This window comes from Mytilus edulis, chromosome 13 (assembly GCF_963676685.1).
Source record: "Mytilus edulis chromosome 13, xbMytEdul2.2, whole genome shotgun sequence".
NCBI classification, from domain to species: Eukaryota; Metazoa; Mollusca; class Bivalvia; order Mytilida; family Mytilidae; genus Mytilus; species Mytilus edulis.
In genome coordinates, this window is record NC_092356.1 from 24713640 (window position 1) to 24785728 (window position 72089).

Genomic DNA, 72089 nt, shown 5'->3' on the forward strand with positions numbered 1-72089 from the left:
ACAAGAAAATTTAACTTCACAATTAAATTTCAACCAATCATTTGCCGAGAACAGATTTTTTACTAGTGAGAAGAAATATTTTTCTCTCACCCATCAACAAATGTGAAAATTAGAGAAAAATGTATATTAAAAAATCAAGGAGATATATATCAAGAAGACATTAACCCAACAATACAAATAAAAGACAACCAAACCCCAAACTCCAAAACTGGTAACGTCTTCCATGCTACGCTACGGTGATAGTTAAGCGAAGCAACGTCATAACTGTTTCAGAGTTTGTAAAAAGACCTTACATACGTATAATGTATAAACAAGAATGTGTCCCCAGTACACGAATGCCCCACTCGCACTATCATTTTCTATGTTCAGTGGACCGTTAAATTTGGGTAAACCCTCTAATTTGGCATTAAAATTAAAAAGATCATATCATAGGGAACATGTATACTAAGTTTGAAGTCGATTGGACTTCAACTTCATCAAAAACTACCTTGACCAAAAACTTTAACCTGAAGCGGGACAGACGGACGAACGAGCGAACGGACGCACAGACCAGAAAACATAATGCCCTTCTACTATCGGAGGTGGGGCATTAAAAGTGTAAATAAATCTCAAAAATAATCTCAGAATAGATATCGAATGATGCCGATACATGTAAAGAAGTGTATTAAAGCTGCTTACACCTACGTAGTCACTATGTTATACATGTTATGTCTGTTCTACCGCTACACGAATAACTGGGGAAAATACGAGCATTTGATATGTTTAAATTTAAACAATAATACATTTCGTTGCTTTATGAGATTATTGATAACAGTTAAAGCTTGGTCGTTGTTAAAATGAAAAGAAGCATCACATATATTTTAGAAGAAGTTCCATGTTGAGCAGATCAGGAAAACAACATTCCATGGAAAATTAATCTTCAATAAATGAAATACAAATATATACTCTGTAAGACAATATAAAGTGAAGCACGTTTAGGAATCAACAATATTAATACAACTTCATTCACACATATCTTCGCGCTGTTTTATTTTTATTTTATTCAAATGCCTCAGCACAGAAGTACATGTAAGTCCTTATAAGGATGATGAACAACTTTCACACGTGTAAGACATTCTAAGTCTCTATTGCGTTTATAAACGTTGTATTTGGGAAATATACTTTTACAGTTTCGTACAGTACAACGTGAAATCAAGCTGAACTTTATTCCTTTAATCATACCTCCATTTTTGTTAAATTTTCGATGCACATTTAAAAGTTGTCACGGTTTTTCCAATTCAACATAGATAATAGACTAGGAAGACAAACATTTGATAGGCACACCTATATTTTTGTTCTTCCTCAAAAGTTCAAGGAGGTATAAATGTATAAAGCGGAAACTATTTTCGTACAGTGGTGACAGAATTGAACTTAGATCTTGACTACGATTTCCTTCCTAGTATAATAATCACGTCAAGCTGTATTACCTAACTTCAATGGATTTAAAAGTAAACAAAAGTGAAACATTTTGTGGCTGAAGGACGGAAATAAGGAAATGCATTCCACCAATTGATGCGTGGTACTTTAATCATTCTATATAAATGTATTATATGATATGTTACTTTTAGCTTTTGAGCTTTAACATTAATCACTTAATTCTCAATATTTGCACTGGAAATGAAAAATTGCATATTTGTTTTTCATTTAATGAAAATAATTGGATATTTTTGCCATTATATAAAATTATTCGATAATAATGTCATTGAATTATAAAGAAACAGACATTGCGTTCTCAAATTATAAAGAAAGATTGCATGTTTTCAATTGATACAATAATGTATATATTTGTATGATTCCGTAACATTTATAGTAATTAGTATTTATAAAAAAAACTGTTGTTTAATCTTCTAAACGTTTTTACGAAGTATAAAAATATACCTTTTTCAACATTGTATTTTAGGAATCAGAATGCACAATGTTACTTTTGATGCGTTCTGAAATAAGGATACAAATATCTAAGGTTCATATTTCCAGTACGACCAGAAAAAGTACAGAAATGTTCCAATTGCAAGAATTACAACCATTCCAAATCGTAGTCCAATCTTTGTAACAGAACCTTGTTGTAGAGATTGAACCTTTTTCACGTGCGCCTCTAATGCTTTCGCTTGCTCTTCGTCTTGTTTTCCCTTCCCAAATCCACAGAGTAAATTAACAGCCTTCTCTCCACACGAGATGTCATCTGCAAGACAGTTTATATCAATATAGTTAACGGTATTTATGTTTTAGTTAATGAATTTCTATATATCACTTAAGGGGGCTCGCGGGTCTAAATCATTTTTTTTTCTTAATATGGATTTCGCTGTATTTTCCTATGAATGAACTTTATCTTATTATATACTAGATTGAAAAATAAAATAAAAAAATGAGGTCACCGTCCATTTACGCTCACAATCTGCCTTCGAAAGAAGCATAATTTTTTTAAAAAGTACTTATTTTCTGTTGAACTGATATGAGAAAAAGAGGTAATACCGAAATAAAAAAAGAACTAATTTACAGAAATCGCTAAAATTTTACAATAGTTTAGTTTAAGTACAGCTTATTTGAAAATAATGATAAAAAATATAGGTCACCGATGATTTAAAAAAGATATTTCAAATTTAATTCCAAAAAATGGCAATTTTGCACCAAAGGGAGATAGTTTGGAGCTTTTTCAATGATAAATACATTTTAAAAGTCATTTGGGAATTTTTTGAAAAAGTACTTATTTTCTGTTGAACTGATATGAGAAAAAGAGGTAATATCGAAATAAAAAAAGAACTAATTTACAGAAATCGCTAAAATTTTACAATAGTTTAGTTTAAGTACAGCTTATTTGAAAATAATGATAAAAAAAATATAGGTCACCAATGATTTAAAAAAGATATTTCAAATTTAATTCCAAAAAATGGCAATTTTGCACCAAAGGGAGATAGTTTGGAGCTTTTTCAATGATAAATAAATTTTAAAAGTCAATAACTTTATGTTAATCAGATGCGATATTGCTTTGTAACTAGCGATTCACTAGCTATTTGTGTTGTCCTTTCATTTGATGTGTTTGAGCTTTTGATTTTGCCCTTTGATTAGGGACTTTCCGTTTTGAATTTTTCCCCGGAATTCAGTTTTTTTGTGATTTTACTTTTTATATACCTGATGCGCTTTCTGGTTTATCGAGGTCAGGATCCCTAAACACCTTTCTCTGTTCACCAGGATGTACAGTAAAAACTTGAGGATCTTTGTCCCCGTTCACACGCAGATGAATGTCATTTTCACTGGCTGTATATGCGATATTGATTTGTGAATGTTTAGCCCCAAGTGTGTCTTCTAGGTCTGGTGGAGGATCATTTCTGTGTCTTGTCCAAAACGTTGTTCTGTACAACTGTAATGAGAGTACATGATATGATATACAAAGTTCAATTCAATATGTTATCCATGGCTCATCACTCAATCAAATACGACATTGCAATACGTTTACGATAAACGGTTCTTAACTCCTTCCACTGGACTGTTCTAAGGGAAACTGTCAGAATCGATTCTAGGGTGAAACTTTTGCATCAGTCTCAAATGTTGTGGAAAAACATGTTAATCATTAAAATAGCAGTGTTCCACCTCAGCAGATTATAAACCCCAAAATTAAGTCCCAACTATTTACGGCAGAGAAAGACATTTGTGTTGTTTCATGCAGCCATATTTTGATAGGATACCAACTAAAAGTTAATATGCACTATGAGGTTAAAGACTTTCTCTCGCGTATTGATAACAATAAAGTTTATCACGTTTAACTCTGAAAACGATATATGAATTTTTACTTGTCGGTATATATATTTATTGCATATGCTGTATTACATTTGTGGATACCCCGTCCACAAGTGCTCTCGTTGTAAAGGGGTATTTTTCTCAATAAATAAATAAATATATATATTTCATTCTCATCTAAAAATAGTTTTGATATATTTATATATTTATCCAAAATGTATTTCAGTAAATAAAAATTAAATTAACAAAAAAACATACATATTTATCTGCTGGTGGTTCTGTAAATAAACTGATGATGATGGCCAAAGCACCTGTCATGAGTGTAATGAACAGTGAAAAATACATATAATGAAAGTTCTTTAATATGTCTGGTCTGTTGTCTGGTTTGTCACAACCACCTGAGTCATGGTACACGAAAACTAAGATCATTCGAATTATTCCTGTCAGCAATGCTATCATCAATGACCAAAACGCTCCCTGAAATGAAAAAAAAGTGAATGATGCTGAACGAGCGGCGGTATCAACTAGGTTTGTAAACTGCAATGATGCACGAACTTTGTTTTCGTATTATTATTGTTTTTTGGGGAAACTTGATGCTCCTCGTTGATTTGTGCTTGGCTTGCCACCTTGTTGTCCCGATTTACACATGCGCCTAGTGAAACCGTTGTTACATACACAGAAATATATTGGTGATTGAAAATGTATATATAAATACTACAAAACCTTAAAAAGGAAGAGCAATCAAACAATTATAGAATTAATATTAGATGAAATCCTTGTAAAGCGAAATGCAAGTTTTCGTTAGGACTGGAAAAGTTTGGTTATAGCCCTATTTTGTAAAAAAGCAATACTATTAATTGCAGATTGCTATAAAGAAAATATCATTTGTAATCAATACCTTTTCGTTTACTCTTGGAACAAGTACAGCTAACAGAAAAACAGCAGCAAAAGGAGGTGCGAGGTAGTCTGTTATTTCTTGTATGTAGATGAAAATCTGACCACCTTGGATTTCTTTGATCACTGGGATCCATGCAATTGACACACCAATCATAACTAAGATAAATATTCTAAAATAAGATATATAACATATTTAAAGAAACCAACTGCTTTTGTTTAGGTGGCTAAAGGAGAAGCGAAAGATACCAGAGGAACAGGCAAACTCACTAACCGATAATCGAAAATAACCTGACAACGCCATGGCTAAACACGAAAAAGACAAACAGACAATTAATACTACACAAAAAAACAACATAGAAAACTAAAGACTGAGCAACACGAACCCCACCAAAAACTGGGGGCAATCTCAGGTGCTCCGAAAAGGGTAAGCAGATCCTGCTCTTTATGTGTCACCCGTCGTGTTGAACTACGCGTGTTGTCTCATAGATTCTTACTATTTGACTTTCAAACTCGATTCTTAATACAGTGCTGTCCATTACTTAAAGTTGTGTCTGTGTTCGTAACGGTATTATTTAAGGAATGACTATAATATTTTTTTCTGTTATGAAGAAATAACATAAAAAATTTGATGTACACCGAATAACGCGCGTAGCGGGTTATTTGACAGTGTGCACCACATTTTTTCTGTTATTTCGAATAGACAGAAAAAATATTACAGTCATTTCTTATAATTTAATTTAAATTCTATTTTAAACCGCAGAAAACCATGAAAAAAACGTTGATGACGTCACGGTCACATGACTAAATTATGTCCATGGGCTGAAACAAAATAACGTCAGCCAATCAGAAGAAGCGCTACATCCAAAATTAAATTATATAACATTAACTACTATATCGTATACAGGAATATATTGCATGTACAAAACTACTGTAGCAAACATCATCCTATCCCTGCGCAATAGAAACGTTAGTTGGATCACTAAACATGACTAGAGCATGATATCACTCTTTAAATAAATAGTTTATTGTCGTCATACGTTAACTGTTCAGTGGCGGATCCAGAATTTTTCATAAGTGGGGGTCCACTGACTGACCTAAGAGGGGGCCCGCTCCAGTCACGCTTCAGTGATTCCCTATATAAGCAACCAAATTTTTTCCTAAAAAGGGGGGGCCCGGGCCCCTGGGCCCTCCCCCTAAATCCGCCTCTGCTGTTCTTAACACAGCAAATGAAACCGTTTAAAATGAATGGTAGTTTGTTGTTATGTAAAACCATGTAAATCACTTATTTGGTTTACCATTTTTTTTTAGTATACTGTGGATTCATTAATATTCGTTGGATACACATTTTTGTTGATTTCGTGGATAAAGGGAAACAACGAATTCAAATGTTCAACGAATTTTAATAGAATGTGTGCAGACTTTGCAAAATCCACGAAATTAAATATCCACGAATCAATATGCAAGTTTTCATCAAACCACGAAAATTGGAACCCAAGAAAATAAATGATTTCACAGTATTTCGAGAAAAAACCGATGCCTATCAGTTGACTCTTTCTCGTGGATACTACTGACAGATATGTTGTTTGTACTTACCTGCCAACAATCATATCTTCCCTTACTGAAGAGTTCTTCCGTATTCTGTTATAAATATCAATGGTGAACAAGGTACTAGCACTATTGAAGATGGAATCTAAATCGCTCATCAGAGCAGCAACCATGACGGCCATCATTAATCCTCTCAATCCTACGATATCACAAGGAAGATAAAAATATCATGTGCACTGATTTATTGTAGAATTAATATAGGATAAAAAGGAAATGTAATGAATAAAAGGTAAAGTTGTGTATACGTAAAGAGACAGCAGACACCAGCGATACACAGATTAAAAACATAATTACAATTACAAATAGACAAATATCAGCGCATGAGGAGACTTTTAAAAAAACATTTTGAAAAGAAAATTTAAAGTTTGCCATCGGAAATGAATTTAAGGTATACCTACGGAAGCCGTAAAGGGACACACAAAACATTAGAAAATATTTTTTTTAATTCGAGATCACGATAAAATATTACCGTTTTACCGAGATCTCGATAAAAAATATATCGTTATCTCGATAAAACGAAATTGTTATATCGAGATCTCGGATTATTAAATCGTTATCTCGGTTTAATATATCGAGATCTCGATAAAAAATATATCGTTATCTCGAGAAAACGAAACTGTTATATCGAGATCTCGGATTATTATAACGTTATCTCGAGAAAACGAAACTATTATATCGAGATCTCGGATAAGTATATCGTTATCTCGAGAAAACGAAACTGTTATATCGAGATCTTGGATTATTATATCGTTATCCCGAGAAAACGATATATTTTTTTATCAACATCTCGACATATTAAACCGAGATCTCGATATAACCGTTTTGTTTTCTCGAGATAACGATATACTAATCCGAGATCTCTATATAACAGTTTTGTTTTCTCGAGATAACGATATAATAATCCGAGATCTCGATATAACAGTTTCGTTTTCTCGAGATAACGATAGATTTTTTATCGAGATCTCGATATATTAAACCGAGATAACGATTAAATAATCCGAGATCTCGATATAACAGTTTCGTTTTCTCGAGAAAACGCAACTGTTATATCGAGATCTCGGATTATTATATCGTTATCTCAAGAAAACGAAACTCTTATATCGAGATCTCGGATTATTATATCGTTATCTCGAGAAAACGAAACTATATATTAAACCGAGATAACAATATAATAATCCGAGATCTCGATATAATAATCCGAGATCTCGATATAATAAATCGAGATAACGATTTAATAATCCGAGATCCCGATATAACAATTTCGTTTTATCGAGATAACGATATATTTTTTATCGAGATCTCGGTAAAACGGTAATGTTTTATCGTGATCTCGAATTAAAAAAAATATTTGTCTAATGTTTTGTGTGTCCCCTTACGGCGTCCGTATATACCTATATAATATGCTAAATAAAACACTTCAATTAATATTTTTACGCATGTGGTTTGTGTTGCTAAATCTTTTTCTGCATAGTTTTTGTGTACTGTTTTTTTTTTCTTTTTTAGTTCTTTACATTTTAAACATTGAGCTTTTTTTTTCTATTTCATCACCAAATAATATTTCAAATTTTCAATGCTTCTTTTGCTGCTTTTCTTTTTCTAAGAAAAAAAGACAAATGAAAATACGTCCAATGCTGGAAAGAGAGACAACTCAGTCTTGTATTGTATCGGTTTGAATCACCAAACTTTCATTTTTTTTACATAAATAAGACCGTTAGTTTTCTCGTTTGAATTGTTTTACAATTTGTCTTATCGGGGCCTTTTATAGCTGACTATGCGGTATGGGCTTTGCTCATTGTTGAAGGCCGTACGGTGACCTATAGTTGTTAATGTTTGTGTCATTTTGGTCTTTTGTGGATAGTTGTCTCATTGACAATCATACCCCATCTTCTTTTTTATATTACCATCTGGCATCAATCCTAGTACTAGTCTTGGGTAAGCTATATTAGTACAACCAGCCTCACTCTGACAGATATGGTAACAAATGTCGGGATCCACACAAGCAACCTCGTCTGATAAAAAGAAAACAAATATCACAAATTAAAAGTGATATTAAGTGTTTTTGATATCATCCCTCAACCAATTGGTCTGTTCTGTGGCTAAGTTAAAAGGCTGATAGCATATTAAGTAGACACTATAATGATATTGACCAATACTGTTGTTTTCTTGTATAAGGAACATTAACAAAGACTACATGAAATACATTAATTTATTGATGGAATGATTGTTGTTAGATAAATGACCAGTGGCAAATATTTCAGTCATCTTCCAGAAAAGCAATAAACTAAAATATAGAACAATTTTAAATGAATCAGGGAGGTTCGATTTCCGTTAAAAATGATCGAATATGCTTTCTATATATAGACATTATAAAAAAAAGATTTTTTTTAAAACAAAGACCAATTTTATAACAAAATGAAGATTTCAGATGCGCCATTATGCATAAATGCGTAATCAAATCAGTTAATTATAAATTTTGGACAGCAAAGTTACATTTAAGTCAGTATTCATATCACTCCAATTTGCATAACATACATGCATTGTTCACAGTTGTGTATGTATAAGCGCACTTTGCAACCGTATCACCTGAGTAACCTACAATGTATATGAATAAATCATAATACCTGCATATAATATGCGACTAATCATTCCAGGCATCACCATCATAAACAATGGCAGTATTTTAATAAATCCCGCGAGAAGTGTGGCACCTTGCGCATGGGAAACACTTTTGGCTGCCAGTAGTCGTTGGACAATAACCTGTAAAATTCAACGTTAGCATTCGTATCAACACAAATAATAGTACGTGTAGTTAGATTCTCTCATGTTTCACATACGCTTGTTTTAATATCATAATGTTTACAACAGCTTTATGTTTTAAATGTATAGTTTGTGTTATTCGTTAATATAATAGTGTAGTGTCACGCACAAATACGCATGCTCACCATGTCCAAGAGGATATAAAGAACACGAAGAATTATCACTTCCCATGGTTTTTATGTGTCATTCCTTTGCATAATCGTCTGACATTTTCCTAGGCTTTGCATACAAAAAAGTGTTCATCATGTTCATATATTTCTCAATATTTAAAAAAAACTTTTCAATGAGGTATTTAAAATCTTGTTTTTTATTAGTTTATTCATACACTTAAAAATCCATTTCTTCCGACTGATTGAATATGAAAAGTACAGAGACATTCAACAGTATCAAATTTTGCATTTGTTCTATACAATGTAACATGAAAGAGGGGCGAAAGATACCAGAGGGAAATTCAAACTCATAGATCAAAAATAAACTGACAACGCCTGGCTTAAAAAGTAAAAGACACAGACAAATAATAGTAACAAGACACAACATAGAAAACTTAAGACTATGCAACACGAACCCCACCAAAAACTGGGGCTGATCTTAGATGCACCGGGTGGGTAAGCAGATCATGCTCCAAATGTATGTGGCCCAAAACAAATGTAACATTTCAAACCGTACGCATACAAAATACAGCGATTGATATTCTTCCAATATGTATTTGAGTTTCAAAGAATTTAACAACGTTGATCTAAGATTCCTCAACTAGTTTAATATTTTAAAAGAAATTAAGTGCAAGAGAAAAAAAAATGGTTGCTTGTTCCTTAACATCTTATATGTACACATCCACACGATGACAAATTTTAAGTACATAAAAATGTATGTCATTTTTTAAAGATAAAACCATACGTAAATTCTGAATTTTGGTGTTATTTGTATATGAAAATAGTCATAAAATAATCACGACTTTTTAATTTGAAAGACGGACCTGGTCTGCGCACCAGTACCATATTGAACCAGGAGTCTGACCTAGCAGAAAGCCTGGCCATGGCATGTAATCGTCGTCTGCTTCTCGTAACATTCGGAACGCATTGGGATCTGGCTCGTGGCAGGTAGTATTCGGAAGTCTGTATGAAACATTCGTACTTGCTTCTTCCGACATATATCTTTTCACTAAGCCGTCATAGCCTCCAATTTTGTTAAAAGCTGCAAATAAATCATCGCAAATGTAATGATAACACAGATAAAACTGGGATATTATACTCACTACCTATAACCCCGCATAAAGAACTCTGTAAACGGGAAGCTGATGAGCAATGAAGCTAGAAACATTTCAAACGGTAAAACATGAAGCCTGTCAACAATTTCAGAAAGTCAACGGACTATAAAGATTTTTTTTTAATTTTCTTATTATTACACTATTGGCTTAAAAGACACAAAATAAACATCATAAAAAGATTTAATTGTATGACAAATTGAAATGCTTACATATGCCCATAAGGGTCAAACCTCCTCCAACCATAAGGATTGCCTGCATAGTATCGGTATAAATGACAGCTGTCAAACCACCTATAAAAAATATAAATGGGTCGATGATGAAAGTAAACAACCACAGAGGTTCCTTAAAGGAAAACACGTATAGTATTCTACGAATTATTCATTACTGTAAGTGAACCATCCATCTGAAAGTATTAAAGGTTTACTTACATTGTTAACTTTATCCTTTCTGTAAATGAAATAACATAATAGGTACTTGTTTAAAACAACTCCACCAGCTTTTAATTCATTATTATATGTGGAGGTAGTTCAAATTTTGATAGATGCTTGCTTTTGGTTTGTAATACTGTGTTACTATTCGTAGGTCGTTGAGGCAATATATTTTAATACTATATTATATTAAGTATTGTTAAACGCTAAAAATACTATCCGGTGCTTGTGTGTTGTTCGGTTGATATACATTTTGTACCTTCAACGTACCGAAAAGTCCTTGTCAAATTATATAAAAAAAATCCTAAGACATGAAGAATATGTTTTTAAGGTGGAAGAATTAATTGTATTTTGAGAAGACAAAGTATAAAATTTTGTCTTCAATTAACCAAGTATAAAACGCATGTGTTTAATTAAACCTATGATAGAACCCCGTTGCACAGTCGGACGAATAATGTTTGAAGAAATATGTTTTTCTTGCGTTTTTTATATTGTTTCCTTTTTCATTTCTCGTTTTCTACCTTAGAATCTATCTATCATGATATATAATGATACAATGCATGTCGAATCGTTTCCGACTAACAATTCGGGATCTTAGTCTTTGTCAAAAAATTGAAAACAACACGATATAAACTGCATGCGCCGAATACAATGCATTTACCTGCGATTGTAATGATATCAGTTATAACAATGAGAATGAAAATGCTCAGGTACAAATCCCAACCAAGAGATTGCTGAATGAACAAGGCACCGGTAAATAAATCGCCCTATAAAAAAGAAAATGAGTTGGTATTGAAAAAAATCGGGTAAGTATACATGGTATCTGGTATTTTCTCAACAAGCACTTACATCTTTGTAATGAATAAGTGTTGCAATGATTGATATTATATTAGAATCAAATATATGTAAAATTGATATGTTAAAATTGTTTTAGCTTAAAATGGCTGATATTGAAGTAAAAAAAGCTTGTCTGCAAAAGAGTCTAAGGAGTTAACTTACAAATAAAAAAAAATAATATTGCATGCCTGTCGTGGGTTAAAGTCATAAGAAACGAGTGACCGGTAAAACACAATGTTATTTCAATTCTAGAACCAATGCATACAAACATCATAAACTTAGTCTTCTGTGCACGATTTTATCATTTTTTTCGTATAATCGTCAATTTGTTTTTCAATCGGTCAGTGTTGTTGTGAAAATATGGCAGGTAATTAAAGTTCGTGTTTTGAAGCCGATGTTTAACGATTGTCATCTGTTTTATTAACAATCAACAAAAAAGCATGGATATTGAGCACGTGTTCAACATGTACAATCAGATAACAGTTTATTTTAAGGACATCCATGCGTATTGCGATCACCGTATTTTTACGAGATGGGTCACACTGAGGTCACTTTGCATACAGAAAATATGTCGGGGAATTGCTTCCTGGAAAGGAAGCAATTAAAGTAAAGTAAACTTCTTCTAAATATGAACAAATTAAAGAATGTTCTTCAGAAACAGTATATGTACATAAGTTTTATAATGAAAACTATCCATTGAGTTATAAAAAAAATCATATGCATTATTTTTTTTAATTTGAGGTTTCTTATGACTTTAATATTTTTGCTCTTGGAATTATTATCTTGTAATAATTTATAAGACAAATATGAAACTCACAGAACATTTTGTAAAAATGTAGAGGATAAGAGATAACACTGCAAAGTACACACGAAGTCTGACTCCTCCAAATCGTTTTGACAGATATTCTGGCATAGTTACTGTCTGAAATAGAAAACAAAATTCAAATATGATTATATCATGTGTAATTTGATTTATTATGTGACTATCTTCACTGGACATCACAGACATGTATTTTTTACCACAGCAATCGAACTTTGAACAAGCAGTTTCAGTAAACATACAGTTGTTTTTTTAAATTACGCCGTGTAAAATAATAAAAATGTCGAACGAAGCATATTTTGTTTTGTCTGAAATTTAGCTTCATGACAAGAAACACATATCGATGGCATCATGCAAGATCAACTATAGATCAGAGTTCGTCCACAAAATATACTTACTCCACATGCTATATAGACTGGTATAAATACGAATCCCAACAGCTGTAGTAACAGAATAGCCTGTAAAGAAAGAAAAATGTTTCTTTTTTTCATAAAGCAAAATAAAACCAATTGAGATGAGCGTAGAACATTTTGCTTTGTAAAAGGTTTCTGAAAGAAAAAGATTTCAATAGGTGAATCAGTTGAGTTTTTTTTTTTTTTTTCATTTTAAAGGATTTCTTCAGATTAAAATATCTTTATATAGAAGAAAGAAAAAGTTCAAATATAATTTATCAATATTTTCATACTAAATATTTTAAGGAAAAATCACAAAAGCGAAAACGCAAAAAAGAGAAAAAGCCAAATTAAGAAATGATTTCGCGTTCGTGATTTCGTTTTTCAAAAAACAAATATAAACCCGCTAAAAGGCATAATTGGTCGCATCTGGCATATTGCATCTTACATTTATTTAGGAACCTGACCATAGTCTTAACGCATGTACATGTATATGTTAAAATCATGCATACATCTTTATTTTTTAATTTTTTAGAAGAAAAAAAAATATTAATGATATGATGAAGCTTATAATTTTGGATGCCAGCCGCATGCAGATCGTTTGTCTTTTTATGCCAGCCGCATGCAGATCTTTGGTCTTTTGATCGTTTATCTTCTATTGTTCTTGTTGTTGCATTGTCCGTTTTATTAAATGAATACTCTTTTGGTAATTTCCATCGCTCTGTTAAGTTTTCTAACACAATTACTTCGTTTTGAAATTTGAAAAATTCAATGTACATACATTAAATTCCCATGCTCCAACACTTATGCCATTGGCTGCTCCAGATCCTGACAATCCAATGAAAGGTCTGTTCCTATGTTGCTGACAAACAGTGAAAGACCAACCTAACAAAGAATAAAAATTATTTGTAAATAAAGTAAACAAAATTTTAAATGCTTAAGAAATCGTTTAGTCTGTTATATGGTTTTGCTGAAAAAAATCAAGTATGTATCCATAGATGTGTGTTTGTTAAATTTCATACTCGGAATACTTTGGAAAAAATATCGATAAAATAAAAAAATAAATAAAAATCCACGTTAAAAATAGTAGGATAATGTCAAATCTGCTTATGGAAATGAATACAGGTCGGGAATTTTAACTACATTTGTACCACTGGAAAATAAAGGTATGTCGAATTTTAGAAATTTTGCCTGGCAACATGCCAGCTTTAGACCCCTCAGATGGTTGTGTTATTCCAAAGTATATTGTATTCCAAAGATGCATGGTACCCTAAGTTTCTACATTTTACACCAATTTTCCGACTTTACGTGTCTGCGTAACTATCATACTAAAATGACGAGGTCCAATTTGTCAGCCGTCATGGCCATGGGTAAAAATGACAAATCAAAGAATTCAACTTTATATATAATAGCTAACATAGGACAATGGTGTTGATTAAAAATGACACCACTACAGACCCTTTTGTTTTCCACATAATTAATATTGCCAATAATTAACAAGTTCCGGGTCGAATCCGATACCGATACCAATTATAATATATTCACCTGTTACCTATTACCTTATCTGTACGTTCCGCATCTGACAGGCGCACCACCAAACGGTGTATTTAGGATTTTGCTATATACACGGGTCATAAATGACCAGTGTTGACACTACCAAATTCCGTCATTGTCACATTGTTCCCTATTGTAGTAATCAGTATGACTTTCTAAGATGACAATAGTGAATACGAATACTAAAAATCTGGACTTAAAATAAGGCGTATAGGTACAGTTTTCAATTTGTTAGCGGGCATGACGTACAACAGCGAACCAGAATTCAACTTTGTTTATAACTAATTATCGACTCCTAGGAGTCGATATTAGGAATTGAACGATGGACAGTTAGTGCGTGAATTTTTCTTGCTACCTGATTGGAAGTTATTACGAGACGTGAATAATCAAAGTTTATTGATTGGTTAGGACAATCCAAACCTAGTAAATGTCCTTCAATCCCGTAGAGTATCGGATTTGTCCTCTCTATTTTAGCAATTACATTTTACACAGGTAACTTTTATCTATAAATAGTCGAATCTTCTGGAGTAAACAACAACGTTAAACGATATATACTACTTCATAATGTGTGACCTCACGTGTGTGGTAAACTTTGTTGATTGATGCACGTGGCTATTCTAGTAAATGAATTAATCTACAAAGCGAGAGCACTTTCCATTTTCATCAGCTAAGAGTCGACTATGGCCCTTTTTGAAAGGCTAATGCGTGTATAGAACGATGCTTTTTTTTTTTTCGAAAACAGCTCTTTTAAATGACACGATTTGGGCGATATTTTAATTGAACATTAGTGATAGGAGTGTAACGTGTAGAAAAATCAACGGCTTTAATAATATTAATAAAAGGTTAAAATTGAATTGAAAGGTTTTTGAGTGTCTGTATTAAAAAAAACAAATCCACATCTGATTAACACCGTCTGCTGCTTGTTAAATATACATCATATAGAATTAAGAATTGAAGCGGGGAGTATGTCCAAGAGACAACAACCCTACCAAAAAAAATTATGAAGGTCATCTTTTATTGTGGATTTAATTACGGTAAGAAAATACATGCAACACATTGAATAAAGATTTTTTTATTATAGTATACATAAATATATGCAACAGATTTGTTTAATGTAAATAATTGCATGCATAATACAAATTCGCATCAACTGTTATTATATTACATAAATATATATATATAGATTCCACAACTGCCAACTGCAACAAGTGTATTACGATATTTCTCCACTCGAGACAGTTAGATTTTAACATTTAAAGCGCGAGGCTTGTCGAGCTTTTTAAATAATTAAAATTTAACTGTTGAGAGTGGAGAAATATCGTAATACACTAGTTACAGTGGTGGAATATGTTTCTCTTATGATTTTTATCCTTCCTTTTCAAAGATTTTAGGAACGTTGTGTACTTTTGATGTGACGTCATCAGGCATGGTCGTCATTTTTTTATGACGTCACAATAAGAAAATTCAGAAGAAAACAAGAAAATTTAACTTCACAATTAAATTTCAACCAATCATTTGCCGAGAACAGATATTTTACTAGTGAGAAGAAATATTTTTCTCACACCGATCAAGAAATGTGAAAATAGCACAAAAATTAGAGAAATATGTATATAAAAAAATCAAGGAAGCAACGTCATAACTGTTTCAGAGTTTGTAAAAAGACCTTACATACGTACAATGTATAAAAAGTGTAAATAAATCTCAAAAATAATCTCAGAATAGATACATGATGCCGATACATTTAAAGAAGTGTGTTAAAGCTGCTTACACCTACGTAGTCACTATGTTATACATGTTATATCTGTTCTACCGCTACATGAATAACTGTGGAAAATACGAGCATTTGATATGTTTAAATTTAAACAATAATTCGTTGCTTTATGAGATTATTGATAACAGTTAAAGCTTGGTCGTTGTTAAAATGAAAAGAAGCATCACATATATTTTAGAAGAAGTTCCATGTTGAACAGATCAGGAAAAAACATTCCATGGAAAATTAATCTTCAATAAATGAAATACAAATGTATACTCTGTAAGACAATATAAAGTGAAGCACGTTTTGGAATCAACAATATTAATACAACTTCATTCACACATATCTTCGCGCTGTTTAATTTTTTATTTTATTCAAATGCCTCAGCACAGAAGTACTTATAAGGATGATGAACAACTTCCACACGTATAAGACATTCTAAGTCTCTATTGCGTTTATAAACGTTGTAATTGGGAAATAAACTTTTACAGTTTCGTACAGTACAACGTGAAATCAAGCTGAACTTTATTCCTTTAATCATACCTCCATTTTTGTTAAATTTTCGATGTACATTTAAAAGTTATCACGGTTTTTCCAATTCAACATAGATTATAGACTAGGAAGACAGACATTGGATAGGCACACCTATATTTTTGTTCTTCCTCAAAAGTTCAAGGAGGTTTATATTTATACAGCGGAAACGATTTTGTACAGTGGTGACATAATTGAACTTAGATCTTGACTACGATTTCCTTCCTAGTATATGACACAACATTCATCCGTGTTGAATAATCACCTCAGGCCTTATTATCTAACTTCAATGGATTTAAAAGTAAACAAAAGTGAAACATTTTGTGGCTGAAGGACGAAAATAAGGAAATGCATTCCGCCAAATGATGCGTGGTACATTAATCATTTTATATAAATTTATTATATGATATGTTACTTTTAGCTTTTGCGCTTTACATTAAAATCAGTCACTTAATTCTCAATATTTGCACTGGAAATGAAACATTGCATATTTGTTTTTCATTTAATAAAAATAATTGGATGTTTTTGCCATTATATAAAATTATTCGATAATAATGTCATTGAATTATAAAGAAACAGACATTGCGTTCTCAAATTATAAAGAAAGATTGCATGTTTTCAATTGATACAATAATGTATATATTTGTATGATTCCATAACATTTATAGTAATTAGTATTTATAAAAAAAAAACTGTTGTTTAATCTTCTAAACGTTTTTTCGAAGTATAAAAATATACCTTTTTCGACATTGTATTTTAGGAATCAGAATGCACAATGTTACTTTTGATGCGTTCTGAAATAAGGATACAAATATCTAAGGTTCATATTTCCAGTACGACCAGAAAAAGTACAGAAATGTTCCAATTGCAAGAATTACAACCATTCCAAATCGTAGTCCAATCTTTGTAACAGAACCTTGTTGTAGAGATTGAACCTTTTTCACGTGCGCCTCTAATGCTTTCGCTTGCTCTTCGTCTTGTTTTCCCTTCCCAAATCCACAGAGTAAATTAACAGCCTTCTCTCCACACGAGATGTCATCTGCAAGACAGTTATATCAATATAGTTAAAGGTATTTATGTTTTAGTTTATGAATTTCCATATATCACTTAAGGGGGGCTCGCGGCTCTAAATCAATTTTTTTTCTTAATATAGGATTTCGCTGTATTTTTCTATGAATGAACTTTATCTTATACTTGATGGAAAAATAAAATTAAAAAAATGAGGTCATCGTCCATTTACGCTCACAATCTGCCTTCGAAAGAAGCATAATTTTTTGAAAAAGTTCTTATTTTCTGTTGAACGGATATGAGAAAAAGAGGTAATATCGAAATAAAAAAAGAACTAATTTACAGAAATCGCTAAAATTTTACAATAGTTTAGTTTAAGTACAGCTTATTTGAAAATAATGATAAAAAATATAGGTCACCGATGATTTAAAAAAGGTATTTCAAATTTAATTCCAAAAAATGGCAATTTTGCAACAAAGGGAGATAATTTGGAGCTTTTTCAATGATAAATACATTTTAAAAGTCATTTGGGGCCAAAACGAATTAATTTATTTGAAGGATTTTTTTACTTCATGATAAAGTAACAACTAATAAAGTAATAAATAAAATTTGTAATGAAAAAAAACAAAATTTTTCTCGATCCTCACACACTAAACGTACTCTAACTTCATGAACACTCTACGATTGTCACCATCTGTCATTAATTTCATGGTTTCTCTTTAATTGTTTTGAGAGTCCTTTAATCTTTATTAATGGTTTTGTTTTTTGTCTATCTATGGTGTTAAGTGTTCTGCTACTCATGACTTCTTTGCATTACTATTGTGTTTATCTCGCAAACAACTTTATCAAACAGTTGTGAGTTTCTACAAACTGAGATTTTTAACAAAACTATGGCCTTTGAAAGAGGGACGAAAGATACCAAAGGGACAGTCAAACTCATAAATCTAAAACAAACTGACAACGCCATGGCTAAAAATGAAAAAGACAAACAGAAAAACAATAGTACACACGAAACAACATAGAAAACTAAAGAATAAACAACACGAACCCCACCAAAAAATAGGGGTGATCTCAGGTGCTCCGGAAGGGTAAGCGGATCCTGCTCCAATGTGGCACCCGTCGTGTTGCTTATGTGATTACAAATCCGGTAAATAGTCTAATTCGGTAGGTCATATTCATGAACGGGAAGGGGATTGTAGTTACGACGTAAATAAAGGCAACAGTAGTATACCGCTGTTCAAAACTCATAAATTCATGGACAAAAAACAAAATCGGGGTAACAAACTAAAACCGAGGGAAACGCATTAAAAAGTAAGGAACATATCCGATATCATTTGTGAAACGGTTATTCCATAACGGTCAACCAACTCGTGATTGCGTCCGTAAAATTTACGAAGGGATGATTTCAACTTCACCATTTGGAACTCTTGGTTTAATAGCTTCCTTGTGAGCAGCAAACCTTTATCAAGAAAATCATGATACTAGGAAATGCAAGCACGGGAATATCGTATCAATTGGGAGATATATACCCCGTATGCAGGTGCTGCTGGAATGTTGCTAAAGAAACAAGTCGGCGAGTAGAAGGGCACAGTTTGTTCCCATTGGAATGCCGACAGTCTGTTGAAAAACACGTCCTCCGAACGTAACAAATATGTTGTCAATCAAGAAATGAAGCATCTTGATAATATCAGTTTCAGAGAATTTTTTGTTTGAATCAGAGTGATTCTTTACAAAGTAGGATTTATCCCTCCCTAAGACAAGATACTTGTATCTACGTTGGCCATGAAAGTTGCATTTTTCTTTCGTTTTCTTATTTTTATGGTATGCGAGTGTTTCTGTAAAAATCGTTACCAGATATGTTGACACATTTCTAAATGTGTCGCTGTTATTTTTCTTATATATAGTAAGGTAAATGGATGATAATTTCTGAAACTTTCGTTTCACATGTCATAGATCTTTCTTTTTATATTTGCTTTATGTTAATCAGATGCAATATTGCTTTGTAACTAGCGATTCACTAGCTATTTGTGTTGTCCTTTCGTTTGATGTGTTTGAGCTTTTGATTTTGCCCTTTGATTAGGGACTTTCCGTTTTGAATTTTTCCCCGGAATTCAGTTTATTTGTGATTTTACTTGTTATATACCTGATGCGCTTTCTGGTTTGTCGAGGTCAGGATCCCTAAACACCTTTCTCTGTTCACCAGGATGTACAGTAAAGACTTGAGGATCTTTGTCCCCGTTCACACGCAGATGAATGTCATTTTCACTGGCTGTATATGCGATATTGATTTGTGAATGTTTAGCTCCAAGTGTGTCTTCTAGGTCTGGTGGAGGATCATTTCTGTGTCTTGTCCAAAACGTTGTTCTGTACAACTGTAATGATAGTACATGATATGATATACAAAGTTCAATTCAATATGTTATCGATGGCTCATCACTCAATCAAATACGACATAGCAATAAGTTTACGATAAACGGTTCTTAACTCCTTCCACTGGACTGTTCTAAGGCAGCAACCATTTGATTTTCTGGGGGGGGGGGGGTATGTTTTTTTCGAAAAAAAGTTTGTTTCCAGTTTTTGGATAAAAAAATAATTTGTTTTTGATTCTGAGAAGAAAAAAATTGTTTGTTTCACCCTTAGCTGCCCCTATATGTAATGCTAAAATTGAAAGAAAAAAATTGTTTTCGACTTGTCGCGAAAAAGGCGAAAAAAAAAGTTTGTCCAGAAAAAAATCCATAGCCCCCCCAGAAAATCAAATGGTTGCTGCCTAAGGGAAACTGTCAGAATCGATTCTAGGGTGAAACTGTTGCATCAGTCTCAAATGTTGTGGAAAAACATGTTAATCATTAAAATAGCAGTGTTCCACCTCAGCAGATTATAAACCCCAAAATTAAGTCCCAACTATTTATGGCAGAGAAAGACATTTGTGTTGTTTCATGCAGCCGTATTTTGATAGGATACCAACTAAAAGAGGGACGAAAGATACCAAAGGGACAGTCAAACTCATAAATCTAAAACAAACTGACAACGCCATGGCTAAAAATGAAAAAGACAAACAGAAAAACAATAGTAAACATGACACAACATAGAAAACTAAAGAATAAACAACACGAACCCCACCAAAAACTAAGGGTGATCTCAGGTGCTCCGGAAGGGTAAGCAGATCCTGCTCCACATGTGGCTCATATGCACTATGAGGTTAATGACTTTCTCTCGAGAATTGATAACGGTAAAGTTTATGACGTTTAACTCTGAAAACTATATATGAATTTTTACTTGTCGGTATACATGTATATTCATATGCTGTATTACATTTGTGGATTCCCCGTCCACAAGTGCTCCCGTTGTAAAGGGGTAGTTTCTAAATAAATAAATATATATATATATATATCATTCTCATATAAAAATAGTTTTGATATATTTATATATTTATCCAAAATGTATTTCAGTAAATAAAAATTAAATTAACAAAAAACATACATATTTATCTGCTGGTGGTTCTGTAAATAAACTGATGATGATGGCCAAAGCACCTGTCATGAGTGTAATGAACAGTGAAAAATACATATAATGGAAGTTCTTTAATATGTCTGGTCTGTTGTCTGGTTTGTCACAACCACCAGAGTCATGGTACACGAAAACTAAGATCATTCGAATTATTCCTGTCAGCAATGCTATCATCAATGACCAAAACGCTCCCTGAAATAAAAAAGTGAATGATGATGAACGAACGGCGGTATCAACTAGATTTGTAAGCTGCAATGATGCACGAACTTTAAAATTGAGAGTGGAAATGGGGAATGTGCCAAAGAGACAACAACCCGACCATAGAAAAAAACAACAGCAGAAGGTCACCAACAGGTCTTCAATGTAGCGAGAAATTCCCGCACCCGGAGGCGTCCTTCAACTGGCCCCTAAACAAATATATACTAGTTCAGTGATAATGAACGCCATACTATTTCCAAATTGTACACAAGAATTTTCGTATTATTATTGTTTTTTTGGGGAAATTCATGCTCCTCCTCGTTGATTTGTGCTTGGCTTGCCACCTTGTTGTCCCGATTTACACATTTTTGCGCCTAGTGAAACGTATTACACACAAGGAAACATTTTGGTGTTTTAAGTTTTATCTATAAATACTAAAAAAAACTGAAAAAGGAAGAACAATCAAACAATTATGGAATTAATATTAGATGAAATCCTTGTAAAGCGAAACGCAAATTGTCGTTAGAACGGGAAAAAGTTTGGGTATAGCCAAATTTGTTTAACAAGCAATACTATTAGTTGCAGATTACTGTTGAATAAATATGATTTGTTATCAATACCTTTTCATTCACTCTTGGAACAAGCACAGCTAAAAGAAAGACAGCAGCAAATGGGGGTGCGAGGTAGTCTGTTATTTCTTGTATATAGATGAAAATCTGACCACCTTGGATTTCTTTGATCACTGGGATCCATGCAATTGACACACCAATCATAACTAAGATAAATATTCTAAAATGAGATATATAACATATTTAAAGAATCCAACTGCTTTTGTTTAGGTGGTTAAAGGAGGAGCGAAAGATACCAGAGGAACAGTCAAACTCATAAATCGAAAATCGAAAATAACCTGACAACGCCATGGCTAAAAAAGAAAAAGACAAACAGACAATTAATAATACACAAAAAGACAACATAGAAAACTAAAGACTGAGCAACACGAACCCCACCAATAACTGGGGGCGATCTCAGATCCTGCTCCACATGTGGCACCCGTCGTGTTGAACTACGCGTGTTGTCTTGTAGATCCTAAGTAATTGATTGTCACACTCGATTCTTATTACAGTGCTATCAATAATTTAAAGTTGTGTCTGTGTTCGTAACGGTATAATATAACATTAACTTCTATATCGTATACAGGAATATATTGCATGTACAAAACTACTGTAGCAAACATCATCCTATCCCTGCGCAATAGAAACGGTTGTTAGATCACTAAACATGACTAGAGCAAGATATCACTCTTTAAATAAATAGTTTATTGTCGTCATACGTTAACTGTTCCTAACACAGCAAATGAAACCGTTTTAAATGTATGGTAATTTGTTGTTATGTAAAAAGACATGTAAATCACTATTTGGTTTACCATTTTTATTAGTATACTGTGGATTCATTAAGATTCGTTGGATACACATTTTTGTTGTTTTCATGGGTACAGGGAAACAACGTATTCAAAGATTCAACGAATGACAAGTTTTTTATTAGAATGTGTGCAGACTTTGCAAAATCCACGAAATAAAATATCCACGAATCAATATGCAAGTTTTCCTCAAACCACGAACATTGGTACCCAAGAAAATAAATGAATCCACAGTATTTCCAGAAAGAACCGATGCTATCAGTTGACCCTTTCTCATGGATACTACTGACAGATATGTTGTTTGTACTTACCTGCCAACAATCATATCTTCCCTTACTGAAGAGTTCTTCCGTATTCTGTTATAAATATCAATGGTGAACAAGGTACTAGCACTATTGAAGATGGAATCTAAATCGCTCATCAGAGCAGCAACCATGACGGCCATCATTAATCCTCTCAGTCCTACGATATCACGAGGAAAATAAAAAAATATCATGTGCACTGATTTATGGTAAAACTAATATAGGGTAAAAAGGAAATGTAATGAATAAAAGGTAAAGTTGTGTATACGTAAAGAGACAGCAGATCAGCGATACACAGATTAAAAACATAACTACAATTACAAAGAGAAAAATATCAGCGCATGAGGAGACTTTGAACATTTTGACAAGAAAATTTAAGTTTGCCATCGGAAATTAATTTAAGGTATACCTATATAATAAGCTAAATAAAACACTTCAATTAACATTTTTATGCATGTGGTTCGTGTTGCTAAATCTTTTTCTGCATAGGTTTTGTGTACTGTTTTTTTTTCTTTTAGTCCTTTACATTTTAAACGTTGAGCTTTTTTTCTATTTCATCACCAAATAATATTTCAATGCTTCTTTTGCTGCTTTTCTTCTTCTAAGAAAAAAAGACAAATGAAAATACGTTCAATGCTGGAAAGAGAGACAACTCAGTCTTGTATTGTATCGGTTTAAATCACCAAACTTACCATCTGGCATCAATCCCAGTACTAGTCTTGGGTAAGCTATATTAGTACAACCAGCCTCACTCTGACAGATATGGTAACAAATGTCGGGATCCACACAAGCAACCTCGTCTGATAAAAAGAAAACAAATCACAAAAGTGATATTACGTGTTTTTGATATCATCCCTCAACCAATTGGTCTGTTCTGTGGCTAAGTTAAAAGGCTGATAGCATATTAAGTAGACACTATAATGATATTGACCAATACTGTTGTTTTTTTGTATAAGGAACATTAATAAAGACTTCATGAAATACATTAATTTATTGATGGAATGATTGTTGTTGGATAAATGACCAGTGGCAAATATTTCAGTCATCTTCCAGAAAAGTAAAATATAGAACAATTTTAAATGAATCAGGGAGGTTCGATTTCCGTTAAAAATGATTCTGATCGAATATGCTTTCTATATATAGACATTATAAAAAAAGAAATTTATTTAAACAAAATGAAGATTTCAGATGCGCCATTATGCATAAATGCGTAATCAAATTAGCTAATTATAAATGTTGGACAGCAAAGTTACATTTAAGTCAGTATTCATATCACTCCAATTTGCATAACATACATGCATTGTTCACAGTTGTGTATGTATAAGCGCACTTTACAACCGTATCACCTGAGTAACCTAAAATGTATATGAATAAATCATAATACCTGCATATAATATGCGACTAATCATTCCAGGCATCACCATCATAAACAATGGCAGTATTTTAATAAATCCCGCGAGAAGTGTGGCACCTTGTGCATGGGAAACACTTTTAGCTGCCAGTAGTCGTTGGACAATAACCTGTAAAATTCAACGTTAGCATTCGTATCAACACAAATAATAATACGTGAAGTTAGATTCTCTCATGTTTCACATACGCTTGTTTTAAAATATCATAATGTTTATAACAGCTTAATGTTTTAAATGTATATTTTGTGTTATTCGTTAATATAATAGTGTAGTGTCACGCACAAATACGCATGCTTACCATGTCCAAGAGGATATAAAGAACACTAAGACTTATCACTTTCCATGGTTTTTATGTGTAATTCCTTTGCATAATCTTCTGACATTTTCCTAGGCTTTGCATACAAAAAAGTGTTCATATATTTCTCAATATTTAAAAAAACTTTTTCATGAGGTATTTTAAAATCTTGTTTTCTATTATTTTATTCATGCACTTAAAAATCCATTTCTTCCGACTGATTGAATATGAAAAGTACAGAGACATTCAACAGTATCAAATTTTGCATTTGTTCTATACAATGTAACATGAAAGAGGGGCGAAAGATACGACAGGGACATTCAAACTCATAGATACAAAATAAACTGACAACGCCTGGCTTAAAAAGAAAAAGACACAGACAAATAATAATAAACAAGACACAACATAGAAAACTTAAGACTATGCAACACGAACCCCACCAAAAACTGGGGCTGATCTTAGATGCACCGGGTGGGTAATTAGCAGATCATGCTCCAAATGTATGTGGCACAAAACAAATCTAACATTTCAAACCGTACGCATACAAAATACAGCGATTGATATTCTTCCAATATGTATTTTAGTTTCAAAGAATTTAACAACGTTGATCTAAGATTCCTTAACTAGTTTACTATTTTAAACGAAAATAAGTGCAAGAGAAAAAAAATGGTTGCTTGTTCCTTAATATCTTATATGTACACATCCACACGATGCCAAATTTTAAGTACATAAAAATGGATGTCATTTTTTAAAGATAAAAACATACGTAAATTCTGAATTTTGGTGTTATTTGTATATGAAAATAGTCAGAAAATAATCACGACTTTTTAATTTAAAAGACGGACCTGGTCTGCGCACCAGTACCATATTGAACCAGGAGTCTGACCTAGCAGAAAGCCTGGCCATGGCATGTAATCGTCGTCTGCTTCTCGTAACATTCGGAACGCATTGGGATCTGGCTCATGGCAGGTAGTATTCGGAAGTCTGTATGAAACATTCGTACTTGCTTCTTCCGACATATATCTTCTCACTAAGCCGTCATAGCCTCCAATTTTGTTAAAAGCTGCAAATAAATCAACGCAAATGTAATGACAATACAGATAAAACGGAGATATTATACTCACTACCTACATGTATAACCCCGCATAAAGAATTCTGTAAACGGGAATCTGACGAGCAATGAAGCTAGAAACATTTCAAACGGTAAAACATGAAGCCAGTCAATTTCAGAAAGTCAACGGACTATAAAGATTTTTTTTTCTACTTTCTTATTATTACACAATTGGCTTAATAGACACAAAATAAACATCATAAAAAGATTTAATTGTATGACAAATTGAAATGCTTACATATGCCCATAAGGGTCAAACCTCCTCCAACCATAAGGATTGCCTGCATAGTATCGGTATAAATGACAGCTGTCAAACCACCTATAAAAAATATAAATAGGTCGATGATGAAAGTAAACAACCACAGAGGTTCCTTAAAGGAAGCCACGTATTCTACGAATTATTCATTACTATAAGTGAACCATCCATCAGAAAGTATTAAAGGTTTACTTACATTGTTAACTCTATCCTTTCTGTAAATGAAATAACATAATAGGTACTTGTTTAAAACAACTCCGGCAGCTTTTAATTCATTATTATATGTGCAGGTAGTTTAAATTTTGATAGATGTTTGCTTTTGGTTTGTAATACTGTGTTACTATTCGTAGGTCGTTGAGGCAATATATTTTAATACTATTAAGTATTGGTAAACGCTAAAAATACTATCCGGTGCTTGTGTGTTGTTCGGTTGACATACCTTCAACGTACCGAAAAGTCCTTGTCAAATTATATAAAAAAAAATCCTAAGACCTGAAAAATATTTTTTTTAAGGTGGAAGAATTTATTGTATTTTGAGAAGACATTTATAAAATTTTGTTCAAACGACGAAACTATCTTCAATTAACCAAGTATAAAACGCATGTGTTTATTTAAACCTATGATAGAACCCCGTTGCACAGTCGGACGAATGATGTTTGAAGAAATATGTTTTTCTTGCGTTTTTTATATTGTTTCCTTTTTCATTTCTCGTTTTCTACCGTAGAATCTATCTATCATGATATATAATGGTACAATGCATGTCGACTCGTTTCAGACTAACAATTCGGGATCTTAGTCTTTGTTAAAAAAGTAAAAACAACACGATATAAACTGCATGCGCCGAATACAATGCATTTACCTGCGATTGTAATGATACCAGTTATAACAATGAGAATGAAAATGCTCAGGTACAAATCCCAACCAAGAGATTGCTGAATGAACAAGGCACCGGTAAATAAATCGCCCTATAAAAAAGAAAATCAGTTGGTAAAGAAAAAAATCGGGTAAGTATACATGGTATCTGGTATTTTCTCAACAAGAACTTACATCTTTGTAATGAATAAGTGTTGCAATGATTGATATTATATTTGAATCAAATATATGTAAAATTGATATGTTAAAATTGTTTTAGCTTACAATGTCTGATTTTGAAGTAAACCAACTTGTCTGCAAAAGAGTCTATGGAGTTAACTTACAAATAAAAAAAATATTATTGCATGCCTGTACGTCGTGGGTTAATATTTTAGATCTTGGAATTATTATCTTGTAAAAATTTAAAACACAAGCATGAAACTCACAGAACATTTTGTAAAAATATAGAGGATAAGAGATAACACTGCAAAGTACACACGAAGTCTGACTCCTCCAAATCGTTTTGACAGATATTCTGGCATAGTTACTGTCTGAAATAGAAAATATATTGGAAATATGATTAAATCATGTGTAATTTGATTTATTATGTGAATATCTTCACTGGACATCACAGAAATGTATTTTTTACCACAGCAATCGAACTTTGAACAAGCAGTTTCAGTAAACATACAGTTTTTTTTTTAATTACGTCGTGTAAAATAATAAAAATGTCGAACGAAGCATATTTTGTTTTGTCTGAAATTTAGCTTCATGACAAGAAACACATATCGATGGCATCATGCAAGATCAACTATAGATCAGAGTTCGTCCACAAAATATACTTACTCCACATGCTATATAGACTGGTATAAATACGAATCCCAACAGCTGTAGTAACAGAATAGCCTGTAAAGAAAGAAAAATGTTTCTTTTTTTCATAAAGCAAAATAAAACCAATTGAGATGAGCGTAGAACATTTTGCTGTGTCAAAGGTTTCTGAAAGAAAAAGATTTCAATAGGTGAATCAGTTGATTCTGTTTTTTTTTTTTTTCATTTTAAAGGATTTATTTATAAATAGAAGAAAGAAAAAGTACAAATATAGTTTATCCATATTGTCATACTAAATATTTTAAGGCAAAATCACAAAAGCGAAAACGCAAAATAGAGAAAAAGCCAAATTAAGTCATGATTTCGGGTTTTCGCGTTCGTGATTTCGTTTTTCAAAAAAAACAAATATAAACCCGCTAAAAGGCATAATTGGTCGCATCTGGCATGTGCTACACGAAATATTGTAGCTTACATTTATTTAGGAACCTGACCATAGTCTTTACGCATGTACATGTATATGTGAAAGGCATACATCTTTTTTTTTATTATTTAGAAGAAAAAAAAATAATAATGATATGATGACAGAGGTTTATAATTTTGTATGCCAGCCGCATGCAGATCGTTCGTCTTTTTATCGTTTATCTTCTATTGTTCTTGTTGTGGCATTGTCCGTTTTATTAAATGAATATTCTTTTGGTAATTTCCATCGCTCTGTTAAGTTTACTTCGTTTTGAAATTTGATAATGTACATACATTAAATTCCCATGCTCCAACACTTATGCCATTGGCTGCTCCAGATCCTGACAATCCAATGAAATGCTCTGTTCCTATGTTGCTGACAAACAATGAAAGACCAACCTAACAAAGAATAAAAATTGTTTGTAAATGAAGAAAACAAAATTTTAAATGCTTAAGAAATCGTTTAGTCTGTTATATGTTTTTGCTGAAAAAAATCAAGTATGTATCTACAGATGTGTGTTCATCACAGAATTTAACTTTATTTAAAACTAATATAGAACAATGCTGTTGATTAAAAAGTATTCCATTCCAGGCCCTTTTGTTTTTTAAATAATTAATATTACCAATAATTGATAGGTTCCAGGTCGACGGGTTCAAACAGAAAGATTTTGAAAGCAGTGAAAACTGTGCATCTTAAAATCGGCATGACTTTATCAGATGAAAATACCAATACTACAATAAGGTATACGCATAGTTATATACTTTATTTCAGTCACGGACCCGCGATATCACGGGTGTGTTCTAGTTTATTTACACATCTCGCACGGCACATCAATCTAGCAGTCTCTTCAGATTTTGTTTCATGGACCGATGGAAGAAGTATACACCTGTTAACCATTGTGGTTTTTCAACGGTACAACAGCAGCATTTGTTATCTACATTTGAAATAGTGACTATCATATTCAAGATTTTCAGTTGGTGTATTTTATAATAAACAAGATTGTGTCCAATGTACCCATCCGCACTATCATGTTCTATGTTCGGTGGACCGTGAAAATAGGATAAAACTCTTATTTTGCATTAAAAGTAGAAAGGTCAAAAAGTAACATGTGTACTAAGTTGCAGGTTGATTGGACTTCAACTTCATCAAAAACTACCTAGACCAAAAACTTTAACCTGAAGCGGGACATACGAACGAACGGACGGACGAACGGACTCACAGACCAGAAAACATAATGCCCATAAATGGTACATAATAAATGAGGCATAAAAATAAATGTGTTTCAATAAAGATTGCATACATTGTGCATCGAAACTTTGGTCCATGTTTGTTTTGGGTGATGACTCCCTGTCAATAGACTGAAATATGAGTCTCTGAGTACCGTACTTTAAGTTTTTCATTTTATCGTATATATAAACAATGAGATTACCATTTTAGATTCTTAAAAGGCGAATTCAGTGTTGACTAAAAATATACATATTATAATAAAACAATATAAACATATTAAATTAAATTTATTTACCGGAATAAAATACATTGCTCTTCCTGCCAAGAAATATCCACTGACTGTACCCCTGTTTGCTCTCCACATAGCCTGGAAGAAAACAAAATATACATGTACAAAAATGCCCATGACTAATTTAATGCTGTGCACATCGACAATTTAGTACATTAGTATGGTTTAGAACTACATGTATGCACATTTATTATTCAAAAAATGGATTTAAAATTATTTATTTTTAAAAATTGGTAAACTCAAACAGACTATAACAAAAACTGCAAAACATATAGTTTTCAATAAAAATAAACATTTACTCACTAGTAAAATGGATCGAAGTTTAATTTCGTTCTCACAAATGCGTAATTACTTGGTTTGATGATCAGTTTTTTGCTTTAATATTAATAAAGGAAGTCTCTCCAAGCCTGTAGTGTATGCCCATATATTTTCACTGTTGGGGGTTTTTTGCTTGTGAGAGAGTGTACATATTTAATTATTTTAATTTTTTATTTGTTTTACTTCATTGTTACCCTTATATTGTAACTGTAAGGGCTTTGTGGCTGTAAAAGAACTGTCTATATATATTTCATTATTTGAATGTCCTATTTCTTTTACTGTTTGGTCTTTTGTGGAGTGCTGTCTCATTGGCAATCATACAACTTCTGTGACAATATGATGGCTTAAAATGTATATATAAATATATATTATATATATTTATATTTATATTTAGGATTATATATTCTCAAAAATGTTTATTAAATTAAATAAAATTCAGGGGAATATCTATTAAGAAAAACATGACCTTGTAAAAGGTTGTTCAATTGACCTCTAGGTTATATATATATATATATATAAAACATGTTTACATTTAGACCAAGTAGTGACATGTAGCAATTAGTTAAAACAATGGACATACGTGCATTCTTTGACCATCAATCTCCAGGTTGGTCAAAGCATGTCAAAACATGTCAATTAGAGACAACTTAATAGATATTCATCCCTGTATCTTTTGATTTAAGACTATAATGGTCAAATTAATAGAAACCTTGACACCTTATATTTTGTATATAAACTTGTGGATTTTATTGTATGATTAGACCGGCTCAGGCAAGCTAATAAACATATAGCAAAACTATATCTTGTTATAAGTTCTCTTTTTGGTTAACCGTGACCAAAGGATATTAAGGTAAAGTGACTTTTTATTTGATAATCTTAATTATTATATTCTCGAAAAATGGCTGAACAAGAATTTAATGTAGGGTTAGTTTTTCAAAATTTAGCAACACAAGTTCAAGGTCTTACTCAAAAATTAACTGCAAACGGTGTCAATTCGATAGTTGAAGGCTTTGACGGTTCAAATTCAGAAAAATATTCTCAATGGATTCGATCTATAGAAAAATACGCAATGATAACAAATTTAGGTCCGAATGATTGTAAAATGATATGTTATCAAACATCTGTAGGTCCAGTAAGCGATTTCATTGCTAGGTGGTTAAGAGAAACTGATCAGGTGAATAATAATTGGGATAATCTGAAAACTCAATTGAATTTTCGTTATGGGCATATTCCTGATGCATCATATGCATTTGAACTTTTGAACAAGGTTAGTCAAAAAATAGGCGAAAATGTTCCCATATTTGGAGAACGAATTTTAACGTTAGCAACAGATGCTTTTAGAGGGCAAGATATCAATCAACCAATAGTTCAACTTCAATTAGTTAACTTTTTCATAAATGGGTTGTATCAGGATTATTTGAGAATGAAAATAATGCGTGAAAATCCACAAACTTTGGCTCAAGCAGTAAACTCGGCAATGGCTGAAACACAATTAAGACGAAAATTTGACTTAAAAAAAAATAACGGTAATGAGCGTAATATAACTCCAATGGACATATCGCATTACCGAGAAATAGGTGTGAAATGTAGCAATTGTAACAGATTTGGCCATAAGGCAAAATATTGTCGGGATAAAAGTAAATTTCATGTCAACACAGTAAGTTCGCGTGCCGAATTACATGTACCCCGAGGCAATTTTAATGACAACACGATAGGTAATAATGCAAATACATATCCTAGAAGGTTTAATTCTGTACAAAACAAGTCTGACTCGACAGGACAACAAAGAAGAACATTCTTCTGTTGGAACTGTGGTAAACCAGGTCATTATGAAAGAAATTGTAGGGCAAGATCAAATGAACAATTTAGGAAACCAAGGGAAAATTTAAACTAAGACGGTCTCTTTATGCTGAAGCCAATAGGGAGACTTTTAAGGGAATTAAGGGAAATAAGAGGTTTGAGAGAAAAATTAATTATAGATATACAAAACCTGTATATAATATATATGAATCATGGTTAAAAAAAATAAATAACAAATCAACAGACTTTAACAATGCATGTTCTAACAATTCTACCTATCACGAGAATAAAAATTATTATAAAAGATTCAACAATCATTATTCAAAACCGGAAGTAAACAAAGAAAAAATGGCGCGAAATTTCAAATCAAAACCGGAAACAAATAAAGAAAAAATGGCGCGAAATTTCAAATCAAAACCGGAAGTAAACAAAGGAAATATGGCGCGAAATTCAAAATTCAACGGAAATAAAAAGGTTAGAGCGCGAAATTCAAATATACAAAATAGAAATTTTGAAACTTATCAAGAACAAAAATCATTTGAAAAGGCATCAGAAAACAAAATTGAAAATGAATCTGAACAAGTAGAAACATTTGAAATTAATTTAGCGGGAAATCCAAATTCTTGTTTGATTAAAATTGCACATATGAAAGTTAGAAGTTTAATTGACAGTGGAGCTTCAGTATCTTTATTGCATAATAAGATTTACAATTCAATTAAGGGATTACCAAAATTAGAAAAAAAGAAAGTCAATTTACAAGGAGTTAACGGGGCTTCTTTAAATGTTTTAGGAAGTATAAATTTAGACTTTAACATGAAAGGAAACAAAATGAATCATACTTTTTATGTAGTATCTGACATGAACAGAAATGCAATTTTGGGTCGTGACTGGTTAGTCAAATTTGGTGTTAGAGTTTATTTTGATTTGGGATGTTTAAGGATAAATAAAACTTATGTACCATTAGTAGAAGATATTCATATAGCTTCAATTGTTAGACTTGCTCAAACCACTGTCTTCAAACCTCAGACTAGTAATATTTGTTATGTAAAAGGTAATAAAAATTATACATTCTCAAGTTCTAAATCTTTTGAAATTTCACCAATTACCAAGGGGCATTTGAGTTATCAACCAGGTTTAATGGTTGCTAATTCAGTTGCAAACATTAATGAAAAGCGTCAAATGCCAGTACTTATAGTTAATACTACGAATAGAACTTATAAGTTTAGAAGGGGCATAGCAATAGGAAGGGCTTCACCAGTTTTAGAAGAAAATGTTGTCTCACTTGAATCTACTCAAGAGCACTCTGAAATTGAGAATGTTTTTGAAACTGATCTTAATGTTCCTGATGTTCATAGGGGTAGGGTGTTACAACTGTTGAATAACAATAGAGATGTTTTTGCTTTTAAGGATACTGAATTAGGTCAAACTGACACTGTGAAAATGAGAATCGATACAGGGGATAATCCCCCGGTTAAATTGAAACCTTATCGAACTCCATTACACAAAAGAGAAATAGTCAATAAAGCAATAACTGACATGTTAGAAGCAAAAATTATAAGAAGATCTAATAGTAATTATTCCTCACCAGTTGTATTAGTTGATAAAAAAGATAAAACTACACGCTTTTGCATAGATTTCAGGTCCCTGAACTCTTCTACGTTAGCAATCCGTTATCCACTTCCGGTTATCGATGATATATTGACACTTTTAGGGGCTGCAAAGTTTTATTCATTAATTGACCTTAGGGCAGGATTCTGGCAGATTAAGATGGCGGAAGAAGATAAATCAAAAACAGCATTTGTTTGTCATAAGGGACTTTTCGAATTTAATGTTATGCCATTTGGATTGCAAAATAGTCCTGCTGTATTTAGTCAACTAATGGAAATAGTTTTACAAGATCTTAATTTTGCTATCTCCTATATAGACGATATTTTGATATTTTCTGAAACTTTGGAAGAACATTTCAATCATATTCAACAAGTATTTGACAGATTAAGACAACATAATTTGAAATTGAAATTAAAGAAATGTCAATTTTTGCAGGAAGAAACTAATTATTTAGGTTTTAAAATCAATATCGACGGTGTAAAACCGGACGATGCCAAAGTTGAAGCAATAAAAACATTACCAAACCCTGTTACTGTTAAGGAGGTAAGAAGTTTTATAGGGGCGTGTTCATACTATAGACGCTTTATCCCGAATTTTTCAAAGATTTCTATACCTTTAGTTGCTTTAACTAAAAAATATGCCAAATTTCAATGGGATGAGGAATGTCAAAGAGCTTTTGATTTTTTGAAATATAGTTTAACTGTGACTCCTTTATTAGCATACCCAGACTTGAAGAAACCTTATGTTTTATATACTGACGCGTCTAATGATACCATAGGTGCATGTCTTACGCAACCTTGCGAGGAAGAAGAAACTCATTTATCATGTTTAAGAAAAGAAAAACCCATTTACTTCTTATCTCATAAACTGTCAGATACACAGTCTAGGTGGTCTACTATTGAAAAAGAAGCATTTAGCATTCATTATGCATTACAAAAATTAGATCATTATCTTCATGGAGCTGAATTTATTATCAGAACTGACCACAAGCCTTTAAAGTACTTATTGCTTTCGCCACAATGTAACAAAAAATTACAACTTTGGGCTTTAGGTATTGCAAGTTACAATTGCAAGATTGAATGGCTAGCGGGAACTGATAATACTATTGCTGACTATCTTTCAAGAAGGCCTCCGGGTCAAGAAGGCAATCAAAATCAAAGTGAAACAATTGAAGTAGATATAAGTGACAAGGCTTTTCAAATCAATACTTTGAATTCAAATGAGTTCAATCCAAAAGATTTTGCAAGTTGTGACTATAAAGAAGATGACCAACTTAGCGTCAAGGAATGTACGATTCCTGGTTATGACATGAAAATTGAACAATCTTTAGACATAGAACTTTCGGAAATTATTAATCAAATAAACACAGGTAAGGCTTCAAGAAGTGTTGATAATAAACATATTATTATCAATGATATACTTTATTACATTTCTCACCCTGATGATGATTTAAAGTTAAGGCTTTATGTTCCATTACAATTACGAAATGAGGTAATCAAAAGTTATCATGATAATCTAAGTCATTTAGGAATCGACAAATGTCATGATTCAATTAGGCAAAAATATTTTTGGCCAAAGTTATATAAGGAACTTAATTCCTATATTAATTCCTGTGTTATCTGTCAATCTCAAAGTGCAGGTAAAACAAAACCTTTATTACAAATATCTGATATACCACCATTTCCATTTGCTAAGATAGGGGTAGATTTATCTGGACCTTATCCTACATCATTGTCAGGAAATAAGTATATTGTCAGCTTTGTTTGTCATTACAGTGGGTGGCCTTTGGCTTTTCCTGTTCCAAATAAAACTTCGGAAAATGTGGTTCATTTATTAATTGAAGAAATAATCCCAAACTTTTCTGTGCCATTAGTTATAGTGTCAGACAATGGCGGTGAATTCACCTCTAAAATATTTGAAGAAACTTTAAAAGAATTAAATATAAGTCACATAACAACTTCTTTTTATCATCCACAGGGAAACGCGAAAGTAGAAAGATTTCACAGGACGCTTCATGACGTCATGGCAAAGAAATTGCAAAGTGACGCGTCTACTTGGGACGTGTGCCTAAATCAAACAATAGCAGCTATTAGGTTTCAGAAAAATGAATCAACAAAATTTTCTCCATTTTTTCTTTTGTACAATAGAGACCCTGTTCTTCCAATTGATAACCTATTGAAACCTAGAAGGAAATATGTAGGTGAAGATCCGCACAAGATTTTGTTAGAACAACAGCACAAATCGTTCATTTTAGTTCACAGAAATTTGAAAAAGTCTAAAGAAAAACAAAAACAAAACGCAGATAAAAATAGACAAGAAATTAATTTAGAAATTGGGGATCCAGTTTATTTCAAAAATCATTTAAGAAAAAGTAAATTAGACACTAAGTGGAAACCTTATTACCGAATAATTGAAAAAACTTCTCCGGTAACCTTTGTCCTTAAAAACCAATTAGATGGGTCTGTCGCTAAGAAAGTCCATTTAGAACACCTTAAAAAAGCTAAGATTGATGAATGGGTTATTCCAACCAATCTAGAAGGTAGGCAATTAAGGAAAACAAATTATGTTGTACCTCCCGAAGATAGTGACGAAAGTGATAGTGAACTTCCAGTCGCTAATCCTCGAGAAAGACTCATAAATCGTTACCGACAAGAACGAGAAACATCTTCCGACGAGGATGATATTCCGCTCGCTGAACTTAAACAAAAAATAGCAAATAGAAACCGACGTGAAAACGAAGAAGACAAATCTTCCGTCACTTCCGGTTCAAGCGAAATGTCGGATAATAATAGTTCTGATGGGTATAATTCAGACCGCAGTCAAAAAATGTCTGTTGATGAAGTTATAATGTCAAAAGATAATAAGCAAACTGTTAAAAAGTCTGAAAAGAAAGACGAATTAATTTTAAGTTTTCTCTCAACCGTTTCTTGTTATCTTAATAAAATGCACGACTAACAAACATAGTCATAGGCTTCATAAGAGTAATATTAATTATTATGTATATAAATATATAGGAAAATAGTGTGTAATTTGTAATTATGTAATCAATAATTGTATCATATCACTTCAGATGGATTGCCTAAATGCTGAACTTCGATTAGAATTTGTTGCTTCCTTGCCTTGGGAATTGAGACGTATAGTACGTAGGAACCATCGAGAACATATGGCATACCTAAAACGACCCATGAATAAGGAATTCAAGTCGATAATTGCTCTCAAGCCTTCTGCTTTTAATATGGATGAATTCATTATTCAACCATCCTTTTTCAAGCGATTTATAAGGGCAAGATATGAAAAAAAATGGCAACAGCATGAAATTGTAATACTTTCACGCATATTTCAATCATATGTAGAAACATTTAGGTCTCCATCTGAAGTTGGCAATATTAATATCAAACCATCAATAATCGTAGGCTGGATAATTACCAGCAAAGTTATAAGTGACATAGAAGAAAATTCTTATATTACTGCTTTGGTAGAATTTGGGACAAGTATAATTAGTGAATTTTCATACTGTAGGCAACATCCTGACTATAAGGAACATGTTAGAAAATTGCTATAGATGAACATTCTTATCATTTACTAATTATTATATATTTTTAATTCTTGTTTTTTTTTTCTTCTAACTACAGATGGAAGATACCCAAGCTATCCTTGCACTGCCAATAGAATTTATTGAAGGGACTCATGCATTACCAAATGAAATAATTAAAATGATTCGAAGATGTCATGCTGAATATTTAAAAAAAAAAAACTGCTGAAATAGCGTATTCAATTAGATTAGTTACTAACATCATTCATCATGGTTCAAAAACATCAATCAACAAAACTGGGCTTAGCCCCTCTCTTGTTAAAAAAGTTTATAAAACTTTGTATTTGAAAGTTTGTATAAAAGCAGAAATTACTGTTTTAACAAGAATTTTTCGGCAGTGTATGGAAACTTTTAATCCATCTGTAGGTAGGGAGATTAACTTATCACCACGCTTAATTAATGAATGGGTGAAGGTCATTAAACTAAATGCAATGGAATCCGGTGATCAATATCTTTTCGAGTTAGCAATGTTCGAACATCTACTTAGTACCATGTTCGAAGAATGCAACAATGATGCATCACAAAAAAATATGACAAGACAACTTTTCAGAATTTAATTTTATTTTGATTAATCTATTTTTAGATGGTAATACAACTCCTTACGATATTCTCGGCTATGTTTAGATTCATGTCCATCCATAGAAGGTGGGGTCCTGTGGATTTCCGGATGGAAAGAATTGTCGACAAGTTGGCCATGAAAGAGGAGTTGGCTGATATTGTAAAATTTTCAATAAACAATGACTGGGATCTTCAAGGACACGATACGAACTTGAAGCCCAGTAAAATAAAAAAAAATTGTCAACCATTTGGCAACCGGTTTACCGGATCACCACTATCAATTGTAACATTTATTGACTTTGCATTTTTTTTTAACTGAATCATACCAATATATAAATAATTAACTAACTGTAGTTTGTGTTTCATTTACTAAAAAAAACCATAATAACAAAATAAATCAAATTATATATAACTAACCAATCGAAAAATAATCTTAGAAACTTCCCAGTTATTATTTTCTTTCCTTGCAGGCCAAGAATGAAAAGAATGACTATGATTCTCTTTGTTACTATCTTCTTTGGTTTAAGTGGTTCTACTTTCATTCAAGAAAATGTTGTTTTCCATAAAGTTAATGAAATTACTACTACGAGGTCTAATTGGTTAGTTACTTTTGTCATTGATCTTGCTCCTTTTGAGAATTTTGTTAATCAATTATCAAAAGATATAGCACAATCCTTTATACTGGCTCAGAGGGCAACTTTATTTTATAGCAAACCAGGTTATGAGATGTATTTTAGAACTTTAAATAATTTAAAAGAAGAATACCGATGGCTTACTGGAATGTATGAAACCATTCTAAGTGGCCTTCAAGAATACGATAAATTGCAACACCGAACTAAACGTTCAGTTCTCCCATTCGTAGGTCGTATTATGAGCTTTCTTTTCGGAACAGTTTCGGATGAAGATTTGCGTACTATAAATAGCAATATAAGAGTTTTAGCTAATAACCAAAAACGCATTTCACATGTCTTAAGTGAAAGTCTCACAATAGTAAATATTACGAGGGCTGAAGTTGCACAAAATCGGAAGACCATTAATAGTTTAACAACAGGTTTACATGATGTTGATATCAAGTTAAGAAATATCACTACACTTTTAAAAAAAGAAATAGCGGATTTAGAAACTTTTGTTGACATATACGCAAAATTAGATGTTATTACAAGTGAAATGAAATTAATGGTTCAGAGAGCGACATTTTATTTTGTTCACCTAAATTCACAGTTGAACATGTTATCATTGGGTCATCTGTCGCCTAGTACCATCAATCCAACATCGTTTAGGTTTCTTCTTACAGAAATACAGTCTCAATTACCAGCATATCTGAAACTTCCAAAAGATCCAATTAAAGATCTTTGGGCTTATTATCAATTTTTAACGTGTACTACTTTAATCTATGAGAGGAAGATTTTTGTGGTCGTTTCTGTCCCACTTTTAGACTACAATAACAAATTTGAAGTATTTAAAGTCTTCAATTTACCAATACCTATGCAATCGAACAAAACAAATGTTAATATGGTTGCTAAGTTCAATCTAGAATCAGATTATATTGCCGTTAATGCTGAAAAATCAACATATATTCTATTTGATCAAAATGAAATAATACAATGCACACATCCTTTGGTTCCGTATTGTGCTGTCAGTAGTCCAACATATCCAATCAATCTCAGTAATCTATGCATCACAACTTTGTTTATGAAAAAGGGAAGGAAAGTATTGGTTGATTGTCAGACTTTAGTTCAACCTTTTGCCGTTCTGCCTATGGCAAAGTATATCTCATCCGGTTCATGGTTAATTACTACAAGGATTCCTTTAAAATTTGCAATAGCTTGTAGATATGGGGATCAGAAAATAACTTCTAGTATAGAAATTTTTCCACCTATAGATATTTTACGATTAAATGAATCATGTACTGCTAACAATGATTATATGGCGCTTTTGCCTTTTCTTCACTCAAAAAGTAAGTTTCAAGTTCAAGATCAATTTGCAGAATTAATCAAGGCATATAACTTTACTAACCTAGGGATATGGAAGCCTTTTCATAAAACTTTTCCAAAATTCAATTTAACAAAGCTACCAAAAGAACTAAAAAATATCGATAATATACCAATGGATAACTTAATTTATCAATTAAACCAGTTAGATTCTATTGAGGACGACCTTGGACTACCAAATTGGGCTTATGCGTTAATCTATTTTTTTGTTGCTTTTGCCATAGGGATAATGTTATATTTATTTTGTAAATATCGTCAAAATATTAAGAATAGGTGTTTAGCCAAGAGAATGAATAATAATAAAGAGGTTCAAATAGTCACAAGGTACCTTGGTGGTGATCAAGTGGTGTCAACTAATGTTGAGGGCGATGGTACTGCCTCCAGAGATGATAAAATAGCTTCTGCACCATTATTGGAATCAACCACTAAGAACCATTATCCAGTACTCAATTTGTCAACCAATGAGTAGTAGCTATCAAGTAAATTGACTACAAAAAAAAAAAAATGATGATTGGACAAAACCACTGGATATTGGCTTTGATTATTGGACACAACGCAGACGATTAGATGTACATAAAACTATACGATCACATAACTTATATTGGTAGAGGGAATTGTTCTACAGCATCACAGGTAGATTTGCCTGTAATGTTTCAGCCGGTGATAACTGAGCAACCTAGTCAGGGACTCTGAATTAACAGAGTAGGTAAGCTAGGTCAGTTAGGAGTAAATCAACGACAGATGGTGGATCTTCGACGATGGATGGTGGATCACATGCAGGTTGGATTTTCGCCGATGGATGGTGGATCACATGCAGGTTGGATTTTCGCCGATGGATGGTGGATCACATGCAAGTTGGATCTTCGACGATGAATGGTGGATCACATGCAGGTTGGATTTTCGCCGATGGATGGTGGATCACATGCAGGTTGGATTTTCGCCGATGGATGGTGGATCACATGCAGGTTGGATTTTCGCCGATGGATGGTGGATCACATGCAGGTCGGAGTAATTGCAGTACTTCTAAATGATGGGAATTGGCGTTGCAGATAAACAAAGGGATTGTTGGAGTTGACAACGACGATCAGAGGAGCAGTTCACTGGAGTCGGGGTTATGAAGACGGTCCGCAGTTAATGGTTGCGCCTTTTTCTGGAAATAAGAAGTTCCGATATTTGATGTTACGAACTTAGTTATTCACACAAGAATAGTATGAACTATACATTGCTGAACATTTAGATGTTGTTGAACTTTTGAAATGATTTTGTTTATGAATACTTTTTGTTGTTTTTAGGGAAATTGCGAGCATTCATATTGTCACCGATTTTAACTAAAATATAAAATTATATTTCTTAAGAAAGGGAGGAATGTGACAATATGATGGCTTAAAATGTATATATAAATATATATTATATATATTTATATTTATATTTAGGATTATATATTCTCAAAAATGTTTATTAAATTAAATAAAATTCAGGGGAATATCTATTAAGAAAAACATGACCTTGTAAAAGGTTGTTCAATTGACCTCTAGGTTATATATATATATATATATAAAACATGTTTACATTTAGACCAAGTAGTGACATGTAGCAATTAGTTAAAACAATGGACATACGTGCATTCTTTGACCATCAATCTCCAGGTTGGTCAAAGCATGTCAAAACATGTCAATTAGAGACAACTTAATAGATATTCATCCCTGTATCTTTTGATTTAAGACTATAATGGTCAAATTAATAGAAACCTTGACACCTTATATTTTGTATATAAACTTGTGGATTTTATTGTATGATTAGACCGGCTCAGGCAAGCTAATAAACATATAGCAAAACTATATCTTGTTATACTTCTTTCTACTGCTAGACCACAAAAAAAAACGTTTGCGAACTATTTCAAATTTGCAGAATCGATAACCTGAAATGACTGTTTCAAATGTTCTCTGCCTCATTTTTTATTTGTTTTTGTTTTAAAATTAAGGTGGTACCTAACACTACAGGAAGATAACTCTGTAAAATCAGCTAAACGTTTTAATTAAGTTGTGTTGTTAAGGGAATGTTAAGCTTCTCAATGATCAAATCAGTGTTTGTCAAACTGCTATATAACTAGTGTATTTTGTGTGATAAAATGGTTGGTTCAAATTTTTTGAAAGTTTTATATGTTTGTCAAAGGGTCTTAGTAAATGCTTTGTTAAAATTTTATGAAAATTAACGAGCCAAATTAATTTTACTCAAAGTGTTGGGTACCACCTTAAGAAAACCAAGAACTCTCAAATAAGGACATTTTCACCGTTGCTTCAGAGGGATATCAGTTGCTGTTGGTGTTTAAATAGTAACACCTATTATCTGTCTTCAGATGTTCGATCGATCGATCCTCTTGTTGTGAATTTTTGGTTTAATGTCCATGTAGGACCATTAAAAAAAATCCACGCTAACCCCCATTATCTTTTCATAATTGTATTACATACAGTTTAAAAAGCCATATATGAAAACCCAACAATCCTTATTATGTTACCGGGCTGAAGAACGTTCACGATTCACTTTTCACCATTTATTTTGTTTCACATTTTTTTAAAGAAAAAGGGTATTGATGTTAAATATATGAGAAGTCTAGAAATAATTAATTCCAGCCAAATTTTCAATTGCTTATAATATATCATTATTTTGTATTACACTTACAAAGATTCCAATGAGAACAACCAAACAAAAATAACCAACAATGACGCCGATATCATTTTTGCTCAGTTTGACGAGTTCTTGTGGATGGTTTTGCTTAAACAGCTCCAGCCTTTCTTTGGCCATTTTGAACAGTTACCTGTAACGGTAACATACATTTGTAACACATGGTAAGAGTAAGGCAAAAGTGCAAGAGCTATTTCATATGAAATCAATAGAAAACCAGCAGTTGCATACAGAAAAATAAATAATTTCAAATCTTTATTTACATTCACAAATTATGTTTACATGTGACATTGGGTCAAGTTACAAATCAAACATAATAAATGACAGAATGGGCGGGAAGACTCTTAGCTTTTAACTGAAAATTTACATTCTAAAGAGTACTAAACTGTGAATGCATCTATTCAGATGAGTTATTCAGATGACAAGGACACAGTTATCGTCACGAATATAGTCCCTAGTGTAAACAGTGTATAACTTGCATGTTTTATTTGATACACTTTTCCCAATTTATTTCTTGATATTAAATGCATGAAATATTAAGTAGGGGGATGTGTTTACATGTTAAACAATTTGGGTGCTGAATCTTTATGTTAAGTAGTGATTTGGTCCAGTTCAAAAAGGTCAAACTGTATCACGTCTGAAGCTGTCAAACTGAATTTTACACCCCCTTAACACAGAATTGTCAATATTTTGAGTTAGAGCTGGTAGAAGTTTCTATAATTTGATATTATTTGTTTCACTGGTAGTACACTACACTGTAAAAATCTTTTTGAGAAAGAGCTGGTGCGATTTTTTTAATTTGAATTTATTGTCTAAAAGAAATGCACTACGAAATAACTGTGTTCTCGGGTCAGTATAACAATAAATATAGATAGTGTCTCTAACTTCAAATGCACTTGAAATTTCATTTTATCGATTACACCTTGTTCAAATTATCTATGAGGCCTTACATGATTTTGCCTGTAAAAGTATTATGCATACAGTATATAGATACGATAAAGGTAACGACAGAATCACACCGTAAGAATATAAAGTAATGTATAAAGTTTACAGCGTATACAATTGCATGTTTAAAAATAAAAGTCTTTTTTTCATTTTGACTATTAAAATCATGAACTACCCAGACCACATTTTATAAACACGTTTATAAAGAATTTTACTAATACATTTTAAATAAAATACTGCGTTTTATAATGCCATTGAAAATTCGTTGTCTTACTCTATCGAATTATTGTACTTACACCCGAGAATTCCCGACTTTCGTAACGTTATAACGTTAACATTGTGTAAATATAAAATATGGAGTTGTTTCGTATTATTTAGTTAAATGTTTTAAGGTTTTGAATTTGCCTTTTTATAAAGGACTTTCCGTTTTGAATTTCTCCTTGCTGTTCGGATTTCTTGTTGTTGCAATCTCTACTGATGTTTGTAATTTAAGAATATGCTAAATATAAAGCAAAGATCAAATTCAAAAGTTTGAAAATAGAATAAACAAATAAAGATCACAGTAAAATTTAAAACTTGCAAAAGTAAAGCTTTCTAGCATTAAAATATGATAAATGTATTTTACAAATATAGCAACTGACCTTTGATGCGTGAGGCTTTGGAAGTTACATACAGAACGACCCTTTCACACCCAACCAGAAAACACAGTAAAACAAGTTATTCTAGGTGGACAGTTAACACTAAACAGTGTTAATCTTAAGTTACAGGGTAAACACCATTTCAAAAGATCGCCAAGGTTCTGACACTTCACCTATGCAGAATAAATTTGTATTAAATGTAAATTAATAAACAGTGTCATCTTCAAACACGCTAAGATTTGTTTAAATCCCTAAACCAGTATTCGCATGGGCGCATTGTCCTCTTACACACTACTTCTAAACCAGTATTTGCATATGTAAACATAATTTGTACTTACTTTCCAGATCACGGAATGATTATTCATCTATCATTAGGTACATGTATATATTGCTACTACATGTACGATGTAATAATAAAATAATAATAACGAGTATGGTTCATCTTGTGTCCACACGCAACACAAAATGGTCAATTAAAAATCTTATATATTTTTTTGTTATTTTGTCTTTATCTAATGTCACAAGGGCAGCACGTAAGAAATTATTTAGTTGAGACTGTTGATGGCGTTTTTGGCGCCTGTCCCATTTCAGGAGTCTCTTAGTGTTATTAGTCTTGTATGGTTTTTTTTAAATTTAAGTTCATGTATTTGTATTTGTTTGAAGTCCATTTCACTGAAAAGGTAGTACTTCACATTTTTTATTTAGGGGCCAGCTGAGGCCCACCTCCGTTTGTGGGATTTTCTCGCTATGTTGAATATTGTTGTCTCTTTGACATATTCCCCATTTCCATTCTCAATTTTAATACTCCTTATACATGTACCTATCCCTTTTCTTCTTAAAAAGGTAACCCCATACTACTGTATATGCAAACAACCAATTATATATAAAAAAATATATATATAAAACTAAAAATACATCAATGAATACATTAATATGATAAAAGAATACAACACAAGATGATCATATAAATATAATTACATTAGATGTATGTTTCATTATGATACTTTATGCTGATTGGCTAACTGCACATCACGGGTTATTCCGTAAGCAATTGCATTGCTCAATAAAACTTTTCATTCATATGGGCCCACAATAAAGTGCACAGGTGAATTAAATAAAAAACTGATAAAATTCGTGTTTTCATGATCATTGCTAGAAAAAAATGTAATTATAAGTATTGAATGCTTCTTTTTGTAACGTCATAGGGTTGTAAAAGCGTTGACCGTGCGTACATTTTTAGTATGAAGCGCTTCATACAAAATGTACTTCGGTCAACGCTTTTACACCCCAATGAAGTTACAAAAAGAAGCATTCCATTCTTAAATGAAGTAAATTTAGAGCAATGTATAGAAGTCAACTAAGGACACTAGCATGGTCGATCTAATATCAGTACCAAAAACAGACGCAATAAAATGTAAATGAACAATATATAAAATTTCATTTTTCCTCATTGAATTACCAAAATGTTCATTTCAGAACATACATCTACATAAAATTACATGTGTTACAATGAGTTGTATAAATAGTTTAATTTGAACAGATAATGACTTATCAATATGCACCTACAATTAATGTATTCGATAAAAACTCGTTTAGATGATCACCCCCGATACAGGGTATTTCCCGACTCTCATATTTATAGATCCCATCACTATGATTATATTTTCAATGCGCAAAAAATATCTGAACTCAAGGAAAACCGACATTTCTAATTTTAGCTACCAAATAAACATAAATGAAGCAACAACAAAAATCAAGATTTAAAAACTGTACTTGTATTTGTTTTATAAATAATTTATAAGACGTAATTTATTTACCTGTGTTTTAAAAATGGCTTGCATTTGTGGTATAGTAGTGATTTTGTTTTTATTCTTAACTGATATAAAATAGCCATTATGTTTAAAGGTCATTTCGAAATATGGATTAAACATTATAGCAACTTATAAATGGAAAAAAGATTGGTCAAACAACATTTGATCTCTTACGTTAAACGTGACATCTGGTTGGACCTACTATATTTTTCGTTTTCCATTCTTTTCCTCAGCCTTAATACAGGACAACCATGATTAAAATTTTTAGATGTGAGTTTTAATGTAATACGACATGTTGGAAAAATATACAAAAAAGTCATGAAAATTGCACTTCACCTAAAAGTTCTAAAAATGTTTTGAGAATCCCATGCCGTGTTTACAATGTTAACATATCATGCATCTCTTGTTAAACGAACAATTTCTACTCCGATCGCCAAGTATGTGCTTGTATACAACCTACTGCACTCAATAGTACATTTGCTTCACTAATTCACCCAGGCTATACCCGAGGGTTTTGCAAATCGTTCGACGACGACACTACACCGATTGATTGATGAATCCAGCTACTAATAGTATGAGAAGTATTTGAAATTGTTTTATATGTTCCAATCGTGTTACTAAACCTCAATATTACCTTCTTTTCCCCTTTTTGAAATTGCTATTGCCAACATGCATGAGAGTGCAACAGGTAGAGCAGGATCTGCTTACACTTCCGGAGCACAATTTAGATCACTCCAATGCCTTTTTGTTTTTATTTCATATTTTTGTCAAAGATATTTTTCTGTTTCTCTTTGACTTATGAGTTTTAATTTAATGTCCTCTTGGTATCATTTGCCTGTTTGGTATCCGCCTCTTTTTTTACTATTAATTAGTCCAAAAGCCAAATAACATCTACCAAATATATAGATTTTACATACTATTTTTAGTCCAAAAGGGATGATTGATCGGAATTTTATACTGTCACTGCGAATGATCATGTACATGTATGTAGCTGCTGATCAAACATTGCAATATTCTTATAAAAGTAATAAATAAGTTTAACAAGACTTGATAGGAATATTTATAAACCCCAAAACAAAATAATAAGCGTTGTAAAATATAGCAGGTGCAAGTTTACATCTACGTTCAAAGATAAATGAGCGTTCTTACCTGTAAATCGTTTATAGTACAAAAAACGAAAGTATGCGGATGTACCGATTTCTCATTAGAATAACACTGCATTGATTTTAAAATAACGTTACCTGTACACGGTCTGTCTTCAATTGTCAATTTGTTGTTCCACACCAGTAGACATCAAACTATAAACACGTTCATCTATTTTGTATAAAATTCGGTCAATACTAAATAAACAACGCCTTGCGACAATTTTAAATCTATGCATGCCAAGAGGCTTATTTTATTTTTCCAATCTGGGTCTTCCATTCAGTTTTACTCCTGAATATCGCGTACTTGCAGCTAGTCCCTCACTCTAGATCAGCCTTTCGACGAATATGGCGATTCAAATCAGACAAATACTATAATTATCTGTTTAGTCGGTCAATATTTGTCGTTCGTATCCTTACTAGTCTTTTAAAGTTTTAAAAGTTTACAAATTTGCTCACGTTTTGCATGTTCTTTAACAATCATAATCTGTTATTTGTCGGTATGAAGCAACAGTATCCCGTTCACGGGTAGTAACATGTCAATCGCTTAACCAAACCATAGCAATTCCGATATCTTGCTTATTCTGCGTTAATTTCGTGAAACAACAATTCTAATATAGATCGTTTAACCTCCAATACAGATTCAAGCATCTTATTTGCTTTTTATCTGCTCGTGTGAATAGAACTGAGGCAATAGTTAAGGGAAGCAACATAAATTAACCATGTCAAACTTATCCAAACTATGACAAAATCACTGTACTAAACGCTCCTCGATATGACGACCTGACTACCCGTGCCGTTACTAGTTAAAAAAAAACATGTATTCAACTGAAAATGAACATCAGGAATTATAGTTTGGAAATCGTCAAATGACACCCAACCCAACATCTACCACGGTATAGGGAGCTCAATCATTAATTAAGCAAACATGTTAAACACCGGCTGCTGACTTCTATATGATGCTGTCATTCAGTGGTTTCATTTTTTCCGGACTGTCATGATTTTTGTTTTTCTTTAAAAATTGATTTGTTGTAAATTGTGGTTGCTTTTCCATTGTATTTGTAGATCACATTTCGTGCTGGAGCTATTATCGATAAATTAACGATATGGGTATCGTTCATTGATGAAGGAAATGACTGTTAATGATGACTGATGGTACTATTACATCAGTACTTAATTATTTTGTATACCTTTTAATTGTCTTGGGGTGCAGTGTCGATTTAGTGATTTTAGCCATTTCTAACTTATTTTGTTTTGTATATTATGGTGCTTGTAGCTGTTACACATGTTTTGGGCGGTTTGAGCGTTTTCAAGCATGTTTAATCCCGCCTTTTGTATGCTCCTGTTCGAAGATATCGAGTCTCTAATTCAGTGGTTGTCATTGGTTGCAATCTATTATATCGGTTTTCAGTTATTTTAATGTCAAAAGTCAGGGTTTTTTTTTTCTTTCTTTTCAGTAATGCTTTTCGTATTTTGCAATGCAATATTCCGTCTTGTATAGCTGACTATACAGTATAGGTTTTGCTCATTGTTGAAGGCAGTACGGTATCATTTTATTACAAAATGCCATGTTGTTTGGAACTTGAGGGTAGCTGTCTTATTGACAATCATACCACATCTCCTTATTTTATAACTAAAAATATCAGAAACAGTCCATAAGCGTATGCTTTTGCAAACGTTTGATTTACTTTGATATTTGTTTGATTGCTGTTTTAGCGCTTCTATTGTGCTATTTCGTTGCTATCAGTTTTTATTAGTAGAGGAAATCAGATTGTCAGAGATGATTGAATGGTAGTATCTTCCATTAATGTTACAGGAAATGAGAACGGGTCAGTGTTAAATATGTCTGAATGTTTAGAAGAAAAATGTTTAGTTTATTGATATATTGCTTACCGGTGTATGTTTACCGCCATATGTACTTTTCATATGTTCTGATTACAAACTGATTTTTTATGTCAGTGGTAAATATGTATGAATGATTAGAAGAAAAATGTAGTTTATTGATATACTGCTTACCAGTATATGTTTACCGCCATATGGACTTTTCATATGTTCTGATTACAAACTGATTTTTTTATATATAGAACTCAAAGACAAATGGGAGGTGTAAAATAAAATTCAAAAGAAAAGCTTTTTTATTTTTATTTTTTAATTTCTTTTTTTATATGTTCAAAGTGTGACTAGAAATAAAAGAAAATTATATGACAACTAGGTTATTGCATTGATATATAAAACATATAAATATAAATTTGTTTATTACATCAAATTGTCTTTTGTATTGATTTGACATAATTAGTAAATACTAGTATATATGCAAGGGCTTAAATATTGATTTTTCTGAATTTAAAGAATAGAGTTACCTCCCATAGACCATACACAAGGTAATATCATTTGAACTTTATATTGTGAATATTGAGGTTTTCAGGTTTACAACAAAATAAGAAAGATTCATATGCTCAAATGTCAAATTGTTATAAAAATTTATCTATATCCTCATGGAATGTTCACAGCCTTGGAGACAAACTTAAAGATGAATTGTTTATTGAGAATTTAAAAGGTGACATAAACATACTTTTAGAAACCTGGAAGGGAGAAAGAATCTAAAGAATTTAAATTGGAAGGCCATTGTATTATCTCCAAGTCCCGTAAAAAAAGAAAAAAAGCAAGAAGGTATAGTGGGGGCATTATTGTTACTATTAAAAATCCATACTTAAAAGGCATTACATATTTAAAAGAAGCAACAACCTCGTCAAATAGACTATGGCTTAAGTTGAATAAGAACTTTTTTGGATTTGTACATGATATTTATCTCTGCGCTCTTTATATGCCCCCCTTTTCATCATCTCACTATGATAATGACTTAGATTTTTTAGAAAATGAGATATCTACTTTCTCCATGAATGGACAGATTGTATTGATTGGAGATCTAAATGCTCGAACTGGCCAAAGAGCTGACTTTATTGTAAATGATTCTGATCACATCAATAATTTCGATGGTTTTGATTTACTCCCTAAAAATTATATAACTGATTCAGAAATAAATAGAAACAATCAAGATATTTCTGTTAATACAGTTGGTACAAAGTTATTAGACTTGTGTTTGTCTTCAAGGCTGCGTTTACTCAATGGTCGATTTTTAGGTGACTCGTTGGGATATTATACATGTCAAGCAGTGGATTTAGTATTGTTGATTATGCGGTTGTTAGCGAGAGTTTCCGGTCCTCAGTCAAATATTTTAAAACAAGCGATTTTACTTACCTATCAGTTCATGTTCAAATTACTTTATATATGAAGTGCACTATAAATATAGATAAAGAAATTGGCCTTGAGGAAAAAAGGTGGCACTGGATTAAATCATATAAATGGTCAGAAAATTCTAAACTTAAACTTATTGATGCTTTATTGACTGAAAATGTAAAGAATGAGATAATAGAGTTTGAAATGGTTAATTACGAGGAAAATCAGGTTGATGTTGATGAGGCTACAGAAAAATTGACAAAAATTTTAGATAATATTTCAAGCCTTTATTGTAAAGCAACTCCAAAAACTAAGAGGAGGAAAAAGAAAAGGAAATTTAAACAAGTTTGGTCAGACAATGTTATATATGAAACCAAGCGTTAAATAAATAAAATAGGAAACAAAATAAGGAATAATCCAAATAATAATAGTTTAAAGTAAAAGTTTTTTTGAGTAAAAAAAAAACTTAAAGAAAATGGTTAAACAGAAAAAGTATGAATATAAACAAAAATTGTATAATTGTTTAAATGATTATATCAATCAAAATCAAAAGGAATATTGGAAATTTTAAAATCTCTTAAGAATAAAACAGAAAAAGATGAAATACATGTACCAGAGGTATTAAAAGATGAAGAAGTTTTAATACAACATTTTCAAGATCAAGGTAAACCTTAATCTATAAATAATGCTTTTATGATAGACATTGAATCATAATTAAAGCTATTTAAGGAATGACTAATATTTTTTCTGTCTATGAAGAAATAACATAAAAAATTTGGCGCACACTGAATAACGCGCGTAGCGGGTTATTTAACAGTGTGCACCACATTTTTTATGTTATTTCGAATAGACAGAAAAAATATTACAGTCATTTCTTATAATTTAATTCTAAATCCATTTTAAACCGTAGAAAACCATGAAAAAACGTTGATGACGTCACAGTCACATGACTTAATTATGTCTATGGGCTCATAACAAAATAACGTCAGCCAATCAGAAGACGTGTTACATCCAAAATTAAATTATTAGAAAATAATATAGACTTCAAAGCTGAAACAGATGCTCCAATATCTTGTTCAGAAGTAAATAAGGTAATCAGAGGACTAAAACTTCAAAAGTCTGCTGGACCAGATAGAATTATAAATGAAATAATTAAAACCTCAAATCAAGTAATTATAATTTAGTCAATTGTTAAAATATTTAATTTAATTCTAAACTAGAGGGTCCAAGGACCCTGTGTCGCTCACCTGATATTTTTATTTACAATTGATGCATGATAAATGCAACTGTTGAACTGTCGTTTAGTTTCAGAGATATAATACTAAAAAGTGTGTTTGAAACCTATGTTTTATTTCAGCCATGTGGGCAGGCAGGGTCATCATACACAGTGGTCCCTGGATATCCTAGTGGTGATTTAAACCAAGTTTGTTTAAATTTGACAGATGTTTCAGGGGAGAATTTTTGTAAAATTTATCTAACGAGAAATGCAAAGTAATGAGAAAGTTGTGAAGTTGTTTTGTTGTTGCGCAACCCCCCCCCCCCCTTTTGCTAAAAAAAACCAAAAAGGTAATAAAAAATTATCATACAAGGGCAATCTATCCTATTAATGATTTCCTGCAAAATTCAGTTGATTGTGCAAGGGTTGTATAGCCAGCTGAGGTCATTAAAAACTCTCTTTTGCTGTTGCAGATAGATCTTGACCTGATAAACAATTTTACCACATGTCAGATTTGCTCTAAATGCTTTGGTTTTTGAGTGATAAGCCAAAAACTGCATTTTACCCCTATGTTCTATTTTTAGCCATGGCGGCCATCTTGGTTGGTTGGCCGGGTCACCGGACACAATTTTTAAACTAGATACCCGAATGATGATTGTGGCCAAGTTTGGTTTAATTTGGTCCAGTAGTTTCAGAGGAGAAGATTTTTGTAAAAGATAACTAAGATTTACGAAAAATGGTTAAAAATTGACTATAAGGGCAATAACTCCTAAAGGGGTCAACAGACCATTTTAAACATGTTGACTTTAATATTTGTAGATCTCACTTTGCTGAACATTTTTGCTGTTTACACTTTATCTATATCTATAATAATATTCAAGATAATAACCAAAAACAGCAAAATTTCCTTAAAATTACCAATTCAGGGGCAGCAACCTATCAACGGGTGGTCCAATTTATCTCAAAATTTCAGGGCAGATACATCTTGATCTGTTAACAATTTTACGACATGTCAGATTTGCTCTAAATACTTTGGTTTTTGAGTGATAAGCCAAAAACTGCATTTTACCCCTATGTTCTATTTTTAGCCATGGCGGCCATCTTGGTTGGTTGGCCGGGTCACCGGACACAATTTTTAAACTACATACCTGAATGATGATTGTGGCCAAGTTTGGTTTAATTTGGTCCAGTAGTTTCAGAGGAGAAGATTTTTGTAAAAGAAAACTAAGATTTACGAAAAATGGTTAAAAATTGACTATAAAGGGCAATAACTCCTAAAGGGGTCAACAAACCATTTTGGTCATGTTGACTTATTTGTAGATCTTACTTTGCTGAACATTTTTGCTGTCTACAGTCTATCTCTATCTATAATAATATTCAAGATAATGATCAAAAACAGCAACATTTCCTTAAAATTAGCAATTCAGGGGCATCACCCTATCAACAGGTTGTCCGATTCATATCAAAATTTCAGGGCAGATAGATCTTACCCTGATAAACAATTTTACCACATGTCAGATTTGCTCTAAATGCTTTGGTTTTTGAGTGATAAGCCAAAAACTGCATTTTACCCCTATGTTCTATTTTTAGCCATGGCGGCCATCTTGGTTGGTTGGCAGGGTCATCGGACACAATTTTTAAACTAGATACCCGAATGATGATTGTGGACAAGTTTGATTTAATTTGGTCCAGTAGTTACAGAGGAGAAGATTTTTGTAAAAGATAACTAAGATTTACGAAAAATGGTTAAAAATTGACTATAAAGGGCAATAACTCCTAAAGGGGTCAACAGACCATTTTGGTCATGTTGACTTATTTGTAGATCTTACTTTGCTGAACATTTTCGCTGTTTACAGTTTATCTCTATCTATAATAATATTCAAGATAATAACCAAAAACAGCAAAATTTCCTTAAAATTACCAATTCAGGGGCAGCAACCTATCAACGGGTTGTCCGATTCATCTCAAAATTTCAGGGCAGATAGATCTTGACCTGATTAACAATTTTACCCTGTCAGATTGGCTCTAAATGCTTTGGTTTTTGAGTTAAAAGCCAAAAACTGCATTTTACCCCTATGTTCTATTTTTAGCCATGGCGGCCATCTTGGTTGGTTGGCCGGGTCACCGGACACAATTTTTAAACTGCATACCCGAATGATGATTGTGGCAAAGTTTGGTTTAATTTGGTCCAGTAGTTTAAGAGGAGAAGATTTTTGTAAAAGAAAACTAAGATTTACGAAAAATGGTTAAAAATTGACTATAAAGGGCAATAACTCCTAAAGGGGTCAACAGACCATTTTGGTCAAGATGACTTATTTGTAGATCTTACTTTGCTGAACATTTTTGCTGTTTACAGTTTATCTCTATCTATAATAATATTCAAGATAATAACCAAAAACAGCAAAATTTCCTTAAAATTACCAATTCAGGGGCAGCAACCTATCAACGGGTTGTCCAATTTATCTCAAAATTTCAGGGCAGATACATCTTGATCTGTTCACAATTTTACGACATGTCAGATTTGCTCTAAATGCTTTGGTTTTTGAGTGATAAGCCAAAAACTGCATTTTACCCCTATGTTCTATTTTTAGCCATGGCGGCCATCTTGGTTGGTTTGCCGGGTCACCGGACACAATTTTTGAACTAGATACCAGAATGATGATTGTGGCCAAGTTTGGTTTAATTTAGTCCAGTAGTTTCAGAGGAGAAGATTTTTGTAAAAGAAAACTAAGATTTACGAAAAATGGTTAAAAATTGACTATAAAGGGCAATAACTCCTAAAGGGGTCAACAGACCATTTTGGTCATGTTGACTTATTTGTAGATCTTACTTTGCTGAACATTTTTGCTGTCTACAGTTTATTTCTATCTATAATAATATTCAAGATAATGACCAAAAACATCAACATTTCCTTAAAATTACCAATTCAGGGGCAGCAACCTATCAACAGGTTGTCCGATTCATATCAAAATTTCAGGGCAGTTAGATCTTACCCTGATAAACAATTTTACCACATGTCAGATTTGCACTTAATGCTTTGGTTTTTGAGTGATAAGCCAAAAACTGCATTTTACCCCTATGTTCTATTTTTAGCCATGGCGGCCATCTTGGTTGGTTGGCCGGGTCACCGGACACAATTTTTAATTTAGATACCCTAATAATGATTGTGGCCAAGTTTGGTAAAAATTGGCCCAACAGTTTCAGAGGAGAAGATTTTTGTAAAAGCTAACGACGGACGACGACGACGACGACGCCGGACGCCGGACGCCGGACGCCGGACGCCGGACGCCAAGTGATGAGAAAAGCTCACTTGGCCCTTTGGGCCAGGTGAGCTAAAAAGGGTATATACCCAAAATCATATAAGGACTCATATATGATCGCACTTCATAAGAAGGGAGACAAATCTGATCCCAATAATTACAGAGGTATTATATCTTTTATCAGTAATCTTCCTAAAATAGTCAATGCTGTACTCAATAATAGACTAATCACAGTTGTGGATAAACAGCTGAATAACTGTCAATTTGGCTTCAGAGAAAACCACAGAACTGCTGACAGTATTTTCATATTAAAGTCTTTAATTAATAAATATATACACAAAAATAACAAAAAAAATATATGCATGCTTCATTGACTTAAAAGAAATGTGTCAATGTGATATAATATTTAGGTTGCAAGTACATGTAAATCGATATTCGCCCTTTTCTATCCTCTTTTTTTTCTTCTCGTGCGTATAGCTGATGCAGTGTAACTCCTGAAACACCTGTTGTGCATGTTCGCGGAATTTTTTATTTAGTACGTAGTTCGCTTCTAAATCATAACTGTAGATGTCTACCTTAACCATTCATTTATGCCTGTGGAGATAGTTTTAAAATGATCAACTTCGGAATACAATAATTAGTGTTACATTGAATAAGATGCATACTATGTATAGGCTTTTCCCCCTGTTTCATATTTGCATATCTTATCTACAACACAATGTCGCTAAGAATTAAAATCTGAATGTTCTATCAACTAGGTGCTAAGTTTAGGTAATATGATTTTAATTACAACCACTGTTAAACGAGATTGTTTTCAATTTTGTTTCAACGGAGATTTGAATTTCTTAATATGCTACACCCATAGTCACAAATGTTCCGTTTAAATCCCTTCCTAAATTTTACGGACGCCATCACGAGTTGGTTGACCGTTATGGAATAACCGTTTCACAAATGATATCGGATATGTTCCTTACGTCGTAACTACAATCCCCTTCCCTTTTATGAATGTGACCTACCGAATATGACTATAAACCGGATTTGTTATAACATGAGCCCCACGACGGGTGCCACATGTGGAGCAGGATTTACTTACCCTTCCGGAACACCTGAGATCACCCCTAGTTTTTGGTTTGGTTCGTGTTGCTTATTCTTTAGTTTTTTATGTTGTTTCATGTGTACTATTGTTTGTCTGTTTGTCTTTTTCATTTTTTTGCCATCATGATGGCGTTGTCAGTTTATTTTCGATTTATGAGTTTGACTGTCCCTCTTGTTCATTTCGTCCCTCTTTTACACCAAGGAATGTCTAAATCAGGATAGTTTTTTCAGTAGGAACTTTATGTACATTTGAATTCAATTGATAATAATCATATTAACCATTGACGTGTGATTCAGTTCTTCAAATAAATTAACTTTGTAAACAAAAAGTGCTGTAAATAAACCAAACAGATACTTTTACCTTAAAACAATGCTTAAGGCAGCAACCATTTGATTTTCTGGGGGGTGGCTATGGTCTTTTTGGAAAAAAAAGTTTGTTTCCAGTTTTTGGAGAAAAAAATAATTTTTTTTTGATTCTGAGAAAAAAAAATGTTTGTTTCACCCTCAGCTGCCACTATATGTAATGCTAAAATTGAAAGAAAAAAATTGTTTTCGACTAGTCGCGAAAAAAATAGATTGTTTTTCGCCGCAGGCGAAAAAAAAAGTTTGTACAGAAAAAAAAAACATAGCCCCCCCCCCCCCCCCCCCCCCAGAAAATCAAATGGTTGCTGCCTAAGGTGGTACCCAACACTTTCACTAAAATTAATTTGGCTCGTTTGATTTTCATAAAATTTTGTCAAAGTATCTTCTTTGACCCTTTAACAAAACTATCAAAATATAAAAAAATTTGAACCATCCATTTTATCAGAAAATTTACACTGGTTATATAGCAATTTGACAAGCATCAATTTTGATCATTGAGAAGCTTAATATTCCTTTTACAACACAACGTAATTAAAACGTTTAGCTGACTCTATAGAGTTATCTCCCTGTAGTGTTACATGTAGGTACCTCCTTAAGATCTCACAGAAAAACATTTATGTATTTTAATTTCTTATAGAAAGTTTTGTGCTTAAAGGGGCACTAGCTGTTAAATTCATTGTAACCGATTTGACTCAAATTCTCATATTTGGTTTATAACAATGTAAAACATTTATCCAAACTATCAAAAGTCTAAAATAAACAGTTTACAGAGAATGGGGTAGATAATATATAGGTTCGTTTCGTGTGTATTTTAGTCCAGACGCCATCTAATTAACTATCGATTTGACCTCAGATGACCATATAAGCGATGTAAACAAAAATAAAGATACGAATAGATTAAACCAACACGTGCAATTGCATTTTTATAGGTCTGTTTGATTTTATTTTATAGATTAAAAATAGATATTTTTCATTGTTTTTAACCATACAAGAATGATTTTATGTGCATCGAGTTAGTAATCAAATGATTTACCGTAGTTTCACTTTCATTGTTGACATTCTTTTTCTTTAAATAACCAGTACACGTACAATGCATGCGTTGTCAATCTCTAGCTAGGGGTTAACTTGAAGTTCACATGAATACCGGTTAGAATGATGATGACGTTTTCACTTGCAAGTGAATCAGTCAAAAATTATGTTTAATCGCTTATTTCAACAAAATTAAAGGAAATTGATTGCTAAAAGCAAATTATTAATTCATTATTCCAATTTGATTAATGATTGATCTAAAAAAAATCATACTTTATTTTTTTGTATATATCGTAGCTAGTGCCCCTTTAAGTTAATTTTCAACAAAAATCTTTGAAAATAGCTCAGGTTTCTATGAAATTGAATCGCTCCTCTTTATTATATTAAATTGCCAACAGAGATCGGATGCCTCGGGCATAATATAAGCATTACTGTTTGATGACTGTATTTGACATTAAAAATACACCCTGTGAAGAAAATGCTATATTTATAATTCCATTGAAGATGTTTTTAAATCTCTGCAATAATATAAAGGGACGGTAACAGCGAGTACCAAAAGGATAACAAAAGAATGAAAAGAACTAAACTTTGTTTGTAAATGACAGATATTGCTACCATTTAGTGTAACAGAAAAATTACGTTAAATTGGAAACGCGCACTATAGAATATTTCCTGCTTTCCTTGTTGGGTAAATGCAAAGTATAACACACAAGTAGAAATGCCGTGAGATTCCAATCCAATATGATATTATAATTTACATACATGTAGGATATTACATGTTACTGCTAGTAATTATGTGGGTTTTTTTGGAGGGAATATTGCTGCATTATGTATTCAACCCGAGTATGATTTTATGCAAGCAGTGGTATACGAGACAATAAAATGGCTTTAAGTTATGATACTGAAGTTTTCTTACTTTTTGATCGTCTTATAGATGTGTATTTTTGTAATATGTGGATCATTACGTTTTGTTGAAGAAGGACATTTACATTTAGTGGAGGAAGGAACCCACGAATGCAGTTGTTGTCCCTAGCAAATTGCGCTTGTGGCGACGTCAAATAATTTAACGGACAACCTTGCAAGACATTTTCATAAATCCGTATTTTTCATAGATAACCCAGTAATCTTAATACAATTTGGTGTACCAACTTCAACTTTTAAAGTACTTTTTATTGGTATAGTATTCAAAGCCGAAAAAAAATCTTCACGAAATCAAATCTCTGTTTTCTGACCGTTAAAGTTTTGTAAAGACATGAAATGTTTACTCAGACAATTCCGCAAGACATTGCAAATTTCTTGTTTTGAATTGAATATGAAGCTCAATTTATTTATTAATATGAATTTTTGGAACTTACACTTATATTAGTACAAAGCCATCTTGCTTACAATTTGATAAACTATCTGTCAAAATTTTATTTTTTTAACTGAAATGTTTCAAGTTTCCAAATTAAATTTATGCTGGGGACATTTCCATACATCATATTCTTTTCAAAATATCTATGCCAGTTTTTAATGGAGACGGTCATGTAAACCAATACTGAAATATATCACGTCATAGAACGTTCATGCAAAATTTCGAAGAATTACGTGTTCATTTCGCCAATTGTTCGAGTCTTATGTTTCGAGTTTGTTACATAGGATAACGCTAAGTAAACTTTTTTTCTGACAATCTGTGTCTTCAGAAGCCTATGAATATCATAGTTTTATTCCTTCTCTATCATAATGTGAAAATTTAAGAAGCAATCTTCATTTTCATGTATAATTTGAAAAATAACATTTCAGCATTTCTAAGAAAATTTCCCCGTCAAATATTTACTTACCGCTATTTCTCGTGGTAGTAGTAATACCTAACGTTGCGTCTTTCTCGTGTACATGTACTCGTACGTGCAAAAGAGATAAATAAATAAATAAATAAATAAATAAATAAATAAATAAATAAATAAATAAATAAATAATAAATAAATAAATAAATAAATAAATAAATAAATAAATAAATAAAATAAATAAATAAATAAATAAATAAATAAATAAATAAATAAATAAATAAATAAATAATCTTTGTTTCAAGAGGATGATCCCATTAGTTAAAAACTAATCTTCCTGAGAGTCCTCAAAATAATAATAACATTTTTATAAGTACATAGAGTATTATAAAGTTATATTATACACAATATACAATTGTATTTCAATAATATATTTATATTATAATAAGCATATTAATTTGCACAATTGATAAAAATTTGTAACATTTTGTTTTAAAAGATACAAGTGTATTACTAATTTTTATTTCATTTGGTAAACTGTTCCATATTTGAGAACCTGAATATGTAAATGTTTTCTTTAAAAAAATTGTTTTTGGTTTTGGAAGATTTAATAGTTTTTCATCAGCTGAACGTAAGTTATAATTTTGATTATCAGTAAAATGAAAATGTTCTTGTAAATAGTTAGGAACCATACCATTTAATGATTTTTAAAAGAGAGCCAATATCGAAAATAACAACATTATAAAAGTCATTTATCTTCAAATTTCCGAGTACATGTAATCGTTAAGTGTCCTTCACAGATTACTAAAAACTGATTTCAAATTCCTAATATATACATGTAGATAAAACGTCAGTATTAACCACTTGCTGTATGGTTATCAAGAAGTACCTACATTTGTATATTTTTAGAGATAGACGTGTTATTTTTTTTAATACATACTAGTTTATTAACTTTTCACTTTTGTATAAATTCAAAAGAGTTACTAATTACAAGATACGTGTATAGTGGCGGATGAAGAGCAATCACTGATTCTGTACACATATTAAAAGGTTTTAGTATAAAGACTTCATAAACTCTTGAGAAAACCATGACGTTGTGCAATGCAAAATGTATATATACCGACAGGATATAGGACCATATATTAAGTGTTTATAACTGTATGAAGTTAACATATTAATTTTAAATAGAAAATCAATATTAAAACCGATGTCGATTTCATGTTGTTTTGTAGTTTCAAAAGAGTAGAAGCTTATAAAAATAAAATATATACTTTTAGTTTCTTGGGTATAATTCGGAGTTTAGTATGACGTCCATTATCAATGAACTAGTATACAAATCTGTTTAGGGGCCAGCTGAAGGACCCCTCCGGGTACGGGAGTTTCTCGCTGCATTGAGGACCCATTGGTGGACTTCGGCAGTTGTCTGCTCTTTGGTCGGGTTGTTATCTCTTTGAAACATTCCCCATTTCCATTCTCAATTTTATTACTAAAATATTAGACCATAAGCAGCAAAATTCTTACTTCATACTAAATTAGCTCGGTAACGAAACTTGACAGTAACACGGAACATTGTATGTTTTATATGCATAAAACGTATCAACGATTTTTTTGTAGTTCGCCATCATTATATATGGGTCCTGCTATTTAGTACAAGATCTAACTCTTTACACTACAGATGCAAAATAACCGCGCTGAAGTACGTCCATTATTCATAGTTCATTATTCAAAATTCAATATTGAATAATGAAATAGTTCACTATTCACTGTTCAATATTAATAAATGAATAATGAATAATGAAATAGTTTATGTTTCATTATTCAACTTGTAGCGGTGAATAGTGAAATAAGAATTAAATAAATTGACTGTGACACTATAGCTATATCCCGTATTTCTAAATTCGTCATTTTGGTTTTAGGCCGCACCAACTTAATTTCTTGTTCTACGGATTTTTGGACTCCAAAATTTGGGGCGAGCGAGCTATTTGAAAATTTTAATAAAAAAATATTTAATTTGCAAATTTTTGAGGCGAAGCTTGAAAAGTAAAGGCGAGCGATTATAATTTTTTTTTGTAAACATAAAATAATAGGTTTTGACCATAATAAAACTTGATTTATCACTTGTACTTTGACATTTCTTTAATTTCTGAAGTATTTTTTCCCTGTTCACCAAGAAATAATTAAATCTGGTCTATGTATGTGTGACTGACAATGTGACAATTCTCCATCCAAGTCATAATCAGTTTGGGGGCAGCCCCTTAATGTTATAAATATCCCTTTTACATGTTTTATGAGGGATCAATATAAGTTATAATATATTTGTTTGTACAAAAGGGCTCATATTTTCTCAAAGAACTATAATATCTATCTGGTATTAAATGGTCAAAACATGTCCAAGAATTTTGTAATATTCCTGGACTTTAACCATGTTAAATTAACACATTTACTTTAACAGTTTAATATTATTCAAAATAAGTCATGTAAGTGGACCCCTCTTTCAGAAAAAGTTGTTTAAAATATGATGTAACTCTCCTCTTTTTCAGTACAAAATTCTAAGTTTTTAAAAGTTTTGTATAGAAGAACTATACAAATCCTTGGTATTTCTATTTTCTATTCTACATCAGTAAAATGACCCCTTGTCTGAGGGAGCTAGGGTTGTTCTCAACCTGATAATAACAAACACAGGTCAAAGTACAGCCTTTTACAAAGGGCTTTGATACAGACCAAACAGCAAGCTATAAAGAACCCCAAAATAATTAGCGTACACAATTCGAACAGGAAAACCAACGATCTATTTATATATCCAAACGGGAAAATACCAATGAACAACATCAACAAACGATAACTGCTGAACGACCGGCCCCTGAATCAATCAGGACAGGTGCATAAACATGCAGCGGCTATGGATAGTTTTGTTTTGCCAGCATACAATATAATTGCAGTTGAAGGCAAATCCCTAAAAAGTTCTTTGTACTTTATTCTAACAACGAACATTTTTTGATAGGGAATATATAAGTAAGGGGAAAAGAAACCATTTTTTTTTCTTTACAGGTATTTCCGCTGTTTTAAATTTATATCGGAGCTCTCCCACTTTGGATAAATAGGTTTCATGCTGAAACAAATATTCTCACATATATTTACACAGTGTGGTGGGGTGCTTTTATGTTTAAAATCGTTATATACAGGTTAGACTGTGATTTTAAAAACAAATGTTGATATCTTTTTATAATATTTACAAAAACAACGGTGCGGGAAATGGACATGATTACATTTCCGGATGCGGGAAGCGGGAATATAAAAAAAATAAAAAAATTCTGTTTTGAAAAAAAAGGTGCGGGCGGGTCCGTCGAACAAGGAATCAAATTGGTGTGGCCTTATCTAACAAAATATTCAAATTAATATAAGAAAATTCAATTAAAAAACTCTTTAGATTTATAATTTCATTTATTTATTTAGTTTCGGAGGATAAACTAGTTGGTTTTCCTAACTATTTTTAACAGAAATTCACTCGTTAACGGTTTTAACATAGTTTATGAATGGATAATTATGCAAAAAGGAACATCGTATTCACAACTAGTTCAACAATTTTAAACTAAATGTACTAACAAAATCGGTAACGAGAGACCATATAAAAAGGACTTCCTACATGAAGTATTCGAAATATACTAAATTATATGCAGAAAACGTATCTTGTAATGATTTGTTTAACAATACAACAAAAAAAGATGTACAAATTCTGAAAAACGTGTTTATTATATATATAAGTATTCATTGTACTTTCGCATCGGACCAACTTCGCTTTATAGGCTCATATAATATTGAAAATAAATAAACGTTAGAAAACAGCAGTGTGTGTATGTATTTTAAATACAAGTACAATCAAATTGAATATTTTGCCCGGCTGGACAAGTAGTTACAAATTACGTACATATGAAATACGAATCAGAGGTTTATTATAGTAGCTGTATACTACTAAAATATCAAGGTCAAATGTGTTATCCGGCATGACATATAAGAACGACAAATCAAAGGATTCAACTTATTATATATACCTAATATGGGACAATGGTGTTGATTAAAAATTACATCGTTTCAGACCCTTTTGCTTACCACATAACTTGTATTGTTAATAAGTAAAAAAAGTCCTGGTCGAATCCAATACCTGACGTGTACTCGTTACGCCTCTGTCAGGCATATCACCAAACAGTGCATTTAGGGGTCAAAATCGCACATGAACTTCGTCATTGTAGAGTGACCGACACTATACTAAATTCAATCAATGACCAAAAATAATATATATTTCAAATACTTTCTTGTTGCAGTAATAATCAGGAAGGATTCAAAGAAAAAAGATTTTGAAAGCAGAAAAAAACTGTGCACCTTAAAATCAACCTGATTTAATCAGATAACAATACGATTATGAAAACCCCCGGCTAAAATAAGTCTTAGGTACTGACAAATGATGTCAATAGTTATTTGCAGTAGTATAGTATAAAACAGGAAGCCGCGGTTAATCAAATCATCTTTTGTCATGTAAATGCATGTAATATTTATCGCTTCACATTAAACGACATTTTTGTATCATGTATATGCATGTAATATTTGCCGCTGCAATACGACATTTTTTGCCATTTATTTGCATGTAATATTTGCTGCTGCAAATTAAACGACTACCTTTAAAGGCGTTTTCTTGTGTCTGAAGTAATATTTGCTTGTGCACATTAAGGGGGTAGACCTTGGTTCAGGGAGATAACTCTTTAAATCAGTTAAGCGTTTGTAAAAGTCAAGTTCATCAATGTTTTTTAAGCATTTACCTGAAACAGATTAAAAATAATCTATGTAACCTAGAAGTTTAGAATATGTTTTTGAAAATGGTTGACACAAACGTACTGATGATTTTAAGAGTTATTTCCCTTAACCTAGGTCTACCTCCTTAAACGACGTTTTCTTATGTGTGTGACGTATATGCATGTCATATTTGAAGCTGCATATTAAACGACGTTTTTTGTATCATGTAAATGCATGTCATAATTGCCGCTGCACATTAAACGACTTTCTTTTTTTGTCATGTAAATGCATGTAATATTTGCCGCTGCACATTATATAATGTATTTTGTTATGTATATGCACGTGCACATTAAACGATATGTTTTTGTATCATATATATGTATGTAATATTTGATGCTGCACAGATATAAACTTTTTTTGTATCGTATACATGCACGTAATATCTGCCGCTACACATTAAACGAACTTTTATTTTTTATTTGCTTACATTTTATATTTTCTGCTGAACATTTAACGACATATATTTTTGTCATTCATTTGCATGTAAAAATTGCCGCAGCACATTAAACGACCTAGTTTGGTCACGTATATACATGCATGTACTATTTGCAGATGCACATTATATGACGTTTTTTTGGTTATGTATATGCATGTAATATTTGCCGCTGCACATAAAACGATATTTTTTGTATCATGTATATGCATATCATATTTACTGATGCACATTATATGACTTTTTTTGGTCATGTTTCTGCATGTAATATTTGTTTTAGCAAATTTAACGACGTTTATGCATGAAATATTTGCAGCTGCACATTAAATGACTTTTTTGTATCAATGCATGTAATATTTACCGCTGCACATTATCTGAATTTTTTTAGTCATGTATACGTATCTGCTTGAAAAATTTGTTAAACGTCGTTTTTGTATCATGTTTATGCAATTATTTTTGCTGCTGCACATTACACTACGTTTTTCTTGTGTCATGTATATGCATGTAATATTTGCCGCTGTACATTAAACGTCGTTTTTGTGTCATGTATATGCATGAAATATTTGCTGCTGCACATTTAATGTCGTTATTTTTGTTGTGTATTAAAGGATCCGTTATAGATTAAATTGTATATTTCCATCTGAGTACCAATAGGGAACCCTCGATTGGCTATTAATAAATTTCACTCGTCAAAATGTAGATATTCAAAACAGGCTATGAACGACTGTAATCTCTGCAGATGAGTCTAGTTTTTACTATGTACAATGTAGTTATGATTAGTTTTTATCTAAAATACTGTAGGGAAGCTTTTGATTAACAAAAAATTGAAAAAATAGTCGACCAATATATATATAGCGTTGATTTTTTTATTCAAACAAACATAACAATATTAATATCACAAATGGCTTAAAATGCTTACGAGATTTTAACAAACTGTTGTTTGTCTAGTTAACAATGGTCTTTTCTCAGAGCGTTTCTGATTACAAAAAAAATTATCTTTTAACAAATTACGAATTTCTTTGTCAAAAATACAGAACAATAAACAAGAACACAGCGCTTGCGCACTGTCACCAAAACTCTGAAAGTGTAATAACACGTTATCCACTGTACTGTAGTTCTTTATTTCTTTGGCTGTATGCCTTCTTACTGCTGCTGTTAGGTAGCGTATTGTACCAAATATTCGGAGAACAACTTCAATTAACCAGAGAAGCAGAAATCGGATATCTTCGTGAGGTTTTGTCTCTACGTCTGACTGGACTGCAGTTTGGCTTGGCGATAGAGAACCAATATTCATCTAAAAAGAATAAAACGTAAACTTTGATTGTATAGATGAAATGCATGGTATATTTGTATTTATATTAGGACTTTGTCAATATTTGCATGAAACTATGATGTGGTCAATGTTACATATTACAAATTGTGACGTTTACAACCGAGAGGTCAAGAGCATAGAACAATTCTATTTAGAGTTATCTTATAATCTGATATTCAAACACATCAAAAATGCAATTGCTTCTGACTTTGACCGTCATACGCGCGTTTCGTCTACATAAGCTCGAATCTTAAAAGCTTAAAGGCCAAAAAAAATAAAGAAGTCGGTGAGCATTTAGGGTAAAAAGTTCCAAGGATGAAAATGAAAGCTCACTAGTATTTTTAAAACCGCTGCAAAACTGATAAATGACTGATCATACAACTTTTTAACCGCGATTGCTTTAATTCAATTTAATACAATTTTCAAGTAATCAAATATTTTAATGTCATAAAAAATAAATTTTTGTCACATGAATATTTTCCTTGGATATTCAGTGATAAATGTAACAAGGATATGTGATGGAATGCTGTACACCAAAGTTTATTGTTAAACAGCACTATGTGCAATAAAGAATCAATAGACAACTTTCGAGCTCAATGCATTTCCGTCAAAAACTCTGGTTTCAGTGAACGTCATTTGTGCGTTTAGGGGCGAGTGGTTGGAAAACTATAATTCTATATTGTACGAATTATTCGGCAAATTGAATTCTCAAAATTGACAATCAGCATTGCTTCATTAGGGGATTGTCATTAAGTACCTACAGAACAACCATTATTTCTAGTTTATCCTGCACAATGACGATCTTTAGACGCTTGATGAACGTAAATAGTGCAGGGATACAGGCGACCCCCTCTATCTGGTAAATGACGTCATAAAGGCCTGTATAATTGACGATTTTTTTCCGTTGACGGATGAACTCGAAAGTGGTCTACTTGAGTGTACAAAATATTTGAGACAGTCATTATGAACATAATTTTTTACTATAATCAATAATGAATAATATACATATAAATTAAAGTCCATATCCTGAATCATGTCAAAATATCATCCTTTTTAATATAATATGTAAAGAAATAAGGACACAACAAGTGTTATTCATTTTTTTGTAGTATATTGAACAGATATATCATGTTAAGGAGGGGTATTTGCGAAAAATACCAGTCGAGAGAATGTTAAATTTCACGAGCCGTAAGGCGAGGGAAATTCATTCTCAAGACTGGTATTTTTCGCAAATACCCCTCAATAACATGATATATCTGTTTAATTACACCGAATGTTAATGTACTAAAACGCATTGATGATCGTGACGTTACACGCGTCCAGTCGGATAGAGTATTTTTTGGCAAATACCACGGCAGAGAGGGTAAAAAAAGGCATATCCTTTTAGCAAATACCCCGGCGGCGTTAAAAATGAACGATATTCATTTGATAACAGTAAATTGGTGAAAAATACACTGGCTATTAACCAATCAAAACCCCGGATTCTTACATAAGGTGTAATTATAATGTCAATGAGTGCAAGAATCTGGCATATGCCAAAAGAATTATGAACAGATATATCATGTTAAGGAGGGTATTTGCGAAAAATACCAGTCGAGAGAATGACATATTTCACGAGCCGTAAGGCGAGGGAAATTCATTCTCAAGACTGGTATTTTTCGCAAATACCCCTCAATAACATGATATATCTGTTTAATTACACCGAATGTTAATGTACTAAAACGCATTGATGATCGTGACGTTACAAGCGTCCAGTCGGATAGAGTATTTTTTGGCAAATACCACGGCAGAGAGGGTAAAAAAGGCATATCCTTTTAGCAAATACCCCGGCGGCGTTAAAAATGAACGATATTCATTTGATAACAGTAAATTGGTGAAAAATACACTGGCTATTAACCAATCAAAACCCCGGATTCTTACATAAGGTGTAATTATAAAAAAAACTTCGTTCGATTTTTTTTTGGGTACTTTTGAGACAAAGCGGCCGCGGGTTGCCTCCATGCAAAAAGGTTTCACATAAAAAGGTCAAAGGGTTGGCGAAAACGAAGTAAAACCGACAATTGCTACCTTGTCTACCTCTATCGGCTCGTACTCTAGTGAAACGAGAATCATGATCCTGAGTGCTTTTGAAATACATGTATAGGGGAGGGTTGAGATCTCACAAACATGTTTAACCCCGCCGCATTTTTGCGCCTGTCCCAAGTCAGGAGCCTCTGGTCTTTGTTAGCCTTGTATTATTTTAATTTTATATATGTACAATTTGGAAATTAGTATGGCGTTCATTATCACTGAACTAGTATATATTTGTTTAGGGGCCAGCTGAAGGACGACTCCGGGTGCGGGAATTTCTCGCTACATTGAAGACCTGTTGGTGAACTTCTGCTGCTGTTTTTTTTCTATGGTCGGGTTGTTGTCTCTTTGGCACATTCCCAATTTCCATTCTCAATTTTATATAATTTAATATGAAATTTGATTTATTCTAGATTAACGCCATTTTCAACACTATTGTGACATTTTAGAGCGGTGTTGAAAATGCCGGAGAGAACCACCTACGTTCGGTAAACTAACTGACAATCCAAGTTAATTGGGATCGGATTCGAGCGCACTTGTACGTGCTAATCACAAGCTTAATTTTTGACAATCGTTCGACAACTCAGTCAACCAGGCCCAAAATAAAATAAAAAAGATGTGGTATGATGATTGCCAATAGAATAAGGATTGAATAGAGTCCAAATAACCGTGGAATTGTCTAAGTCAGAACACTTTTTATTTATTTTTTCAACGCTATTAATCTAATTATTTTTTCAATATTTAACACAAAACGGTATGGGAAAATAAAGGATTTTTGGTCATCTGCTTGACTAGAATATGCGTTCATGTATGTTATTTAAACTATTTGTCGAAAGGGGAAACACTCATGCTCACAACGGAAGATGAAGTGTCAGTGCCTACATTAATTAACGAATCATCTACTCCACAATTTTACATTTAAAACAGAACTGTTATAACTCGTCAGAGAAGTAGTCAAGAGATCAGAGAGTTCAATAAGAGCTGACATCAACATAATGTTATTGAACACATCAAATTAGTTTCTTCCTTGATGGAAATCATAACAAAGTCACACACAAAAAGTTCATATTAAATGAAAAATGATTATCATGCACGTTATAAGAATGAAACTACAGTGCGTTCGGATATACCATTGAAATTTTGTTCTTGTGCGACGAGTTGCTATAATTGATTTCTTTTCGATCAAGTCAAAGGTGAACGGATTTAAAGATTCGATGTAGCCTTGCAATGCTTGAAAGACCATGGTATAATCACAACAAAAAAAAAACACAAAAATACGGTTAAGAGAAAATCGTTCAAATCTTCCGAATATAAAAGTGTAAAACTTAGTTGAGATTCATCATAATTATATAAAAACGTTTAAAAGTAAATATTCCAATGTTCACCCAAACGCGATCTAAATTACAATTTGTATGTTAAGTAAACTTTTAATACAAATAATTAAATAACCAAAAATACTCACTTTTCGTCGATGTCGTCGTATTTTGATTTTACGCCATTTTATCAACAAGTAAAACGCACAACAGGAGAAATACATAAGAATTTCCCATCCTTTTCCTGAAATGGTCATCCACAAAGTTCTATCGTATTGGGGGAGACATGCTGATATCCAGCACCAGGCACCGGAACCGACAGACAAGTCAGACCCCAACACGTTCTTTCTCACAGCCGCTGTTGTTATAGCAACTGAAAGAGCAATTGATAAACATGTACCCAAGTTTTACACGTATTTGCATCGTATTTTTAAAATACGGTGTATTTATGTGCTTCGAGTTGTTTTATGCGTTAATTTAATTTTAATTAATATTTCCATTCGCCAGTACATATAAGCATTCTAGAGGTATATGGAGGGAAACGATGGAAGTTTTCAACGACATTGACTGGCTATACAGCCCATTCACGGTCAGTTAAATATGGAGGGTGTGTGAGTTGAGATTTCACAACACATTTTTAACCCCGCCGTATGTTTGTGCCTGTACCATGTCAGGAACCTTTGGCCTTGGTTAGTATTTTTGAATGTTATTTTTTTTAATTTTGGTTCATTTGTATGTTTCTGAGTTTAGTGTGATGTTCATTTTCGACAAACTAGAATACGTTTTTTGTGGCCTAGGACACGACGACGCGCGCCTCCGGTTGTGATATTTTCTGTCTTTGTTGAAGACCCATTAGTGCCCTTTGTGTGTTTTCTGTTCTTTGGTCGTGTTGTTGTCTCTTTGATACATTCCCGTTTCCATTCTCAATTTTATTAAGACCCTTTTCTTATTTTTGATCTGTTTGTTGTCCCTTCATGTATAAAATCAGATAAATTGTATGTAGGATGTGTGGTATGCGCCAATTCAACAGCTACCCTATAGCTAAAACAGAATCCTAAAAATATCTGGCCAACGGCATTAATAAACTTTAAAAAAAGAACTAAAATGATAAAAAAAAATGATTATTCATCATTCTGTAAAGTTTATGAGTTTACGTCTACTAATTGAGGCCGGAAACATTTATGTCTACTGATTAAGCATAATATATCAGTCAAAAATATAGATGTTAATATTATTTAGGCGGAAACATCCGTTCCGTTATATTTTCATGCGATATATAAACATCTTAAATCATATTTACTAGTATCCATAACCCATTTGTTAATGTCAACTGCTTATTAAGGGTATTAATCAATTTGGTTGTCAGAGACTAGTGGTTTAGCAATGAAATAGGGGACCCGAGGAATATTTCGAGATAACCGTAGTTCGGCTCAAACGAAAACAGGAAATTTGACAGTCACAACTCTTGCTTAAACTGGTAAAGCGTAATTAAATCTGGATGAATATGGGATTTAAGGGGATCGATGAAATGTACAAAAATCGGAATCTCAATACGTAATCACTTGATTGACTGTTAAGTCTGTGAAGTTAACATTTGTTTACCTTAACAAAATGTATATGTACTTACAAGGAATTCCCCAGGTAATGAAATGATACAAAATTGTCTTCTTGATACTGCTGGGAGAATTGTCCTCGTATGTCCAAAACAAATGAAAGGCTATAATAGTTGTCCAGAAAAACGAACTCATACCAAACAGTGTTGTTATGTAACTTTGTGCAATACAGCCTAGCTCTTCGTACCGATGGCAAGCAGCCACTTTGTCATCAGTAGAATCCTTAGAATTTAGAAAACGCGCTGCTCCCGATAAAAGTCCGAAAGCATTGAACATATCAGCAACTGTAAGAAATATTAAGAATTGTCGAACTTCGTCCGTTGGTTTCCCACTTTTATGTCTTATATAATGAGCAAAAAATAACACAAACGCTCCTAAAATTGACAACGAGGCTCCTGCCAAAGTCAATACAATATCTAACATGTTAATTTTGTCAATCAAATCTCCTGGATCAGTGTTATTCCCCATCTTATACATGTTGTATTTACTTTAAGAATAGGACGAATATATGCTTCTTATCGCCTTTGTTATGAATTATCAAACTGTTCGTGTGTAGCACGTGGTTTGGTTTACAGTTATTTCAATTGATAACTTACCTAGTATATCACATTTTTTAGAAATAATAAGGTTTTCCGGTTATAATGCAATATCTTACTCACTAAATTTATCAGTAAACCGCTTGTATTGGAAATTTCTGTGTGGTACACACAAGTGTACATGTACATGTATGTGAATGACAAACATACATGTATAAACTGCATGTACAATATATTACATGCAATTTTACTTTCTATATACTCCAAATTTAAGCTTTTTCTTATTTTTTAATTCATTGTTTTGACTGAGCTAGTGGAAATATAAAAAAAAAAAAAATTTCCAATGACAATATTTATTTACAAATATCTCGTGACCCAAAATAAATCGAAGGTCACATTTATCTTTATCATACTATGTACGTCATAAATTTAAGTTTAAAATACAGAAAAGGATAATCCCAAATTATTTATAGAAATGACAGGTTGCATTCACTATAGATCGTTGACCATAAGAACACAGAAGTAGCATCCATTGATTCTATCTGCTGTCTATGCGATATGGGTTTTGCTTATAGTTGAAGACATGCGTACAGCTGCTTATCTATTTTACTGTGCTGATATGCTTAAAATTATAAAAACTAAGATTTGTTCCAAATGGATGATTTTTCTACTTGTCCTAGTCACAGGCGCTTGGGTCTATGATACAGATTTTTTTTTTTTTTTTTTTTATTAAAATCTTCAATTTTCTATATTTATAATACATATCTATCACTTCTGTGCATGTCTCACCTAGTTTCGAGTGATTTAAACGACCCAGAGAAAAAAACCCAATTTTACTATCCATACTAAGAAACAAATTTAAGATTTGATTAATGTTAATAAAGAGCCTCTGCAAGTATGGATAGTAAAATTGGGTTTTTTCTCTGGGTCGTTTAAATCACTCGAAACTAGGTGAGACATGCACAGAAGTGATAGATATGTATTATAAATATAGAAAATTGAAGATTTTAATAAAAAAAAAAAAAAAAAAAAAATCTGTATCATAGACCCAAGCGCCTGTGGTCCTAGTACGATTAATTAGTATTACCATT

General features: G+C 32.3%; 3 protein-coding genes across 3 annotated transcripts; all 3 read right to left on the reverse strand.

Moving 5' to 3' along the window:
- Positions 1-1868: 1868 nt before the first annotated feature.
- Positions 1869-14501, reverse strand: LOC139501821 (sodium/myo-inositol cotransporter-like). The gene is made up of 14 exons (XM_071291036.1): positions 14489-14501; positions 13613-13716; positions 12838-12897; positions 12437-12541; positions 11444-11549; positions 10564-10644; positions 10064-10281; positions 8895-9030; positions 8175-8282; positions 6262-6412; positions 4670-4838; positions 4030-4248; positions 3166-3394; positions 1869-2218 (listed from the first exon to the last, which is right to left on the reverse strand). The coding sequence occupies exons 1-14, from the start codon at positions 14499-14501 to the stop codon at positions 1995-1997; spliced, it is 1923 nt and encodes a 640-aa protein (XP_071147137.1). The 3' UTR covers positions 1869-1994.
- Positions 14502-17358: 2857 nt separating this feature from the next.
- Positions 17359-47013, reverse strand: LOC139501682 (sodium/myo-inositol cotransporter-like). The gene is made up of 17 exons (XM_071290831.1): positions 46921-47013; positions 43964-44133; positions 42375-42510; positions 29835-29906; positions 28606-28710; positions 27871-27930; positions 27471-27575; positions 27032-27137; positions 26155-26235; positions 25651-25868; positions 24486-24621; positions 23794-23901; positions 23111-23261; positions 22003-22171; positions 21158-21376; positions 19821-20049; positions 17359-17708 (listed from the first exon to the last, which is right to left on the reverse strand). The coding sequence occupies exons 3-17, from the start codon at positions 42495-42497 to the stop codon at positions 17485-17487; spliced, it is 2106 nt and encodes a 701-aa protein (XP_071146932.1). The 5' UTR covers positions 42498-42510; positions 43964-44133; positions 46921-47013; the 3' UTR covers positions 17359-17484.
- Positions 47014-65004: 17991 nt separating this feature from the next.
- Positions 65005-71344, reverse strand: LOC139500637 (G-protein coupled receptor 157-like). Its single transcript, XM_071289395.1, has 3 exons — positions 70477-71344; positions 68999-69222; positions 65005-65448 (listed from the first exon to the last, which is right to left on the reverse strand). Exons 1-3 carry the CDS (start codon positions 70937-70939, stop codon positions 65080-65082), a joined length of 1056 nt encoding a protein of 351 aa, XP_071145496.1. The 5' UTR covers positions 70940-71344; the 3' UTR covers positions 65005-65079.
- Positions 71345-72089: the final 745 nt, after the last annotated feature.

Coding starts and splice junctions, on each gene's coding strand:
- LOC139501821 (XM_071291036.1), bottom strand. Junction 4,839..6,261: donor GAAGATATGATTGTTGGCAG/GTAAGTACAAAC, acceptor ATCTTATTTTAG/AATATTTATCTTAGTTATGA. Junction 4,249..4,669: donor TTCCAAGAGTAAACGAAAAG/GTATTGATTACA, acceptor TTTTCATTTCAG/GGAGCGTTTTGGTCATTGAT.
- LOC139500637 (XM_071289395.1), bottom strand. CDS start 70,939: ATGTATAAGATGGGGAATAACACTGATCCAGGAGATTTGATTGACAAA. Junction 69,223..70,476: donor CATTACCTGGGGAATTCCTT/GTAAGTACATAT, acceptor TTGCTCTTTCAG/TTGCTATAACAACAGCGGCT. Junction 65,449..68,998: donor TACGACGACATCGACGAAAA/GTGAGTATTTTT, acceptor TATTCTTTTTAG/ATGAATATTGGTTCTCTATC.
- LOC139501682 (XM_071290831.1), bottom strand. CDS start 42,497: ATGGCCAAAGAAAGGCTGGAGCTGTTTAAGCAAAACCATCCACAAGAA. Junction 27,576..27,870: donor CAGTCTATATAGCATGTGGA/GTAAGTATATTT, acceptor TTTCTATTTCAG/ACAGTAACTATGCCAGAATA. Junction 20,050..21,157: donor AACCACCAGCAGATAAATAT/GTATGTTTTTTG, acceptor CTATCATTACAG/TTGTACAGAACAACGTTTTG.